This window comes from Ailuropoda melanoleuca, chromosome 2 (genome assembly GCF_002007445.2).
Source record: "Ailuropoda melanoleuca isolate Jingjing chromosome 2, ASM200744v2, whole genome shotgun sequence".
Lineage (NCBI taxonomy): Eukaryota > Metazoa > Chordata > Mammalia > Carnivora > Ursidae > Ailuropoda > Ailuropoda melanoleuca.
The window spans coordinates 15,111,604-15,181,364 of NC_048219.1; the positions used below are offsets into that span (position 1 = coordinate 15,111,604).

The 69,761-nt window shown below is 51.3% G+C and overlaps 3 protein-coding genes across 4 annotated transcripts in view; 1 reads left to right on the forward strand and 2 right to left on the reverse strand.

Annotated features, from left to right (window-relative positions):
- The window catches only part of DNALI1 (dynein axonemal light intermediate chain 1), a 6,635-nt gene extending 6,518 nt beyond the window's left edge, over positions 1-117 (forward strand). Inside the window, exon 6 of the mRNA XM_002923886.4 lies at positions 1-117. This exon is cut by the window's left edge and continues 213 nt beyond it. The gene's annotated coding sequence lies outside the window, so the exon portion shown is untranslated.
- Positions 118-1,729: 1,612 nt separating this feature from the next.
- On the reverse strand, positions 1,730-25,517 carry GNL2 (G protein nucleolar 2). Its single transcript, XM_011230620.3, has 16 exons — positions 25,317-25,517; positions 23,556-23,640; positions 22,490-22,584; positions 20,546-20,685; positions 17,777-17,961; positions 14,469-14,535; positions 13,443-13,601; positions 12,811-12,924; positions 9,279-9,407; positions 8,538-8,642; positions 7,605-7,763; positions 7,152-7,265; positions 3,833-4,284; positions 3,178-3,263; positions 2,575-2,660; positions 1,730-1,919 (listed from the first exon to the last, which is right to left on the reverse strand). Exons 1-16 carry the CDS (start codon positions 25,378-25,380, stop codon positions 1,767-1,769), a joined length of 2,193 nt encoding a protein of 730 aa, XP_011228922.1. The 5' UTR covers positions 25,381-25,517; the 3' UTR covers positions 1,730-1,766.
- A 13,924-nt stretch (positions 25,518-39,441) lies between these two features.
- RSPO1 (R-spondin 1) lies at positions 39,442-56,804 on the reverse strand. 2 transcript variants are annotated; one of them, XM_034649494.1, is made up of 6 exons: positions 56,676-56,804; positions 51,837-52,216; positions 43,224-43,415; positions 41,042-41,191; positions 40,588-40,776; positions 39,442-39,833 (listed from the first exon to the last, which is right to left on the reverse strand). In XM_034649494.1, exons 2-6 carry the CDS (start codon positions 51,928-51,930, stop codon positions 39,667-39,669), a joined length of 792 nt encoding a protein of 263 aa, XP_034505385.1. In that variant the 5' UTR covers positions 51,931-52,216; positions 56,676-56,804; the 3' UTR covers positions 39,442-39,666. The 2 variants fall into 2 exon arrangements, with proteins under 2 accessions (XP_034505385.1, XP_019660057.1); XM_019804498.2 differs by lacking the exon at positions 56,676-56,804 and adding an exon at positions 53,696-53,747.
- Positions 56,805-69,761: the final 12,957 nt, after the last annotated feature.

Below are 69,761 nucleotides of genomic sequence, written 5' to 3' on the forward strand. Positions count from 1 at the left end.
CCAGGCTCCTCGCTGGGCAGTGGAAGGTGCTGCAGCCCAGTGTCTGTATGTGACCAACCTTGGGATTGGCCAGCTCGGAAAGTAAGGCTTCCTGCCATATCCTAGCAGGTGAACAAACTGCCTTCCCGCCACTGCTCCATACTACGCATTACTTCTAGCCACATGAGCCACCTTCCTGTCCCACTTCTGGTCCATGACGTATGTTGTACCTGATCGTGGGCTGCTATGGCCTCAGTCTATCCCTTGAGGTCTCTCACCATCCCCCACCCCAGTGCGGTTCTAGGGACTCATGCTGGAGTTCTGCGTTTATACTAGGTCATTTTACCCCTGCCCACCAAGGCCACCACACCCCCTTCCCTAGTTTCAGACTGCCCAGGTGAAACAGCAATGGCGGAGTCAAAGCCACGGCTTCCGAGAAAGTAAATGTTTGCTGGGAAGGCACACACGTCACGAGGTCCACTAGGAGCTGCCTGCGCCTCAGGAGCCCTGATTTGGTTTGTTCATCTTATTCTGCAGAAAATCACACCCTGACCCTATGCCCCTCTAACTATGCTTAGTGAACAACTGGAGAGGTCCCCAAACCTCACACGCAGCTCTAACTATTAACGATCAGGCTACGGCCTGTAGACTGCATTTTACTACCCCTCCGGAGTTAAACTCAGTTCAGAGGCCCACGGCTGCTCCTGGTTTCGCAGACCCAGAAGAGTAAGTGAGCGACGCAGACCTCTCATTTAAGGCCGTCCAGGGTGGGCTAGCTCAGCAAGATGGGTGACTCACACCCGTCATTCAGATTGCACGAGGAACATACCTAGGAAGGCACGAACGTGTCTGCGTGGCCGGAGTGCCTCAAGCTGCTCGGTGTTCCCCCGAGGAGGTGCCAAGAAGGACCCTCCTTAGTGGGGCTCGTCCCTGTTAAGGCTCCAAGGCTCCCTGGGAGAAGGGCAGTCCAACAAGAAGAGCTGTATTCCGAGTCAAACATGCCCATGTCTCTCTCCTCTCAGATTGGAAGCCAGCTTTTACCCCCTGTCCAGGTGTCCTGAGGCATGCTAGGGCTCCACTAAAATCACCTGTCTGGGCTGCCATGTTCCTGGGAAAGAACTCTGTTCACTGAGATGTGCTGAGTNTAGGGCTCCACTAAAATCACCTGTCTGGGCTGCCATGTTCCTGGGAAAGAACTCTGTTCACTGAGATGTGCTAGTTCCGGGACTCCTTGGCAGTAAAGCACCCATGTCCTGACTGCGTCCATCTAACAGACTCACGGAGGGACAGCTGAAGTGGCATTTTCCCCTCATTTTAAAGCCTAGGCCATGTACACTACATCCTTGAGATCTTCTTTTCACGTTTCTANTAACAGACTCACGGAGGGACAGCTGAAGTGGCATTTTCCCCTCATTTTAAAGCCTAGGCCATGTACACTACATCCTTGAGATCTTTTCACGTTTCTGTTTCAAACTACTTGCCAGTATAAAAGAAATTCCACCCTTTCCATTCTGTAGACCTCATCTCTGTCAGAGATCTGCATGCCATGGTTACCCTCTGGAGGAACTAAGGGCTCCTTTATGTGTCCGAAGTGCCACCGGACCCCAGTCCCTCCCTAAAGCCTTGGGGGTGTAGGGACTTCATTTTCACCGGCACCAGTGAAGGGTTTCAGCTGTCAAACCTCAGAACAAATGCATCATGGCCTCAGAAATGCCAACTGGGCATGAAGAAAAGGAACACAGTTTCTAACTGCATATTTTTGTATAATTTAATAAACTTTTAAAACGTTACTGCTTATGTTTGAACTTTTTGTGTTTGTGTTTCTGTCCGTCTGAGTCATTAGTCTTCTTTCTGTTCCTGTTCCTATTTTTCACGTTGTGTGTTTCATAGTAGCGTACACCAACTTTCCTGGGCTGCTGCTGCCGTGCGGCTCGCCTCCGCTGTAAACAACGACAAAAAAGAACAAAAACAAAAGACCAAAAACCCAATCACAGAGAAGTCACAGAATAGGCCTCCATTTCTCTGTGCTCCCTTCCTGTGCTGCTCCCCCAAGTACTAGAAGCAGCACTAGTAACAAGAAAGGGCCCCCCTCACGACCCAAGTGTGGCCGTCCACGGTAACTTACGACGGCGCCACGCCCTAGACTGTCGTTTGGTCCAGCTGTCCTCCATGCTGGAATCTTTTCTACCATACTCCTGACACGTGGTCCTCTGTCTAAGGGTGAACACTTCCAGTAACAAGCTCTTCCCTTCCCAGGCGGGCCCACCCCAGCTCTGATGAGCCCAGTTACAAAGCTGAGGGCAGGGATCCATCTGCCTACACAGCTCTGCTCACCACGGAAAACTAGCAGGCCACAGAAAACCAGCGGACCCTTCTAGAGGGTAGTCCACATGTTTGAGGACAGCGAGGGAGAACTCAAGGACCTTCATCCACTGGGCCAACTCTTGACCCTATTGAACTGATCTCAACTAGGTCACCTAGGACTGGAGCTCTGAGAATTCAACTCCAGACCATCAGTTCTGGAAAGAGTGTCTCCTAGGAAATGAATTTCTCCCCTCTACGTCCTGGGTGATGTTTAAGACCAAAACCACGTACTTCCTTAGATGTAAGCATCCTGCGAGTTTTGTTTGAATGGTCCTCTTCCCTCTGTGCCTTCCTCTTCTTTCCCTTTTTGGTAGGTGCTGGAAACACAACACACGAACACACAGAAAAGAGACGGGAATTTTCTCTCCAAAACCTGTCTGTGAATGCTAAGGTGGGAATGAGCTTGATGTGTTAGAGGAAGAAGGCCAGTGTGCATGGAGTGTGGCGGGCACAGTGCAGAGGAAAGCAGGATGAGGCCAGGAGGGCACCAAGCCAGAGGGCCCACGGAAACACACTTTTCACATAGTAGTTGCAAGTCCAGTGGAGTAAAGAACAGATACCTGACCGGACGTCCCGCCTCCCACAAAAAAATCTGGCTGACCCACCCCTATATTTCTAAAGTTACTAACATACTCTTTTTACAGGAAGCTTCCTGAGTTAATCCCAAGAAATGTGCAGAATGAAAAGCTATACGACAAAAAGTATACGGAACGGGGTCATCTGCCAGCAATGAGAAGCACCTGTGCGGACGACAGCACAACCTCCAAGTGTAGAAAGTTACGTCTCCCGCAGTTCTGAAGACGCACACGGCGGCTGAGCGGTTTGACTATTTACCTTTGCCTGTGTCTTCTACAACTTCTTCCGCAGCTGCTTGTTCTTCAGATTTTGCAAAAACCTTTTCACTCAGTCCCTTGGATATTCTGCAACAGAAAAGCCCAGTAACAAGGCTGCCCATCACTCCCCTCAGCTGCCCAAATCCCGTGCCAGCCCGGGGGGCAGGGACCGCACTGCGGACTGCAGAACGCCACCCCCTTCACGCGGCTGCCTCCCCAGCCCGCTGGCAGGTGGCGACGCCCCACAGTTCCGGCAGCTCCCTGGGCCTTTGTCAGAGGCGGACCTAAGCTGCTCTTACTTCAGGGAGCTGCAGCTCAGAGACTGTATACAGATCACTTTTTTAAAAAGTGGCAATAACTCCCTTCCACCTCCCACAAAAATACTGCTCCAGGGGTGCCTGGGTGGCTCAGTTGTTAAGCATCTGCCTTCGGCTCAGGTCATGATCCTGGGGTCCTGGGATCGAGTCCCGCATCGGGCTCCCTGCTCAGAGGGAAGCCTGCTTTTCCCTCTCCCACTCCCCCTGCTTGTGTTCCCTCTCTCGCTGTGTTTCTGCCAAATGAATAAAATCTTTAAAAAAATACAGCTCCAGTCCTCTTGGCAAGTGTCTCAGAAAGGAACGCACAAACCACAATTTGAGGGAAGATGAGGATACTACCTGACTGCTGAAAACTTCTTGGCTTTGGCTTTGTTTAAAAACTTCTGATATTTAGCAATCTTTTCATCCAGCGCTTTAATAACCGCCTTGGTGTCATTTCCTGCGTGCGCTTCCGGGGGCTCCAGGCAAGACTCCTCGTCCTCGTCTCCCGGTTGCTCCTGTCCCTCCTCCTCCTGCTCGTCGGAAAAGCTCTCAAGCTCGTCGTCGATATCGGACATCTCCAGAGGGACCAGGTCATCCCCGGAAAACTGAGGCATGACGTTGATTTTGCCGAAGTTTTGCCGAACCCGTGCCAGGATCTGCTGCATTTCTGAGTCAGTGTCACAGCGACTGTTCTCTTTTTCCTTCTCAGTGACAGACTCCGAGGCTTCAGCTACAGTATCTGCGACTTCCTCTTCTGCACTCCTCTGGCTTGTTTCTGCGGCAACGTCCGAAGACGAGGAGGATGGGAGCTATTCAGGCCAAAGAGGGGGGCAGGTGGTGGAGAGAAACGGGATCAGAAAATAAAAACCATTTCTGAACTGACAGCCTGCTCTTAGAGGAGGCAGTCCTCTTCTCGGGACCGAGGGAGAGAGCGCAACGCCCCCACCCTGGAGTCCCGTCCCCTGTAGGCCGAGGCGCATCACACCCGGAAGCCGCTACTCAGGCATCAGAGGCATTCAGCTGCGGGTCCGAAGGACGAGCCCACGCTGAGGGGCCGCCGTGGCCCACAGAGCTGCCAACTCCCCCCACCCTCCCCGTGGAGGGGAAGGCATGGAAGATAGGGACACCCGCGAGCAGCGCACACAACTGCCCCAGAGGGAAAACAGAGCACTAAGCGGGGGGCGCAGGGGAGGGCCCTGGAGGGAAGGTGTGACCAAGAGGAGGGAAGCTGGCGAGGAGAGGCCAGAAGGAGCCACGTGAATTGGGGGCCACGGAAACGACCCGCCTCTGTGAGGTCACAGTGAAGGAGAAGTGTGTGCCAGGCTTTCTCCCGGCACTTCGCATGTGTAGTATTTTATCCTTGCAACTGAGATTCACGGAACTTGGGTGAGTTTCTGAAGGCAAGAGTGGCTACACAAAGTGTTCATTAAATCAGGAATCCAGAAAATTCAGGGAATTGTATACAAAATTTGTAGGTACATTTTTATACCTTTTTCTGAAGCTAAGTTTTTAGCTTTTGGATTGTGGAAGAGTTTCAGCCACTACCAAAAAGAATAAAATCACAGCCTGGGGAAACTAATGATCTCAAACACAACGACCACACGTGGAGGAAGAGATCAAGATAACCCCACCTGTGCACACAAGGTCACAACAGACCCTGCCACACCTCCTCCTTCCTCACACCCACGGGCTTCCCACCACGCCTCCCCCCACTCGTGCCTTGGTCCAGCCCCATGACGTCCTCGCAGCTCTCAGATCACAGCAGGCAGGCTCCCGCCCCGGGTGCTCTGGGCAAGCCGCAGCCTTTGCCCGTCCCACACTCCCCTCAAGACAGCCACTCGGCTTCTGCCTCATACCTTTAAGGTCTCTGCCAAAATGTCAGTTCCTCTGAGGCCACTCCCACCCACCCCACGTACGAGAGCACTCCTCTCCATCTCCCAAGCCCCTTACCCTGGTTTTGTCTTCCTCACAGTAAGCAGTGCTTCCTGACATTCTCTATTGATCTGTTTACTGTCCGTCTCCCTGTAGTGTCAGAATGTATGTTTGGTCTTGGCACAAGAGCTCTAAACCCCTTGGTATCTCCTAAGTAAAAAAGGGGCACCTGTCGTTTTTCATAACAAGCCCCTTTCCACCACCCCGGAGCTTATGCTGGTGAGATACTCATGGTAGAGCCTCACTTCAGAACAGGGGCTGGACCAGAAGGCCCCAGCATTGATGAGAGGGCTAGCGATGGAGTTCGATAACCGATAGCCAATACTTTCATCAATCAGGCCAAAATAACGGAACCTCCGTGAGAAGCCCTGAAGGATAGGGTCTGGGGAGCTTCTGGGTTGAAATAACCGATGTGCCACCCACAATCCCACACCTGGCCCCACGCATCTCTTCCATTCGGCTGTTCCTGAACTGCAACCTCTAAAATAAAGTGGCCATCATAAACCACTTTTCTGAGTTCTAGTAGTCGTTTTAGCAAATTGTCAAACCTGAGAACCTCTGAATTTGTAGCTGGCTAGGCAGAGGTGTGGGGACTTGGGAACTCCATTTGCAGCTGGCCTCTGAAGTGGGGGCCATCTTGTGGGACTGAACCCTTAACCCGGGGGTCTGCTAACTCTTGGAGGTAGGGTCAGAATTGAACAGAATTACTGGACACCCAACTGGTGTCAGAGCATTGCAGGACTGGTATGGAGAGGCGAAATGCATTTGGTATCAGAGCACCCGCAGATACAGAAGTGCAAGAGGCAGGGACTCCCGGCTTCCCCTGTAGTACCGCCAGTGCCCAGCAGAGCGCCCGGCACACGGGATCCTCTGCACACCGGCGCTGAAGGGATGAATCAATGAAGGAATGACTTAACACACAAAGAAGATGGGAAACGATAGGGTTTAGTTTTTTTTGGCTGCTTGAGGGGTTTTGGGGGGGGGAGTTAACATCCGTTTCAGGTACACGGACTCTGAATTGCTGGAGAAAATATGCAACTGGAAGTTTCTAACTGATAACTGAAACTCTGGGAACAGAGTTCAGCTAAGAGGGAACCAGAACGATGCAAACCCAAAGCATTAGCATGGAAGCGAAACTTAAAGCCACCTCTTCCAAAGGCTTGGCAGAGCTCTGAAAAAGAGCCTAGAAATAGAAAAGCAAAGGGCCACAGCTGGAGCCTTGTGGCAGTCCACTGCCAGGGGTAGGGAAACACAACAGAAGGGAAGCGTCTCAATCCAGCCCACAGGCCCCAAATCTAAGGCTTCTTTCCCTGGCTTTAAACTGTACCACTCTCCTTTCCCACCTGATTACGAGCTTCTTGAGGGCAAGGGCTGTGTTATTTATTCCTACATCCCCTGTGCCTGCCACTTGGTTGGGCCTAACAAGTGAATGTTAAGTCAATCCCGGAAATGCCTCTGGTCCTCGTGCATAAGGAACAGGATCAGAAGAGCACTTACAGTTAGAGCCCTCTTTGTTCAAGGCCCTAAAGACTGGTGTTTAGACTTGGTCTTCTATCAAAGACCCACCTTCCGGTCTCCAAATGCCACCCCTGACAAGGTCATAGCAACGGCTCTAGGGGATGGGAGACAGTGGAGGGAAACACCCCAAAGAAAACAGGTGCTCCATAAAGGAAGACAATCAAAGGCACCATGCCTAGGTCAGTAACCACACTTTCCAGAAGATGGGCCCATCCTGTTCTCTTACCTGGGAGGCTGCAGGGGGCTCCGCATTGGGTGGCTTGACAAAGAAAGGAATCCGGCCCCTCTGCCAGTCATTGAGAACCATCTTACCCACAGTCTGCAAGTCGGGCTCTCCACCCTGAAATATCACAGAAAGACTCCCCGTTACATTCAAAGAACAAAACCACCTCCCAGCATGGAGGCATTTCAGCCGCCCTAGTTGTTCATCACCGCCTGCTTGCCAAGTTTCGTACCGCTCACACAACACATACAAAAGAAGGTCCAGGGCGCCTGGCCGGCTCAGTCGGTGGAGCATGAGACTCTTGGTCTCAGGGTTGTGAGTTCAAGCCCCACGCTGGGTGTACTTAAAAATAAAACCTTTAAAATGAACAAACAACCCCTCTCCCAAAAAAAACACAAAAGAAGCCCACACACACGTCTGCCATCCTGGTCTACCTTCTCACAAACCCTCGCTCACCTTCAGTAACTTCCCAGTCTGGAACGCCAGCTTCTCAAGAAAGTCCTCAGCATTCTCCCAAGAATCAATCTTGTATGTCTTGCTGATATATTCCGGCTTTGCTCGTTCAAGCACAGCACCAATGTGGTCTTCAGGAGTCTTTATTTTTTCAACTTGAACCTAGACATTAACAGGAAATTTCTGCCTTATAGATTTTATATGGAAGCAGATTTGTAACACTATCTGAAAATAGATATCAACACCGCAGAAGGGGAGGCCGGCAGGGCGGGTCTCCGAGGCGGCCAGCCGCGGTCGGCTGAAAGGCCCCTGCACGCCAGCCACCGCCACGGAGCCCAGGACTCGGCACCGATCCCCGCTCGCCACAAACGAACTATGTGGCTCCGCAAGCAATCTCAAGTTGGACCGTCTCGTGCTACTCACTTGTAGAAACGGGGAAAGCCTGCCAATCCCAGGACACGAAGAGAATCTGACAGTTTAAGGAAAGCGGGGAGGAATGTGCACAGGATGTATGGCCAGCAGCCCTGGCTAAGGTTAAGTGGAGCCATTTAAAGGTTCTGGACATATTCAGAAACAAGTGAGGAAACGCCTGAGTTCCAAAATGACTCAGCCCATAAAACCCTCGAAGATGAATGATCGCTAAACATAAACAGGCCCTGCTTCCCTCTGGGTCCCGTGTGTAAACTACAAACTCGGCTGTGTGATGACACTGAGCAGATCTGCCCGCGGCTGCACAGCCTCCCCAAGCAGCCTTTGGTGGAATGGAGAGGCCGCCCTGCAGAGCGTCGTGTTCCTAAAGTCTGTCCAGACGGGCTGACCCCAAACTGCCTTCCCAGTGAGTGAAACGCAAAGGTATCCGAAATCCCCCCACAGAATGCCCCCCACAGAATGCCCCCCACAGAAGGCAAAGAGCCCGTCAGGACCAAAAATACTCACCACTCCTTTCAGCACAATGTCTGTCTCCGAGTCTTCCGAAGGGTAAACAACGCCTGGACAGTCGATAAGGAATATCCGACGCATCAAGGTGATGTACTGCCACACCTGCGGTCAGAGGCCAGAGACGACCCCCGAACCGGGTCAAACACTCAGGCTCACCTCACAAGGCTACAAAGTCTCCCCTCTACTCGCGCCACGCACGAGGGGCTTCCACGAAGTATAAACTACCGTTTCCACCAGCACAGAGTGTACGGTAAGGCACGTAATACCAAGTCAGCCTCTGCCTGATTTTTCAAAGTACTCTCCGCATCTTAGTCCTGGGTGACTCCTCCTCTTTCAGCACAACCGCGCCGCTCCCCAGACACTGCGCTTCAGGGCCTGTCCCCACGGCCAGAATCTACCACAACACTGAGTTTCCTTTCATAATCCGGGGACCAAACAGTCTCGGGTTCGTTTTGCTTGTCAAAGAAAAAGGCTGGAGTGACAACTTAAAACGGACTTAACGTGAACGGCACCTCCCAGATCGTGCCAAAGGCGCACAGTGACATACAAAGTACTCTCAGTCTGACCCAAGTGGGCAGAGACAACTCTGGTACATTCCAAACTATCCTATGGAGACCAAACTCTCAATGGTGGCCTTCATTCAAGACGAGTAGACAGAAATCTCTGTGGCCTCAACAACCACCCTCCATGGAAGTAAAATATGGAGACGTAAATAAGACCCCCTGGAGCCGGACGTACCTTTGTTTCACCTGCGATGGGGGCCACACTGCAGACCTTCTTGGACCGCAATGTGTTTATCACAGAGCTCTTGCCGACATTTGGATAGCCAATGAAGCCGACGCTGATCTGCTTCTTGTCCGTGTGCAACTGTTCAAAAAACGAATACACACCACATACACATAGTCATGAACATCCCCTGGGAAAAAAAGGTTGTGTTACTTTGCTAATGAAACAAAGAATACAGAGCAAAAGTGTCACCACAACTTATCTAAAGCCTAGACATACACCACGTACATCGTCTGAGTGGGCTGCACACACACACACATTAATAAATCAGAGATGACTCATTTCCTTGGATGTCCATGTGCCATTGTTCTTGAATGTTTTAAGGTTAAAAGTATGTAGGTCGAGAAGCAAAGGAAGAAAGAACTTGTTAGTCATCAGTTTAGAACACCATCCACAGATACAACAACCGGCAATCCCAAGACCCAACCCTCCTTTTATCTGCACAATACATTTTGCGTTTTCATTACCAAAAACAAACGACAGAAGGAAAAAAGGAAACCTCGTAAGTCAGACAACTGGGTGAGAGTCTCAAGGAGACAGAGCTCAACAACAGTCTACAACTGGTTGAGGACTTCTGATTAAAGATGGCGGACCGAACATCCACACTGGCCTCTCTCCAGCCACAAACTCCACTACGATGGCAGCAGTGGGAGTGAACACATAGGAACCCCCAGGACCAGGCATATAAAACCAAAGAATGCGCTGGAAATGAGACAATAAAAACAAACATATGATGTTAGCAAAATACTACCAGCTAAATAGCAGTACCTAACTTGGCCCCACTACAAAGAAGAAAGCTAAAGTAGAAAAATTAAAAATCCAGCAAAAATATTGCCGAAGAATCACAAAAGCCCTTTGGGAACCGGCAGGACAGCTACTGCTAAGGGGGTCTGAAATCAAGACGAGCGAGAAGTCTGCAGAGCAGTGACGCCGCTCTACCCCTCCTTCCCCCAGCACGGGCACCTGGTTTCTCTGCCCCAGTGCCTTAACAGATACTGAGTTTTTTGGGAAACCCTGCGTCTCACAAATATCTTTCATTTTCAGACCTAAACGGGAACTAGCTTTAAGGATAACAGCAGCTGAAGGCAAGCATTCCCAGTGTGATTAACTGAAAGTCTAAACTTCCGCTGAGCTCCCAGGACCCCAGCAGTCAAGCTTATACATCCCTGAGCTGGAGGCTGGAAAACTCCTTTACAGAGAAACTCACAGATCCAAGAGTAAGACCTATAGACACTGATAACAAGGGTGCCCGCCAACAAAATATTGGGTTTCTACCTAGTTACCCTACAGTGAAGTCTATCATTCAATAGCCCCCCCCCCCACATAAAACTTCCATTGGCTTTTTAGTGGCTCACCCTTAAATACAAACAAAAAGCCAAAAATAACCAGAAATTTAAACTGTGACTCTAGTACAAAAGACAGAAAAACACAAAAAAACTGGCGGGTAATAGAGTCAATGTAGGGAGAAAGGAAAACTTCAAAATACAGTCTCATTATCCTTCTCAGAAACAGATGATGGTTCATACGTGAAATGAGAACAGGAGCAGGGCAATTCTTAAAAGTGAGAGAGAAAATAAATGTCGCTAAAGAACAGCTAGACGATCAAGTCAGAGGAACTTCCCATAATATAGAGCAGAACATCACAAAGGCACCGAAATAAAGCAAAGAAAATTTTAAAACTTAAACCAGGAGATAAAACCAATTTCCTGAATGAGAACAGATGATGGGGTGGGGGGCGGGGGGGATCTCCAAGAAATAACAGAGGACACCATCAGACAAAGTCCGATCTAGTGCCTAACTCACTGAACGGCGACTCCCCTTAAGCCACATCACTGTGAAACCTTAAAATGGGAATTTTTTTAAGAGATCCCAGCCACAACGGACTAGGAGTCAGAATGGCCTCAATTTCTCAATGGCACACCGGAAGCCACCAGAAGACAACGCAGTGGTGCCCTCAGCATTCTGGGGAGAAACAGCGTGAGGACAGAATAAAGGTATTTCTAGAACGCAAGGTCTCAAAAAAGGTACCTTCTAAGTACTGCTTCTCAGGAAGCTTCCAGAAAATATGTTCCATTAAAAGGAAGGAGTAAAGCAAAAAAGAAGAAAAACCAAGAAAGAAGATCCCGTGTTGGTACCCTTGATCCCAAGGAACAAGGGTTCCAATCCAGTAGAGAGCCACGGGAATGCCCAGGGAGACGGTGAAGTCGGGATCCCAGGAAGACGACTCTGCAGCCGGCCTGGGAGCAGCCAGTCCCGACTGGAAGGGAGATGCCCCAACACTCTCAGAGATCCCACTCTGCCAGAGGATTTGGTGACACGTTAGTGACAGATGACAAGGAGCTAATTAACACCAGAGAAGACAGAGGGTTCTACTAGAAAGGAATTATAATCGGCACTGTATGGATCAGCTGTGACTGATACTCTACGGTCATAATAACGTAAACGCTGAAGGAAATAATCATCTAGCCAGATGATGTATAACAACACAGGGAGCACAGAGTGAGGGGAGTATGTGTGAGGAGAGGACAGCTGTAAGAAACTTAGTCCTCATTTTCCATAGCAGAGACTTAGCAAGTGTCTAAAACGGCAGGTGGCGGGGCGTGGGGGGGTTGAGGTGGAGATCAAAAATAGAATCATAAGCAGGTATTAAAAATATGGAAGAAAGGGGCGCCTGGGTGGCACAGCGGTTAAGCATCTGCCTTCGGCTCAGGGCGTGATCCCGGCGTTATGGGATCGAGCCCCACATCAGGCTCCTCTGCTGTGAGCCTGCTTCTTCCTCTCCCACTCCCCCTGCTTGTGTTCCCTCTCTCGCTGGCTGTCTCTATCTCTGTCAAATAAATAAATAAAATCTTTAAAAAAAAAATATGGAAGAAAATAATGGAAGTAACTAACAGCCACGAGTTGGCAGTGTCTCCTTCCACGAAGTGGGGAAGGGCAGGACAGAGGACATGCGTCCTTTTTTTGAAGCCAGGTAGAATGAATGAGACACAGCAACACCAAGCTGCAGGTACACAACGTGGAGCTCTGAGAACATCTGCGAGCACGCCCTGATCACAGGGCTTCCCAGAGAATGTGACATGGGACCAGGGATCAGCCCGGGGCCTCCCGGGGCCCGGGGGGGAGAAACTGCACAGGCCTGAGGCAGAGGAGGCACGGCAGGTCTCGCAAAGCCAGGACGGGGAACACAGGGAGTGTGGGGAGGAGCCCATCCTTAAGCAGAGGACGGACCATCAGGTACCAGGGATCCGGCAGAAAGGGAGGCAATGTTCGTCAAAGGTAGGGGCGATGGCTGAGCTGGAAAATACTTTCCGAAATTCCCTATTACCCCAAGGCTCTGGCAGTTTTTACGTCTCTCAACCACACACTTCTCGTTACCAAGATGGGGGAAGTGAGGTGTGTAACCTTCTGACACACACTGGCAAGAGAGATCCTTCCAGGCACCCAGAGCTACACACTCGAGGAGAGGAAGGTCGGGTCCCAGTACCTTTCCAAACTGCCGGAGAAGCTGAATAAACGCTCCTTTGCCAAAGGGGTTGGTGAGACTTGCGTGGAAGGCAAGGGTCGGGTAATCCTGGGAGAGGACAGCCACCCAACGTTTCTAGAGCGGGAAGAGAACATACTGGTTTACTCCAACCCAGGAAGACTCAGGGCTTGAGTTACACACTGTATTTCACATACACAGCTGTCTGAGGAAAATGTTAGCTGTAATTCTTTACAATACTTTTTTCAAAAAATGACAGTTAACGCTTTGTCTTCTGTCTGACAAACAAGGAACAATTACAAAAACGCCTTCGTTGCGACTGAACGCAGCTAACCTAACAGAATGCAGAACAGGCCGGCATTCTTCTTGCGAAGGGGCCGCACCGCTCGCCCCGTGGGCACTGCAGCCGTCCCTCCGCCAACCATCGCGGGGTAAGATGTGACTCCGCCCGCGGTCGGTGAAGCATATTTTAGTTTTGTTTCCAGTGTGAACGCCTCCACAACTAGGAGGTCAGGAAATTCAGCACTTTAATGTCCCCAATCCCCAAATCCAAGAACAGCCTTATTGACAGAGCGCTTGGCCTCCGAGGAGCCGAGCGGCCTGGCAGAACGTTCTGGGTCAGCAGCGGTACTTACTGTCGCCCAGGTTGGCACAAGGTCACATTTGTTAAGAACAAAGATCAGGTGCTTCCAGGGTTTTTCCTTCTTCAAGTAAGTCTCGATGTGAGGGGAACGGGTGCCCATCGGATCTCTAGCATCAAGAACTTGAACTACGACATCCGAGGAATCTATCACCTGCGATTCAAAGGGGCGGAAATGATTTGCTTTAGTACAGATGAGAAGTGGGAGACGGAGGACATTTAGAGGAACCCGGGGAAAACACAACAGTGAGAACTTCAGAACACGGGTAGGCTGTGGTCAATCTCAGCGCCCAGTGATCAGAATTCTAAACTTTTCCCATCCTGTGAGTAGAAGAAACGTCGAATTTCAAACAGGAAAACTAACTTGGATGTAACCCATCTTGCTTCGCAACTACTGTTCATTATTGAACGAAGTCATTTACTTCTTAGACTTCTCAAGTTTCTACCGTCACAGGTTTTATATTTTACAAAAAACTAAAACATTTAGTTTGCCTTCAGGGTACTACTTTCCTGTTAGGTTACCGTTGGATTATGGGACTGTGCCTGAAAGCCTCTGTCACCAAGAATTATCTCTAGTACGTGGACATAAAACTCAGCCAGTTGAAAAATGCTGGACCAGGACTCAGGACGCGTGAAGGCTCCTCCACGAACCGGCTGGGTGAGCTGGGTTAGGTATTCAACCTTTCTAGACATGTATTCTCATCTACAAATGACAGGACTAGGCTCAATAACTTAAAACCCCATGCAGCTCTAACCATGTAGGATAAATCTGAAGTCCATGTAATGTAGCTTTAACTATTATTTAAAAAAAACGGGGGGGGGGCAGTATCCAGAACAATGGTAGTATGTGCCTAGCCATATCTGTCCTGGTTTGGCGGAGTGGGGGTGGGGGATGAGGATGGAAAGGGCAGTGGAGTTTGTAATTTATTTGAGAGAGCTTCCATATAACAAGATCAGTTTTCTCATATAAGGTCATGAAAGCCAAAGGAAGCACTCAACAAGAAGGAGCTGAAAGTCTTACCTTGTACAGCTCACCCCATATTCTTTTGGACTGTCCCTTTTTATAGATCTCTTCTTGGGCTTCATTTCTAAATAGAAAAACACGCAAAATGAGCAAGTGAACCCTATGAAGAGGATGTTTAGGGAGAAGTCGACCACGTGCCACCAGAAAAGGGCATCACAACTACTTGGGAGATGGGGCAAAAGCAAAGTTCATTGAAGAAGTGGCTATATCCAAATGTCCATCAATGGATGGATGGATTAAAAATGCATTGTATACATAATGGAGTATTATTTGGCAACGAAAAAGAATGAAGTAACTGACACAGGCTACAACATGGGATGACCCCAGCAACATTCTGGTCATGAAATAAGCCACACACAAAAGGACAAAGACTGTAGGACTGTACGTAACATCAGGTACCTCTCATCACAGTAGTCAAACTGCTAAGAGACAGAACAGAGAATGGTGGCTGCCAAGCACGGGCAAGTTATTGTCTACTGGGCAAAGACTTTCCAGAACATGAGAGAGTTCTGGAAGCAGACACGGAGCCACGACGGCTGTGTTAACCACGTTCATGTGCTTAATGCCACCGAGTTGCAGGCTTCAAAATGACTGAAATGATACATTTTACGTACAGTTTACCATAGTAAAAAATGTAACATAAAAAAAAAGTGACTCAAGAAACAATAGGTGTTGGCGAGGGTGTGGAGAAAGGAGACCCTCGTGCACTGCTGGTGGGAATGGAAACTGGTGCAGGCACCCTGCAAAACAAAATGGAGGGTCCTCAAAAAGTAAAAAACAGAAATACCATGTGATCCAGTAATTGCGCTCCTGGGTATCACCCAAAGAATACAAAATCACGAATTTTAAAAAGATATATGCGACCCTATGTTTATAGCAGCATTATTCACAATAGCCAAATTATGAAGGCCGCCCAAGTGTCCTTCAACTGATGAATGGATAAAGAAGTTGTGGTGTATACACACACTGGAATATGACTCAGCCTCCAAAAAGAGCGAAATCTTGCCATTTGCAACAACATGGATGGAGCTAGAGAGTATAATGCTATGTGAAACAAGTCAGTCAGAGAAAGACAAATACCACAGGACTTCACTCATATGTGGAATTTAAGAGACAAAATAAACAAGCAAAGGAAAAAAAAGAGAGAGAAATAAACCAAGAAACAGACTCTTAACTCCAGAGAGCAAACTGATGGTTACCAGAGGGGAGGTAGGTGAGGGGATGGGTGAAAGAGGTGATGGGGGTTGAAGAGTGCAAGATAAATAAATGATAAAAAATTTTTAGAAGTTTTAAACCATAGGTCATACATAAAAAATACAAAAACATTTAGAAATTTTAAAAATAAAAATGCATCTGACTCTTGGTTTTGGCTCAGGTCATGATCTGAGGGTGGTGAGATCAAGTCCCCACGTCCAGGATGGGAGTCTGCTTGAGTTCCTCTCTCTGTCCCTCTGCCCCCCCAACCACACTCTCGCTCTCTCTCAAATAAATAAATCAATTCTAAAAAAAAAAAAAAGTGACTGTAGCTATGTGACACGTCACAGAAGATTATGAAAGGAATCGGCAGGACTTGAGTCATAATCTATACTTCCACAGGAAGTGAAATTTTTCTGATAAGGCTGAGAATCTGGTTATCTGCTAGCCTCACAGACACTTACCCAGTGTCTCAGAAACAAAAATAGTTTTCTTCTCCCCCATTATCTACAGAACCTTTTGGAGGAGGAAATTCACATTAGCAGAAGCACACAAAGTCTGAATACTTCTAAGAAATGAACTACCTCTCTTGCTTGGCCTCAAAAGGCCTGACATCATCTCCAAGAGGTGCACAGCTAGACACAGGCCGTTGACAGCACTGGGGCGGCCCTGCTGCAGGCGAGCGATAGCACCGTGGGGCTGAGGCACCTGGAGCACTCACCAGGGGAAATGGGGAACACTGGTCAACCCTTTCAGAGGGTGCCGGGTAGCTGCCTGCCAAAAACACGCATGTTCTCAGACAGTCATTTCCCCCATAAGAATGTGTCTTTGGGGATAATTAAGAAGATTCTGTCACACTGATATTTTACCCTTGCCTTATTTATCACAGGGGAAAACTATAAACAGCATAAATGTTCCACAGCAGGACTGTTGATTAAGCACTGACATGGAAATCTATTGTTAATAATCTAGGAAAATATTTTTTCTAAATATTTACCTAAAATAAAAGGCAAGTTAGGGCGCCTGGGTGGCTCAGTTGGTTAAGCATCTGCCTTCGGCTCAGGTCATGATCCCGGGGTCCTAGGATCGAGTCCTGCATTGGGCTCCCTACTCAATAGGGAGTCTGCTTCTCCCTCTACCCATCCCCCCTGCTCATGATCTCTCTCTCACACCCTCGCTTTCTCTCTCCCAAATAAATAAAATCTTAAAAAATAAAATAAAATCTTTAAAAAAAGAAATAAAGGGCAAGTTAAAATACAGTCTTAAAGTGTTATATTTATAAATGAACATGGAGTGTAAAAAAGATCTAGAATAACATATGCAACAGCGACTGATTCTTAACCTTCTTTTGGGTATGAACCCCTATGAGAATACGACAAAGCTACCAATCCTTCTCCACCCCCTCCCCAAAACAAATTTAAGACCAACAAAACATTGCCACCTTTATGCATATACGTCTTTTCCATGTGATCTTCAGAGGGCCACAGGAAACTCAAAGGCCATCCATGAATCCCCAGTGGTCCAGAGTCTCTGTTTAAGGAAGCCCTGACATTCACGATTTTAACAATTTAATAACATGGTCGGTGACATGACGAGTTCTTAGTTTCTTTGTGTTAACTCTTTTAATTTAACTATATATTCTAAATTGTCTATCCTAGACCTTACTGCTATTATAACAAAGAAAAAAAGAAGTTATTTATTTTTGTTTTGGGAGTGAAAAAAGAGAGACCTAGAGAAAACAAACCACCTCAAATTATTTTCAGTCTGGACCCAGCTTCACAAATTTTTCTAGTCAAAGGGAAGAAGAGTACACTCCACCCAGGAGTTAAAGCACTGGGGCACCTGGGTGGCTCAGTCAAGTGTCTATCTTTGGCTCAGGTCATGATCCCAGGGTCCTGGGATCAAGCCCTGTGTCAGGCTCCCTGCTCAGTTGGGGGTCCTGCTTCCCCTTCTCCCCGTTTGCATGCTCTCTCTCTGTCAAATAAATAAAATCTTTAAAAAAAAAAAAAAAAGGAGTTAAAGCACTGAGCTTCATGTAGGTAAAATAAAGGTAAAGACGATGTTTTGTTGCAGAAGAGCAAATGAAAGCGGTATGAACCTTCAAACTGTACCTGACACCAGTGTCTTCAGTGACCAGGTCACGATCCTTGCCCTGGTCGTAGCTCTCAGTGGACATTTCTGCGTTTTCTAGAAGAGACTGCATATCACTAGCAAATAAGTTTGGTCGCTTCCTCTGTGACTTCGGGCCGAATGTAGTTTCAAAGCTTTCAGTATCAAGAATGTGCACCTTTGAGTTCTAAAGAGAAACGAGAATTATGCATAAAGCTAAGGCAGGCACTGAGCAAAAGCAAAAGTTAAAAACCGACCCGGGAAAGGTTTTCTTCTTTTATTTTTCCAAAGCTCAACCCGTACCAAAAACGACCACATGGATGCAGTCTGGTTTCAAATCAGCCTAAAATCGCAAAAGCACTTGCTCCCCAATTCTGAAGTTCCGTAAGCCTCCTTGGAGAAGCACAAAGTCATACAAATAGTCAAAGCAAGTATGAAGAGTTGTGTAAGACTTGCCAAAAACTCTGCTTTATTTCATTTATCATAAACTTCAGTCAAATGTAATTAAGGCTCCCACGATGAACGTGACCTTATCTTTTCAGACTTTTTTTTTCTTGAACTTTCAGACAAGCACGTAAAATTTGCCAAACTCACAGATTTTGTCAAGGACAATCATGCTCACATTTGTGTGTTTTTTTAAAACCAACTGTAAATGCCAACTTTTTCTTGGAAGTTAACTTCTTTCACGGCTAAAAGGAATTGCTTGTTTTGTAAGATGCATTTTCGTTTCAGATAACATTTTCCCTAATTTAGGTAACGTTTTTATTAAATGCACATGGAAAGTCTTCAGATGAAAAACATCTAGCAAAAGTCCAAAATAATCGTTCAGATGTGATAAAAGGAACCTGATACTAACTAGAACTTGCTGTGCTTGTGAAGGAGTTACGGGCATAGGAATTTCTGAAGCAGGATAAAAGTCAAAGTCTGAGTTCGCATCTATCACGTAACAGAATGTTAACAGCCGGCGGAGAATAACCCTCAAAAAGAAGGGAAAAAAATGTGCCCTCTGCCCCTCAGTACGAAGCTCCTGTCAGCACCAGCTACTAAATGCGGATGATGGAGCCACTCCTGTGGCTTCTGACCTTGACTCCCCCCTCCAATTCCCACAGCTCCTGAAGCTGTGGTCACCTTTTCAGATTCTCTAACCCATTGCTTAGTTCAGTTTATCCCGCTACCCTCCCACAAGGGAATATCCCCAAACAGAAGGGTTGGGTTTTACGTGGGAACTGGGTACTAATGTCACTGGGAAAACTGGGATCAAAGTTATCCTTGGAAATCTCATCAATGACCTAGAAAGCACAGCACACGAGGATGTGTGCACGGAAAGCTGTACGGGAGCAAGTACCATGCAGTTACAGGTAGGAGGCAATAAAGGACAGAAATCAAATCAGTTACAGTGTGTTTGCTGTATCGCTACAGAACTGCAATCGTTATAACATGCATAGAGATGAAAGTTACAGCAAATCTGATTGACTCCACTGTGCAGCCATCTCCGAATTAAGTTTTATAACCTGTAGGAGATACTGCACTAAAATCAACAGGGAAGGTTTTTCAAGGCCAAAGCACAAAACTCCTCCCTTACTCGGAGTACCTTCTGCATCAAAATCCCAGCTCACTGGGCAGCTGTGGACCCTTCGGCCTACGGACAAGCGACTGAAGCCTGAATTTTAGAAGCACTGAACAACTGGAATGGGCAACAAAGCAATAAATCCATAATAAAAACCCCTCTGTTCTTCTCATAAACAGGATTCAATAGTTTGTTAAGAGATGGCTTTAGGGAGAACAGACAAAAGAGAACAAGGGAAATGAGCAACTTGTCTGTGGTTCATGAATTACACTCATGTGTTTCCCTGAAAGAAAACAGTCATTCCACTAATAGGCGCCATTCTTCTAGTCCGTCATAAAACAAAGCATAATTGACAAAACCTGAGGCAATAACCAGGCCTCGGTTTTTATTTTGTTCTGCGAGTAAACAATTTTCTTTGAACTGTTTAATCCATGTATGCATGTCAATGTTTCCTTCCCCTCCTTACGTTGGAACCAAGGCTTATGTACTGGCTACATTTCTGGGAATTATTATTCAATGCAAGTAAAAACGTGCAAACATTAGGCCATTTCTTTGGTTCTGTGTAAACTCATTCCACTTCAAGCCGGATTCCGTCCTTACCGTTCTTCAACTCCAGCAATTAAGAACCCATCTGACCAGCACCCTTTCCTTTGCTGGAAAGAATTCCAAGGGTCTCACAGAAGCCGAAAGCACACAGCACCTAAGACCTCCCTCCTACCAACCCAATCCCGACTCTACATTTCCCTAAAGTTTGATGGAGTTACCACTTAAACTAGGGTGCCTAACAAAAAAGCGTACAACTGGTATTAGTAATAGCCACGATCTATTTAGCTATTAGGCGGTGTGCTCACTAGATGACAAATGCTTCATCTGCATCTGATCACCCAACGAGGTAGGTTTTCTTGACTTTACAGCCAGAGAAGTGAAAGCTCATGGAGAAACCTAACTATGGCTCTAGGTCGGGAGGGGAGCAAAGACTAAGTCAGGCCTGACTCCCAAGCCTGTGCTCCGATCCACTAGGTAAAGCACCTTCCTGACACGATGCAGTTCATACTAAGGTAAGACCCTAACAAAGGGGAAAGCTCATCAGCACTGCCCTAAAGCCACTCTTCTCTACGGAAAAACGAAAGACAAAAATGGTAGAGAGGGATCGGCATAAATTGTGCCTAAGAAATTCCATTGCCAGGGATATCCTCCAACTTACATGAGGCTGGATCCGATCATGGAGAAGAGACATGGGTAACTTGCTTTGCTTCATGACAACTTTGTATGGATCCTTCATAACTGTGCCCATTTCCTCTTGAAATTTTTGTAATGATGACTGTTTAATCACACGTGTGTTTCCTGTTTTACAGAAGAATGTTGCCATTTAATAAAGAACTCAGTTTTGCTCCTGCGTCCTTCTTCCCAAAGACACAAGGAAAAGCAAGACTTTGAATTACGCTGGCTTTACCCAAACACCTCATATATCCATCCCATGTATCCATTTTCAAACTTAAAAGGGGGGGGAAGAGACAAAAACAAAAAAACTGCCTCTCCTGCACTCATACACTACGAACTAATCCACCAACCCAGACACACAAAGGGTTTCAAGAGTTTTCCAAGCCCAATTTCCTGACTGGATGAAACTGAAAAACCAACATCACTGAATGGAACTGAGATTTGACAAATGTCCGACACTTCCTGCTACATCTGGCAAAGAAATTTGGAGCCAATCAGAGCTGATCTCTCAGTATACACAGAGAATGCTGAAGCACAGAACCCGGGTCACAGTTGCTGCTTTTTACGGTTATGAGGGCTTGAAAGGACTATTAAATTAGCCAAAAAATCCACACAAGGGAACCAAATAAAGCTACAGAACACTACCTGCAGAACACCTTGTAAGTGAGGGGGCCTGAAACAAATATTCAACGAAACAGCACGCTGGCACACAAACGCAGGACCCAAGATGGCGGAGGCTACGATGCTGGTGCCGACGACACCGGGCCCACCGCCCGCTGCACACGGCTCTAAGCACCGCACACGTGTTCGCCCATGTAATCCCCACAGCAGTCCTACGAGATACTGTTTTTCATCTTCCTTTTAGAGACAGGAAATCAATGAACAGAGAGACGTGGTAACTTGCCACGGTCACAGAAATAGCAGAATGAGAATTCACGCCCAGGTGGTCTGGACCAGGAGAGAGCCACCAGGTTACACACCTCTCTAAAAAGTTTTCTTTGACACTTCCCCGAGTTCCAGCTTCCTAGAGGGTGATATGCCGTCAAAAGATTTAAGACACACTGAAAGGCAGCTGCCATCTGCCACCAAGCACAGAGGTCAAGCACCAAGCAAACAATGGGGTCTGAGCATCTGACTGGCCCACGCACCTAGCAGGGACTAAGGGAAAACCCAGACAGAAATGAAGGTGGAGTTTCCAAGAAAGCAGCCCCGGTCCCATTCTATTCATTCCTGGGAAAGACCAACAAGAGATCCTTCCACTGTCACTCAGTGCAAATCCCCATCAAGAAACGTTTCAAGGGAACGGCCAGCGAACGCACTTACACTTCAGGGTAAAGGTACTAATGTATCTGGAAGGTCCCTTTCTTTTTTTTTTTTTTTTTTAAAGATTTTATTTATTTATTAACAGAGAGAGAGACAGCCAGCGAGAGAGGGAACACAGGCAGGGGAACGGGAGAGGAAGAAGCAGGCTCCCAGTGCAGGAGCCCGATGTGGGGCTCGATCCCAAAGCCCTGGGACCACGCCCTGAGCCGAAGGCAGACGCCTAATGGCTGAGCCACTCATGCGCCCCTGCAAGGCCCCTTTCAAACAGCCATCTCTCCAGGCCGCCAGAAAGGAAGAGATAAGAGTTCTCAGGTCTGAGAAGGCTGCTCACTAAGGCGGAAAGGATGGCTTTATCTGTTTAAGAGGATTCACTCACAATTAACGACGATGAGCTCTTTACAAAAAGAACTTATTTATGGAATCCACCACCACTACTACTTTTCTCAGCACTTTTCCCACTACAGGCACTTCTCAGCCCTTTCTCATATAATGCTTCAGAGTTCGACTCACCCCAAAACGTCTGCCTTTTAGGCACCTTTTAAGCCTACCCTTTTCCATATAGCAGACGTCCAGTAGAGCAAAAGTGACAGAGGCCGATACTCACCAAACCACTTAATATTGGGCTCCACTCTCGCCACTGTGCCAGAAGCCACCGTGGACTGATACTGCAGAGGCTTAATCACTTTACCACGACTGTTCCTAAATTGAAGAAGTAACAGATTCCGGTTGATGACAGAAGAAAGGCAAGAGCAAAGCTTGGTTTCCAGAGCACCCTTTCCATCAAAAGGAAGTTTTTTTCTTTTTTTGGTTTTAAATGATCATGAAATACAGATTTCAGTAAACAAAAAGAACTTCTACATTTGAAACAGATTGTCCAAAAGTCATTTAACCTCTTGCAACAGAGCACGTAATGATTCCTGCTGGATGAATAACAAATAATGCTGACGTCTAAAAATCTGTTTACTGTTTGTTTGCTTTTTTTAAAAAAAGAAAACCACATACTTGAGTTTTCTGGATAATTATTTGAAGACTGGTTTAAACGAATTTTAAGTAGAGAGTGATTTATGCTGGAACTCAAAATTCTAAAACAAACAGCAGAGTAGGTGACTAAGGCTTAAGTTCATTGATTAAGTTCATTGCCGTTTGTGTTTTAGACACATCTTTCAGAACGGATGAAGAATCTAACTACCAAACAAATTAAGACCAGCTAGCAAAATGCCACGCTCAGCAAGTCCCCATGGTAGAGGCTGTCTCAGCAGAACTCACAGTTGTGATGAGTTTCCAAGTGCCACAATGTTGTGATCTAAAGTTTCGCATCTGGCTGCTTTCATCACTACAGTCCTATATGCTTTGTTAAAGAAAACCAGATTTCTACTTGAGGGATATTTAACTTGAGATTTAATGTGCCATCTGTGGAGGCCGAGGCTGTGGGGAATAAAACCTCCATTTGTCGTACAGTATTGTGACACAATCACTATTTCACCACCCTCTACCCACGTCTTGAACCGAAAATTCGCCATTTATCTTAACAGCACCCATGGAAGATGATATGTGAACATATACTACTCCTATTTGGGGAAAGTGGGGGTGGGAATGTCAAAGGTGATTAGGTCTCAGCGAGGAGTCCAGGGCATGAAGGAAAGGAGAGGATGACAGCGTGTAATGCTCACCTGCGCTCCTTTTGCCGGTACATATTCAGGCGGCGGATTGTGGCCCGGTCCCTCATGTTTTGGCCTCCTGCTCCCTGCACTCGATCTAGGAGAGACAGAAGGAGACCGCAAACTATTTGAAAACCAAGTTTAATTATGGTCATTGCCTCAAATACACCAACTAGTTCACTCAAAGTAGGCGAGCTGTTGCCTCGCTGCAAAATATCTACTCTCTCCTGTATCATTCCCACAAAATTATTATTACTGGACACTACCTGGTATGACAAACCTGACCTAATCTTTGATCCTCAGTATGATTGTGTTTGATAAGAGTTAATGATTTCGAGCATTAATTGTGATGCTGCGCGACCCACATTACAGGCATCACCTCATGTAATCCACAGGATAGACGTATAGAGAGATACGTGATCCTCATTCTGCAGGCTAAGAAACTGAGGCACAGGTGGCCAGACACCTTGCCCAAGATCACACAGCTACTAAATGGCAGAGCCAGAATTTGAACAAAAGCGTTAGATCGCCATCTGTGCTCTCACCTGTGGGTCTCGGCTGAACAAATGCTGAGTGCCTGCTATATTCAAGGCACCACGGAGACTACAATTTTGATACTTAAGTGTTCCTTCTGTACCAGTTTCTTAACCTCCTCATGTTTTAGTTTAATCAACAGCAAAGTAAGTAGCGATTCTTGCCTTACGTCTCGGAGAGAAAGAGAAGGACAAATAAGCATGCTAATACAGCCTAGCTTCTCCTTTTGGGGCTATCTTCAAGTCACCCGTCTACTCCTGAAGTGATGCAGTAGAAAACAGGCTGAAATCCCAGCACTGGCGGCTCTACTGCTCACCAACTGTGCCAACCGTGATGAACCACGTCCCCAATACTGGCTCCACCTCTTCACCTATAACGTCATAACCTCCAAGGGCCTTTTTGGGTCTACCAGTCTAAGATTCCAGTCTACACAAACTGAATAATTTATTAGCAATCCAGGGAAAACATTCGATGTGATTAGTTCAGGTCCTCAAAAACTTTAAACCGTATTTAAAAACAAAGTTTTATGAACTAAACCCAATAGAAGGGACTCCCCCAAAGACTATCTTGTTCATCCTGCAGGTGGAAACTCAGCCAAACTCATAAACATCTCTAAAAACAGCTTTACTGAAATGATCATTAGTTATCTATCTGTAGGGTTTTCTGTGCCCTTTACCAGGTGGGAGGACTCCAAGAGCCAAGTGTACAATCCCTTTCTCATTTAAATGGTCAAAGTAAGAGGGGCAGGCAAGTGCAGTCAAGCGTGAAACGCCAGCTGGGTCGGCCTACACCACTGGTAATCTGACCTTATCTAAATTATTTCTAACAATTCCCTGAGCTGGAAAGCTGGAATCATACAAGACTGAAACATTGGGGGGGGGGCTGACATACACAGGAACGCGAGAGGAGGTCAAGATCACTGCCCTTTCCAACGCAGAGCTTCAGCCTCCGCATCTGACAACTGGAGATGACCCAAGGCTGCCAGACCTGAGTGTTCACTTTCCCCGACGTTAGACCGGGTGCCTGGCACCTGGCCCTGAGAGGCGTGCAAGATGTCAGCCCTCCTCAGTGTCTCCGAATGAGAAAACCACCTTCTCCCTTCTCGTCCCCAGTAGCCTTTTGCTCGAAGCCACTCCAAGCAACGCCGCCTGGGTGTCCCTCCTCCCCCTCGACCTCCTCGGAGCCCTCCCCACCAAGCTTCCTCCAAGCTCCACCCTCCGCGAGTCCCGCCGCCTGTACCAGGGTTTGTGCTGGCCTTGGAGGGGTTAATGGTGCTCCGTCCTTTGTACTTGGGCTTCACCATCTTGCCGACGGGACGGGAACCGGAGCGCTAGGTCCGGCCTTGGACGGGTACACGAGCTTGTAACTTCCCAGGCCCTGCCGAAGCGACCCTCGGGAACCACGCTTGACCACGTGGGTGCCGGTGACGTCACTTCCGCTCGCGCCCCTTGCTTCCCCTGCGCGACTTCCTGCGAACGCGCGGCGCGCGCCGTCGCACTCCTGACTCCGCCCCCGTCCCGGCAGCTTATTCGTCGCGGTGCGTGGAGCCACCGCCCCTTTCGCTGCCTAGCAACCGCCAAGCTGCCCCTCCCCAGCGGCCGCCTAGGTACCCGGCACGCGCGGCTCCGAGCTCTTAGTGGGCTCACCCCACTTCCCTGGTCAATGGCACAAGCTTAAGTTCAGTTATCTCCTGAGGTTGTCCTCTAACCCTTCCAAAAGTGGCTGACCATACAGCAGCCAAATACCAGTCAGACCTTCTCACCCTTCTAAAAACTCCAGTCGCGCATCATCACACTTAAAGAGACAGAAAGAAACTATGTCATAGCCATCCCTACAGAATTCTGCATGACCTGGCCCCTGCCGATTTATCTGACCTCATTTGTACCTCCCTCCCTCTGATTGTCCCGACATTTACACTGGATCCGTCCGCCGGCGTCGCTCTTCCTTGAACCTTTGCATAGCTAGTTCCTTCTGGTCATTCTGTTCTGTCACCTACTGGTGGGGTTGCGAGATTCCGCAAATAAAAATACAGGATAACCAGTTAAATTTGAATTTCAGATAAACAATAATTTTTAGTGTAAGTATGTCCTATGCAATATTTGGGACATAATTTTGCTTAAAAAAAGTAATAGTTTATCTGAAATTCAAATTTAACTGGGCATCCAGGATTTTACCTGGCAATCCCTTCTACTGAGAGGAGATTTTCCGGTCTGATCTGCCCAAATCAGCCATCTCCTGCCCTTCTGCATTTATTGTTTTATTTAATGGCATTTATCACCAGCTAAAATTACATTATTTACAGGTTGATCTGAGCTTCCCCAAAACTAGAATATAAGTTTCCTAAGAGCAGGGACCTTGTAAGTTTGTTCACTGTAACTCCAAGACTTAGAGGAGCACTTGACACACAGTAAGGACTCAATAAATATTCACTGAACGAAGGAATGAATAGATGGTGATTTTAGCTCAGCCTGTTGTAACAAAATACCACGGACTGAGGGCCTTAAGCAACAAATACTTTCTTGTCACAGTTCTGGAAGCTAAGAAGTCCAAAGTCAGAGTGCCCTCCTAGTTGCATTCCTAGAACTCTCTCCGCTAGCTTGCAGATAGCTGTCTTCTCACTGTGTCCTCACAGCGTGGAGTGAGAAAGAGGACTCTAGTCTCTTCCTCTTCTTACAAGGGCACTAATCCCATCTCAGGGGCTCCACCCCTACAACCTCATCTAAACCTGATTACCTCCCACAGGCCAAACACCATCGCCTTGGGAATTAGAGCTTCAGTGGATGAATTTTAGGGGAACACAAACATTTAGTCAATAGCAGATGGGAATGCTTCATGCCCTGAGGGTGAATAAGGTAAAACACAGCCGTTGCTATTTCTACAGCCAAACTACGGGAAGTCTCTAGATGCCTGTTTTTCACACTTCAAGTTGTCAGGAAGTGCCCATCACCGGGCCTTGAGGCTAGGTGAGAGAAGAGGTGATTAGGCAGGAAGAAGGTGGATTCCCACCTCCAGTGTAGTTCAGTCCCTAAAAACAAATAACTTGGTATAAAGTGAATATTCTGGCAGGGGTGGGGGGGTGGGTGACGGGATGATTGCATCTTTATTTTCTGAGTCTGAAACAAACAAACCAAAAAATTCCAAAAGCAAAAGCAGGTCACGTCCTGGACAACTGCGGGAAGGACCTTCTCTTCCTTGATGTTCCCTTTTGTTGCCCCAAGGACAAGTATCATGAGATTAAACACAACTTTGCTACAAAGGCCTTGACCCGGACGTGGTGTCCCAAGGGAGTCTCTGAGAGCCAGTCAGAAACAACTTCATGCCCAGTGAGGATCCAGAGATGTCCCCTTCTTCCTCACACTGTCCCTTTGGCCCCCCAAAAGCAGGTGTAATAGCCCACTCCAGGAGAAAAGACTAGGATAATGTGTTTCTGATGCCTCAGTTTGGTTCGAACCAGAGTAAACACGAATGGCAAAAATCAGCCCATGAGCTCATTCAGGCTTTGATCAGAGACATAATTTCATTATGAAATTTTGAATCAGGCTGTTGTGAAGTCTTGCCAAGGAGTTTCATTTTCCCAGATGATATGGTGGGTTGTTTCTCTCCTGTTCTCATACTCAGCTGCATTCATCGTACGAACTTTCCATCTATTTTTATAATCTGATCCATCAATCCTTTTACAAGTATTTGCTGATCCCAACAGCCAACCTGAGTTCCACCAGCCAATAATACGTCTGATCTACGAAGGTCAGGCCAAAGTTGTTGCATTGGTTTGCCTGCCCTGCTCACCGCAATTGTAATACATTGACGATCTTTCACCCTCCTTCCTCGTGTCATGGTGACCAGAGGAGGCAAAGACGCACCTCCAGGCCTATGACTCCTCAGCTTTTAAACAGATGTATTTATTTAACTACCCCGAAAGGTTACAGTATGGTCATGTGAATTACGGTCTATGAAAACATTGCAGACATGCTACACACCACGCAGATGGGCTCTTTGCTCTTTTCCTCCAGACCTATGGTTAGATCCTCCTTCCCGGGAATCTTGCTCCCAGTAACCACAGGTTGGTCTGAAGGAGAAGATCGCAACAGGAACTGGCTGGAGATGTCACCTTTCTGAAACAGCCTCATGCCAAGTTCTGATAGGAAAGATGGGGCTGTCATTTTCACAGGAAGCGGGGAATCTTGCTTGACCTCACGTTCTAAAGACTTCATGCTGTAAAAACGTTTTCTTTAGGATCTAACGGGCAAGTAACGGCAGCTTCCTCCGTAGCATTTTTCAAAGTGTAGTCTGAAGACCACCAGCATCAGAACCACAGGGGGGAACTGATTACACATGCACACTCCTGGACTTTGCCCCAGAGCTCCTGAAATCAAACCCTCTGGACTGGGAAGGGGAGGGGAGGGGGGGTGAGTATGCACTGTAATGCACTCCTCGGGTAATTCTGGTGCACACAAAAGTTATGGATCTGAAAAGCAGTTCCTTTCCCCAAAGTCACCCTGAGGCTTTCTGACCAGCTGACCAGAAGGCAGCCCTAGCACAATCCGCTCCTTCCCCACTACCTTAAATCCTCCTTTTTCTTGCAGAGCCGGGGTGAGGAAGGCTGCAGCAGTGTCTAATGTACTCTGAAAATATATGTCTTGGCTCTGCCCCAAATGCCTTGATATTTATGCCGTAGCCTGAGGGTCGTTATCCTTTGGCAAAGCTCCATTGTAAGGCCATTAGCTCTTAATTAGTGCCAGCTTGTTGGTTTATCCTTCCCAGTTGAACTGAGAGAGGAGGCTTCTCTATTCAGTCTCCTGTGTGTCTCCTCTCTGGCAAGTGCGTGATGAATTGACCCCCGCCGGCTGGGGCCAAGAGTTGGGCCCCTGGCTGGCTGCCGCTCAATGGGAGACAGTGACTGGCCCCCAAGCAGAGGGGCTGGGACCCTGGAAGAACAGAGAAGCCCTCGGAAGAGATTTTTCAGGGTTTTGTTCTTTTGTGTCATTTGTACAAAACAAAAAAGACAGAGTCCTCGGTCGGATGACCTCAACAGTTCATAAGGGAATAGAAGAACAATAAGGTGTGCTCACTTGGACTTTTATGGGCTAGATTGCCCACCGTTTTCAGTCTAGGATGCCTGGGAAGATAGGGGACAAGGGTGTAGCAAGCTGGTGGGCCGAGTGGCTATGAAAAGTGGCCGAGAGGCTCAACTCTGGGAAGCTCAGGAAACCTCTCCATGTGAGCGATGTATCTGGTCACCACTTCTAAGTGGGGAAAACATGGTCTGTATTGGTCTTGGCATTCATCGTCTTGCTGGGCAAGGAGCTCTTCAAAAAAATCTCTAGATGAAGCTTCAGAAAAATAACTAGCAGCATTTTGCTCCTTCCTATCAGTGAATCCCTGTGGCCCTCAGCGGGTTTCGCTTATGAAAATCTGAGAAGCAATTTTATGAGAGGCTATTAATGGCTTCTAATTTTCAGCCTCGTTTAGATAGCTCGAGATTGCTGGCTGCATCCCGAAAAACGGATCCAGAACACACACCAATGTGGGAATTTAAAGTATAATTCCAAGTCGTACGTAATTGTTTAAGCTCCAGAGAGACCGAAGGGCCCATATTAAGTCATCTCCCCAGGATCAGTGTGTTTCCTATTACACTTGATATCTATCTGTCCAATGATCCTTTTGATTTTTAAGCCGTTAGACTAAATCTGTGTGTAATTCTTTACCCCCCTCTTCTCCTGCCTACCTCCCCCCTTTTCCTTAGGAAAACACTTTTAAAAATGTTAACCAGGTCCCTTGGATTGTTTCCAGAAGAAAAATGTCACGTCAAAGAATCTGAAAAGTCAACTCCTGAAACCCGTGTGTCAGAGGGCCTCTGTCTGTCAGAAGGTCATTCTTGCCCTAGAGGCGGCTTCTGCCCAGCAAGACACTCAGGTTTTCCTTGGCCTCCTGCAACCCTCTTGCCCCCGTTTCTGGTCCAGTCTAGACTGGAAACAAAATCTGCCTCCCAAAGTAGAGACGAAGGCTGAGGTGTGGAAGAAAGTTAGGATGAATACCTTTTCAAGCAGCGGAGGAAGAACAGATCAAAATCTTGATTTATGTAACTTTCTAGAGGCTTCATTAGAAAATGTCAAGTCTGCCACTCCCTCGTGNCGGGGGGGGGGGGGGGGGGGGGGGGGGAAGCAATCCTTCTGACTCAGCGTGCAACCAGGTTGGAGGAATCTTCTAAATGCCTTAAGGGTCCCTTTGAGAGACTTCAGAGTGGATCGTTTTGCTTCCATCCAGAGTGGGGCAAATCCCCAGGAAGCCTGGACGTGGTGCCCAGGACCTGGGGACTCAGGTTTCTGCTGTGTACCCTCCATCCCTTCCCACCTCACTGGTGCACCAGGCATAAACCGAGCATCTCATCTCCAAGGGCAGGAGTAGGCAACTACAGCCTGCCTCCCAAATCCTCCCAGCTGCCTGTTTTTCTGTGGCCCACCAGCTAGGAAGGATCTTTACATTTTTAAATGGTTGAAAGAATCAAAGTAAGAATATTGTTTTGTTGGGGCAATGGGGTGGCTCTGTCCGTTAAGCATCTGCCCCTTGATATCAGCTCAGGTCTCCATTTCAGGGTCATGAGTTCAAGCCCCATGTTGGACTCCATGCTGGGTGTGGAGCCTACTTAAAAAAAATAATAATGTTTTGTGATACTTGAAGATGACATGAAATGCAAGTTTCAGTGTTCATAAAATGTCATCGGAACACAGCCCCACCATTTGTTTATATGTAATTTACACCTGCTTTTTTTTTAAAGATTTTATTTATTTATTTGACACAGAGACAGCCAGTGACAGAGACAGCCAGTGAGAGAGAGACAAGCAGGGGGAGTGGGAGAGGAAGAAGCAGGCTCCTAGTAGAGGAGCCCGATGTGGGGATGCGTCCCAGAACGCCGGGATCACGCCCTGAGCTGAAGGCAGACGCTTAACGACTAAGCCACCCAGGCGCCCCTACACCTGCTTTTTTGCACTGCAATGACAGAGATGAGTAGCTCTGTGGCTCTTTACAGAAAAAGCTTTCCCCGCACCCTGTGCTAGGGCTCTGCTGTATGTTCTGCGCATTGAGCCGGCATGTACCTGACTCTAGCGGGCTGTCAGTTGCCACTGTCCTCTGACAGTGAACCCTGTCTGTCCCAACACAGAGGTACATTTAGGGTTTTTTTCTGCCTGGGAGATTCAAGCGACACTGGCATCCACGGTGGTGGCCGTGCGGCGCTAAGACTGTCTCGAGCAGCTTCACGAGCAATGGACACTGGTGAGGGGCTGGAGGGGAGACGCAGGGCCTGGCAGGATGGCCGTGAGGACCCTCGGGCATTATTGGTGAGCTCATGTGATCCATCTCCTGGATCCCATTCCTTTTCCCAATAAACAAGCGAGATGTGAACAGGCTGGGCATCACGGCCCCAAGGTGAGGAAAAGCACATGTGAAAGTGTGAGTTTTCACACAGCTGGGCGGTGTGAAGCCAAACTTCCTGAGTTCCAGTCCTGGCTCCACCATTCGTGAGCTGTGTGCCCTTGGTCACATGCCTTCACCAATTCGTGTCTCGGTGTCCTCATCGGCAAAATGGGCATGATCACAGAGTTCCCCTGGCGCGGCCGGGTTGAGGATTAGGTGAAGTGGTGCAAGTACAAGGCTGAGAGTGTCAGGGCGTATACTTTGGCCATGGCTCTTACCAGTATGCTTCCAGCAGCGCCCGCACCTCGGTGGGACGTGGGCAACAGCAGGGAATGCAACAATGAATCCCACAGTCCCTGCTCTCAGGAGGTGGCGTATGGCTGGGGACATAGACATAGGCATGACAAAGGTGTGCAGACACAGAAATAGAGAGAGGGGAGTAGACAGCAGTACAGGGAGCTTCTTCACGTGGTTATTCGGTCTGGGTGTGAGTTATAAGTAGAAAAGCCACAGACAAGAGCACGGGGGAAGCACATTTTAGGGCCAGGGAAGAGTGCAGGCAAAGTCACTGAACTCTGAAAGTTCATTTGTACAGCACCACTGAGTCGTTCGGAGTAGATGAGTAGACAGAGGTGGGAGTGGCTGGAAAGGACTGGAAGGCTGGGTTGTCCCCACTGGTGGCAGCCAAATGACAAAAAGATCCAGGTCAGATTGCCTTTGGTTCAGGGCCCTGATGAACGTTGATGCTGGCCTTACTTTTCCTCCCAGAAGGAAAAAAGAGTAGTCACGATCAATAATTATGCTCTCTGGGGATAATACGAGAACAAACCCTCTCAAGGGGGACCTTTCCATTCATTCACTTTTTTTCATTCATTCAACAAACATCTAGGCTGTCATCCCAACGGTCAAATGCAATGGGTCAAAAATGCAGGGGAAGTAGGGACTGGGCGAGCCTACTGGGAAGGAGGCTGGGAAGGACCTGTGTCTGCGCATCAAACGAAAAGGTGGGAAGGGCCCAAAAAAGCTCTTACGGGAGTGGAAATGCCCACTAGGCCAACATGGAGAGCCATCAGTAGGACCAGAAGGACAAGAAGGTTGCTTGCGCTTTTTTTCTTTTGTTTTGTTTTTGTTTTTTTCAAGATGGAACTAGGAGAAGGGCAAGCCACGAGAATGTGATGAGAATGTGCTTGTGAGAAATCGAGATGCAATGTCTACGGAGATTTTGTTGGTTTGGTGGCAGGGAAAGAATTATAAATATGCGTGGTAGGCAAATACCTCGTACAATAAAGTACCTTGTGAGAGCAAGTGAGAGGGCAGGAGAGAAATCAAACACAGTCTACCCGCCACGGTCCTGCCCCTGGGGAAAAACCAAGTATAGATTTGAGGCGGTTGTTGCCAGGCTCCCAGCCCTGGGGATGGATCCGAGGAGATCTGAAGGGGGTGGGTTCTCTGTGTCTCAGGGGGCACAAGTAGCCACTGGGCCGTCATCAGGCTTTTGTGTCCAAAGCAAGGAGACACTAATCCCCACCTTCCACTGGGAGCCCAGCCCTTGAGGTGGCCCCGGCAGGCCATGACGTCACTCAGTGCCCAAAGGGAGGTGGCCCCTGCTTCAGGCCAGTCCCAGTCTTATGGCTCACTTTAGACTTCGCTCTGCCTCTGGCTCCCCAGTCCCACAGCGCCTTGGATCAAGTGAGACCAGAGCAGCCTGATGCCATTAAGGGTGTGGTTTCCTCATGCCCCTGGCGGTCAAGAGCACAGAAGGGAGCTGCTGGCTCAGCTCAGGAGCCATTATCCAAATGCAAAGCCCTCAGAGATAAATAAATGTAGTAACAGAGATGTTCAGATTAAAATGCCGGGTTCTGAGATCGTGAGCCGGCTCTTCACGTGGCCTTCACACCTAAGGTCCTCCTGCTTCCATGCTCCAACGTGAGGCGGTGGAGTTCAACGGCCCAAGTGTCCATCCTCATGTGCCCATGAGACAGGCCTGGGGCCAGCAGAGCCAGAGCTCACGGTTGAACTTGTCCCACCACCCGAGCCTGTCTCCATGACGGTGTTTTGCTCCAGCTCCCAGTCCTTGAGAGGACACTTCCCATGGTCCCTGGGATTGTGACATCCTTATTGTGACCACCTTTGCCAAGGGAGCTTTGCAGGGCTGGCCGGTGAAAGCACTTTTCTTTGTTCCTGGAGCTGCCAGCTTGTTTGACAGGCTTGGATCTGGTCTGGCTGTTCCAGCATCACTTAACCCCCTCCGCTGCCCCCAAATCCCCGCTCCCCCCTCCTCCTGTTCCCCTGCCCTGAAGGCTGCCGGCTTATTCCTTTTGGAGATGAACTCATTGTTGACTTTAACTCACTTCGATGTTTCCCAGGGAAGCATGCTGGCGGGAAGCCCACCCCAGCTCCTTGAAGAAGACAGCCGGGCTAGTGCCAAGACTGGGTGCCAGGGGCCTTGGAAGTGCCAAAATGCCTCCCATTTTATGGATAGGCCTGGCTCGACCTGAAGACATTCCAAGTATTTAATCAGCAGCCCATGGTACATATTGGGTTGCAGAGGGAGCCCTCAGAAGCCAGCCTTTTCAGCCAGAGGAAGGAGCTGGCCTTCTCCATGGGCCAGGCTGATGCTCAACAGAGGGTAAAAGTACATCCCAATCACAATAATCGATAATCAAAGGCTGGCAGCTGGTGTGGCCTGGCCCGAGGGGCCCCTGGGGGCTTGGCTCTGCCCTCTTTCCCACACCAGCCTGAGTCTAGCCAGGAATCCATCTCACCCACCTCCCTACACCAAGCTCCGGGAGAGCGAACAGGCGAGGGAGGAGCCATATTTCACATACTTTCTCTTTCAAAATGTAGCTCTGTTTCGCAATTTCCTACTTAAGTTCTGGAAGGCTCTAGAGTAGGACCCAAGCCACCTTCTCTAGCCACTGGCCCAGGTCTCTTGTCCTTCTCACCACCGCCCTGGCAGGCTGGAGGCACCAGAGAAAGGGGGTCCCACTTTTGTCGCTTTCCCACTATCTCCACCCATGGCTGCTCGTCCATGGTCTCTCTGATGTTGAAGGAGCCTCAGCCCAGCCTCCAGCCAAAACCTGTTTATTCTTCACCCCGCATCGGCTCTTTCCCTCGGGAGAGCCAGGAGAGACACCACACCAAAGCAGGTGCACCCAGCTCTGGTATGCTTGGCCTCAGCAACCCTGGGGGCATCTAATCTTTAGATCTCCTCTATTCCCCTAGAACAAGGCTTTTGTTCCCGCTCACTTTTACTAGCCAGACAGTACTCCAACCCCTTTGCAGGGAATCTCTTTAATCCTCCGAAATGGAACTTGTGCTCTCTGGTTGCTTTTCCCCTTCCTTACCACCTTCCCCGGGCTTTTCACCTGTTGTCCACTGAAGTCTGGGCTGGACCACAGCTGGAGGAGTCGGGGCACAAGGCCAGCATTTCAGCAACTGGCCCTGGGTTAAAGGCTTGAATCGGGGCCCAGGAAGCTGACCCTTTTCCTAAATTCTCTCTCAGTCCTCTAAACCAAAGCAAACCAAACCAAACAAACCAGAGAGGGGAAAATCCACTCAAAAAAAAATTCAGAAAATAACTCCATCACTCAAAATACTGAAGTGGAAAACAAATCCATTCTCTAGAGACTTGGTCTGAAACATGCCAGAGCTGGCACTGGATGAGGGAGCCAGAAGTGCCTTAGTCTGGGCAGATCTGCGACCCCGTCGAGGGAAAAGCTAACACTTCCCAAATGACAACGCGGGCACATAACAGCCACATACGAATCATGGGCTGTGTTTGCCTAAACCTGGGAGTAGGGTTAGGAATCTCGATGGACTCCCTCTCTCCAGCACCTGCTGAAACTCACCAGGTGGGCCTTCTGGTCAATCCTTACCGTGTGCTCCTTCTGGGGCTGTGTGCAGGTAACCGAACCCCATCGTGAAACCCACACCCCACCACCAGCTCAAAAAACATTCTAATGTCTTGAAGGGATAAGAGTGAGACAGACAGGGGTGAGACAGGTCCAGGTGGGCTAACTTTTCAAGGAGGGACTAGGGTTCCATCAGGAAGCACCCAGCTTATTGGTGTCAGGAGACTTCCCTCCCACCAGTAATTCTGGGGCGGGTAGCTCAGGACCCACGGAAGCCCACGTCATGTTCCCTTCCTTAATAGGGCTAGAACTTTGAGAGCAGCTTTAGGAAGCTCGAGGAGGTGACGCAGAGCAGCTGAATGCCTTAGAGTAGCACAAGGAGATGGAGGAGGATTCGGATCATGCCAAGCTCTAAGATTCTGAGTTTTGCTTTAATGTTGTCTCAGAGGAAAGCTTAAGGCAATGCTTCCCAAACGCTTTACATGCATGTGAATGACTTGGGGATCTAAAGCAGGTTTAGAGTGCTTAGGTCGTCGAGGGCAGTGAGATTTTGCACTTTTAGGCTCTGAGGTTGCTGATCCATGGGCCGTGCTTTTGAGAATCGAGGACCTCAGGGATCTGGGAGGTTAGGACACATCAGAGTCAGAGGCAGCCAAGACACGGAGGGGCTGAGGGTTGGTGCCCAGAAGAGAGGCAGAAGAGCAGAGAGGCTAGACTCAGAGGCTGAGGTGGGAAAAGAAAAAGATGCGGTGACAAAAAGAGGGACAGAGGAGGACAGAGTCAGAGAAACAGGGAGGCGGCAGAGGCAGAGACCAAACCCAGAGATGGAAGACAGATGAGCAGTGAGATGGCAAAGATAGCACCAGGGTCAGGGAGAGGAGGCCGTGGGCAGCCGGACCCCCAGGCTGCAGCTCAGGCTCCCAATCCTGGCCAGCGGTATGGGTGGGAAGAGCCCCCCAGAGCGTCAGGTGCACACACCTGAGATCCCCCACCTTCTAAACCTCCAGCCTTCCCTCACCTGCACCAGCCTCTCCTGGCTCCCGTCTAGCCATCCCTCCGCTGGGAGCCGTCCACTTCTGATTTCTCCTTTGTTCTCCTGTGGATTCAACCTCTTTCTCTAAACTGGACACTTCCCAGGGGGTTTTAAACTTTTGCAAGGCTTTCCCACCTTAAAATAAAAAAAAAAGATAAAGAAAGAAAGGAGAAAAAAAAGAAAAGAAAAGAAAGAAAAGAAAAGAAAAGAAAAAGAAAAGGACTCTCTCCACCCCATCTCTCTTTCCAGCTCCTGTTTGGCTTCTCCCCTTTATTCAGCTAAACTTCCTGAAGGAATTGCGTGTACTGATTTCTGCCCCCATGCCTGCTCCGAAAGGCACCTGCTGAAGTTACCATTGGCACATGTGTTTTAAGTCCGACGGTCAATTTCCAGTCCTCATTTACTTGGTCCCTGAGCACCTTGGGTCCTCATGATCTCTCTTCTGCTTGCAGATTCCCTCGTTCCCTCTCCTCTGCTCCTGCTCTGCCTTCTCTGACGGTTGATCCCCATTATCTGATCCTTGTACCTGGAGGGCCACACAGCTGAGTCCCCTGCCCTCTCTTCCCCCAGCTCTCTTTTTATGCAACTTCTTCCAAACCCTCAATTACCTTCTCTACACCAGTTCATGCTCCAGCTCCGACTTGCCCTGAGCACGCTAGACCACTTATGTCTACACACCATCTACTCGCCATGGTCACCAGGATGTTTCAAAGGCACCTCGCACTCAACATGATCAAAATCTTGTCCTCCCAAACTGGTCTTCCTGATCGGTCCCCCATCTCAGAACACTGCACCTTCACTCTGGGGGTGTTCAAGCCAGAAACAGGGACTTTGTCCTTGACACCTCTTCTCCCTGTCTTCCGTCTTCCACATCCAGTTTATCACCAAACTCTGCCAATTTTACTCTCCAAATGCCTTTGACTTTATCCACTTTTCTCCATTTCCACCCTAGTCCGTGTCTCCAACACGTCTTACGTGGATGACAGCAATAGCCCCCAATGCAGCTTGCGTCCAATCTGTCTTGTACACTACAGCCACCAGGATCTTTGCAAAATACAAATCTGGTCATCTTGGCCTGCTGCTTAAAACCCTTTAGCAGCTTCCTCTGGCTCTGAGAATAAAGACCCAAGTCCAGAAGACCTTTCTAGAATCATCTCACCTCACTTGCCCTCCAGGCCTTCCAGCTATATTGGCCTTCTTTCAGTTCCTTGAACACCATGCTCCATTCTGCCACAGGGCATTTGCATATGCAGTGCCGTCTATACAGAACTCTGCTGTCCAGCTCAGTAGCCACCAGCCATGAGTAGCTAGTGAGCACTTGAAACACGGCTGGTACAACTGAAGAACTGAATCGTGAATGTTACCTAATTTTAATTATTCAACTTAAAATTCAAAGCATAGTCCATTCAATCGTTGGAGAACTGTTAACTATTCCTGAAGCAGGAATTCAGTATGTGAGTCTACTTTTCAATTTTTATGAACTCCAAATATAAGTCAAGTATTTCTGGTGAAAATTTAGTGTCCAAACTAAGATATGCCGTGAAGTGTAAAAACACACAGAACGTTGAAGACTTAGTTTGAAAAAAAAAAAAAGAATGTGAAAGATGTTAATAATTTTTACATTGATTCCATGTTAAAAAGATAACATTTTAGCATATATTTGGTGTAATAAAAGCTATAATTAACTTTTAACTTCACCTGTTGCTTTTTACCCATTAAATGTGGCTACTAGAAAAATTTTAAATTACGTAAGGGGCTCATCTGGTATTCGTATCAGACAGCACTGGTCTAGAATGCCATTCCTTCTCGTCGTCTTTACTCCTACTCATCCTTCAGAGCTTGGCTCAAATACCACTCCTCTGAAAAGCCTCCCTGAGATAAAGTCTTATTTGTATTCACTTTCATTCACCTTCATAGCTCTGTGTATGTGCCAGCGGTTGCCTGGCCTTAATCCCATCCATTTGTAATTACACATTTTTTGGAATGATCCCTTGGTTCATGCCTGTCACCCCTACCAATTTCTAATTCCAAGAGAGCAAGGCCCATGCCTGGCTCCCCCTAGAAACCACTTAGTCCAGGGCCTGGCGCACATGTGGCTGCCAGTAGATACCTCAGAATGCCACAGGAGGTCATGCTGTCCGCTGTCCTGCCTTTGGCTCCGACGGTCCCCAACTGTCCCGGAGAGCCTGAGCACTCCCTCCCCCCAGGGTGCCCCTATGTGCTCTAGGACTCAGATTCGATGTTGCCTGGATGGGAAGTCTTCCTTTAGAGCGGATCGGAATCCCTCCTGCGGCAGGCGGCCAGGACCTTTGTTCCACCCGTAAAGGTAGTCAGAGCAGAGCTTCTTAAGCTTGGATGTGTGTGCCCATCCCCCGGGACCTTGTTAGAATGCAGACTCTGGTTCATCGGGTCTGGGATGGGACCTGAGTCTCTCCCTTCTAACAAGCTGCCCGGTGATAATGTGGATGCTTGTCCACAGACCACACTCTGAGCAGCAAGGCTGTAGTTAGAAGCTGGTTATCACATCCTCAGAGTATCCTCGAAGTTTTCTTCCTGCTCTGGACACTCTGTCCAGGAGGCCATGGGGGGGGGGGGAGTCTCTCGACATTCAGCCCCGTCCCGTCCTGCTCCCATATACCCCACCAATCGCTGTACCTTGTGAAGGAATGTGGTGCCTTTGGCTACTGTTGTCATTTGGTTTTGTTTTTAATTTGAAATAAACCTGTAAGCAGTTTTCAGAGTAGGGGCAGCCCTGATACGGATCATGGGTGTGTAACAATACTCTCCAATGATAAAGTCACACAGCTGGAAATGCTGAACAGTCCTCAAGCTTTGGTTCCTGTCTGCCACGCGGGGCCGATCCTATCAGCTCCTCCAGAAGGCTCCACTCTGTTTGGGCTTAGACGCTGGGAAATGTTCCCTCTGACATGTCCCTTGGGAGCATTGCAAACCGAGTCTGTGCCACTGGGCCCTCTGCTAGGCAAAGGTGACCCCTCCACCTCCCCACCGTGTTCATGCGGTGATGTCCGAGAGATAGAGGTTTCTTCCGGGAGCCTTGATCGTGTGTGTGTGTGTGTGTGTGTGTGTGTGTGTGTGTGTGTACGCACATGCGTGCACATGTTGTTGGTTGCATGTTTGGACACAGGCCCTTCGTGTGTGTGTCTGTGTGTCCATATATGTATGGAGAGTGTGTGCACGCTTTGCCCCCAGCGCTCCAGTTCGGTAAAGCTTTCATCACACAGAGCAGCGCTGGACTCTTCCCATGCGGGCCTGGAGGTGACGAATGTCCCTAGGTGGGCCCTGCAGATGTGACCGGCCCCACAGTCCCTTGGTGCTGCGGCTGCTGCTGGCCCTTGCGTCTCCGAGAGCCGGCGCCCGCCTCCTTGCTCTCCTTCCTGTCCGGGTTCCTGTTGGCGTTCTCCCGCCGGCCCTGGCCCCCTTTCCTCCTCTTCTGCCCTGCAAGCCCAACAGCAGGAAGAGTCAACAAAGAATGTCCTGCTGCCAGGGAGGAGGCCCTGGGCATGACCCAGGGCTCTAGGAGGGGAGTGGGGAGGAAGCTGGGTGGGGGGGGGGTTGGAGTCACTGCCTTTAGGCAGTCGGGGTCCCCCTCAAGGCCTCCTCAGACTAGCGGCCACTTCAGAGGACCCTGCAATCTGGGAACAGAGATGGGGTCCCAGGAGCCTTTCACCCTCCAACCCTCGTTGAACCAGAGACCCTCCTCTTCCTTGTGCCTTCCTCAGACCTTGGACACCAATGGGCCAAGATGTTTGGTGCAACTCTCAGGACAAGCAGGACAGCCCCCAGCTCCTCTGGCCCACTCCACTGCCTCTGGTAACTGCCACATCACTGCCAGCTACAGGCTGTGTGACCTTGGTCACATCCCTACACCTCTCTGGGTCTCAGCATCCCTTTCTGTAGACCCATCTGACCTCTGAGGATCCTTCCAATGCCAACATCTGCTGGTTCAGAGGAAATGGGGAAACTGGAGGACGCAGACACCGAAGCTTCCAGGTCCCACCACACAGAGTTCTGGGGACTGCTCTCTGCCAGCACCTGGCACTGGTTCCCCCAGCATGGCATCTTGAGTTGGGGGTTTCCATCTGGCCCTGGCCTGTGTCCCTTTCCGGGTGACAGGCAGGAGGCAGAAGTGGTCAGACTTCCATGGCTGTCCCTGACTCCCAGCCCCCAGGAGGGAGAGGCCACAGCTCACCCTCGGGACAGGGCGTCCTCCGCACTGTGCACCTGCGGGTCTCCTTGGTGTCGGAGCAGACAGCGTGGTCCCCACCAGGGGCATGGAGTACCCTCCGAGTCCGCTCCTCGGAGCCCCTCCGGAAGCCACAGAGCCTCTTCTTCTTGGAGCACGGCCCCCACAGGGACCACTCGCTCATTTCACATTGTGCTGGCAGGAAGGGAGGGAAGAGGGAGAGAAAGAAGGGGAGGAGGGGGTCACTCCTGGGTACTCCAGAATGCCCCAGGGGAGCCCCTCCCACCTGCTCTTTCTGCCTGAGCCTGAGGCTGGAAGCATGTTCGGTCCAGAGGGCAGAAAGGCCCTGGAACCCCAGGGCAGTGGGGGGTGGGGTGCGGGTGGGGAGGTAAGTAGGCTCTCCCTGCTCTTCCCCAGGGTCCCAGCCCTCTGGGCCCACCGGCCCTCCCTGCAAACTCACCAGGACTGCTGCACTCCATGGTGCCGTTGGCGGCCGCCGAGCCCTCGGGACAGGCCGGATAGCAGCGGCCCTTGTGCAGGTACAAGCTCTCCTTACACTTGGTGCAGAAGTTGTGGCTGAAGCAGGCCTCACAGTGCTCAATCTTGCACTCTGAGGAGAGGGCCAGATTGGGGGCCTCTGGCTCACCGCCTGGTCCCAATGCCCCCCAGCCTGAGGGCAGCCCCCCCCCCCCAGCTCAGGACCCTGGCCTGGAGCTGCCATGACTGCAGGAGAGTCCTGGGAGGGAGGGAAGGCGAGCACAGGGTGGGCAGAGGAGGCCAAAGTGGCCACCCTGCAGGATTGGCTGGGCCCGTCAGCTAACGCCACCCCAAACCCTATCCCAGGCCCTGGAACAACAGTGAGGCCTAAGAGAGCTGCGTTCCGAGGAGGAGGACGGGACCCTCCAGGATTCATGGGGTTGGGAGGGAAGGGTCCCAGCGTGTCATGGCACCCCAGAGTGCCACCTAATCAGAGTTGAACTGAGGGATACAATGGCCCCCAGTCAGGGCTGTGTGGCTTCCTCTCCCCATTGCTGGGGACCCGCAACACCCCAAACCCTGGTTCCCCTCCTGCCCTGAGAAAAGAATCTGCTTGGGCGGGGGGTGGGGAGAGGTCCCAGGGCAAATTCCTCTCTCTCCGCAAGGCCCAGTTCCAGGAACCACCTTGGTTGGACTCCTGGGTCCCTCCCTGATCCCCTCCTGCCAGCTCTCCCTCCTCTGGGGAAGTTGGGGGAGGGAGGGTCACAGGGCCCTGGCTGGAAGCAGGCAGAGTCTTTCACAACCTCTCCCTTCCCAGACTGTGGGCTGGGCTGACTTCCTCCCAGTGTCTGGCACCTGAAGCTTGGGCTGCCAGTTTCACAGGAGCTGACACAGCCAGGAACTCCTATCCCAAATGCCCTGAGGACCAAGAGGGCAGCCCTAGGGTCCCCCCTCCATCCTCAAAAGCTTCCCACCCCACCGCACCCCACCCCTCCTCTGTGCCTCTGCGGTTTCTTCGGTTTCTTCGTCTCCTCCCCTCCCTCCTCTCTTGCTCGGATCCCTGGGTCTGGTTGCAGATGACATACGGTAAGGACAGTGGAGCGCCGGGCACTAAAGGCTTTCCCTGTGCCTCTGGCGACAGGCCTAGGGGGTGAAAACTAGCAGTCTCATTTTACAGATGAGGTTTCAAGAGACTGCAACAGGGTCGAAGTTAGACAACGAATAAGAAGCAGAGTTGAGATTAGAACCCAAGGCCAATCTCGGGTCAGCCATTTCCCCTGCAGACCTCACTCTTATCAGCCCCCCAAAACGGCACCTGTCGTTTAGGTCCCTTCTCCTTCCAAAGGCTGTTGTGAGGCTCAACTGATATGTGATCTGGAAATGCATTCTAGTCTCCAAGGCACTGAGCAACCAGGAGGGGCACTGGCGTTATTCACGGGAGTGTGCTCCCTGCCTGTCCCCCAGCATGTCACAGTGAGCCTGAGCAGAGGTGGGACAGCACATGCTTTAGAGCACAGCGAACTGCAGCTGCTGTGGGAGGGCCAAGCCCAGCCAGCAAGGAGACCTAGGCACAGGGGCGCGGAGGTGGTGGTGGGGGGAGTGGACAGGCTGACAGGGGCTCAAATTTCCCTGCAGTCAGTGGAGCTGGGGTGGTTTTCAAGCAGAAGTGTGATGGGACAGGACACATGGCTCAGAAGCAACTTCCTGGCTGCAGTGCGGAGGGAGGGTTGAAAGGAACTGGGTGAGTGCTGGAGGACAGAAAAGCGGGCAACTGGGATCATGCAGGAGAGAGGAGCCAGGAGCCCGGGCGAGACTACAGCAGTGAGGATGGAAAGGAGAGGCAGCAGGCACGATCTGGTCATTAGATGGATGGGAGATGACAGGAATGACAGGCTGGCTCTCAGGTCCATGGCGTGAGTGGCCCAGGACACTGCGGGAATGCAGGCAGGTACAGCTTTGGAGGAAGGAGATACGGTTGCTATATGGACACAGGGGAGCTGGAAAGGTGGACGGACTCTCTGAGATATTGGGCTGGCAGCTGGGTACTTGAACCAGGAGCCTCCCCTCCACTCCTCCGCGTGCTCTCTGCTCCACCTGCCTGCCATCACAGTTCAAAGCAACCCCCCCCCGTGTCCAGAGCCTTCCCCAGCCCTCCCTGCACTCACTGATGCACTTGTTCATGTCGGGGTTGCGGGCATCGAAGTATCCAGGTGGGCAGGAAGGCAAGCAGATGCCCACCTGGCGAATGTCGTTCCTCTCCAGCAGAATGAACAGCTTGGGCGAGCACTTGAGGCAGCCGTTGACCTCGGAACAGAGCTCACAACCTTTGGCACAGGCCTGGCTCCCCTCAGCACTGACTGCAAGGGTGGAACAGGGGTAAGAAGGTGTAGGAGAGACCTCCATCTTTCCCAGGCTCCCACAAGGGTGGGAAGGGAGTAGACTGGAGTTTCTTCCTACACTACGAATGTGCTTTTCAAAAAGTACAGGCCAGGATGGCAGCTCCGTGCAAGGCTGCTTGACAAAGCTCCCAGCATCATCGCTCCAGGGAACTGGCACTGGTGCCCGAAGCAAGAGCCCCCCTCCAACCTAAATGTCTCCCCAGCTCCAGGCACAACACAGGCTCACTCTCCAGGCTTGCTTGGCCATTCCCCAAGGAGCTTCTGAAGCTGCACCCTTCCTGGAACCCCCCAATCCCTCCCCAGAGGAAGGAAAGCTCAGCCTCAGGTGTGGAAGGAGGGGATTTTTTATCCTTGAGAAAGTTTTAAGGTCAAGAAGGTCAATGGGTTAAACTATCTGAGAAACAGATCATCTGCTCAGAGACAGGAAAACAACTGGAAAAACTTAGGTCTAGAACAGTGGTCTCAACCAGAGATAATTTTGCTCCCCGGGGGATATCTGGCACCGTCTAGAGACATTTCTGATTGTCACACTGGGGAGGGGGGGTTGCTGCTAGCATCGAGGGGAGACAGGCCTGGGAGGCCGCTAACATCCTACAATGCATGGGGTATGGGAGGGCCCACAAGTTGTCTGTTTCAAAACGTCAGTGATGCTGAGGTTGGGAAACACTGGCCATCCAATGAGGCAGTGTGACTTCCAGCCCCCAGCACAGGGTCTCAAACCTTTGATGTCGCTTGTTTAACCAACACTCCCCACACCCTTCCCGGGTACCCTGTGCCATGTGAGCGCTGGGGACATGGAGGGAGGCTCTCCTGACCACTCCAAACTGATCTTGCAGGGGTGCAGAGAGACCTGCAAACAGGCAAATGCTGACAGCCGCAAGGCCTAGCGACAGTGAACCCAAAAAGAAGAGAGGGAAGGAGTCACAAAGGAAGTGCCCTTTGGGCCAACTTTTGAAGAATTCGTAGAGATTTGTCCATCAGGAAGTAGAGATGAGGGTCCTTCTAGGGACAGGCCCACAGAGGTAGAAAAGAAGCCAAAGGGAATTGCAGATGATTTAGGATGCCAGCGGGGTGGGAAGGGGAATGGTGAAAGGTGAGCATGCTAAGGGACTTGTACTTGATCCTGCCAGGCAGTGTTTCCCAAAGAGCATCCCTGGAACACGCTTTCCCCAGATGTTCATCAGAGGCTGTGGAGGGAAGGCCACAATGCCAGGGAAGACAGAACCACTGGGTCCGACAGGTCTAAACAGGATTATTTACCGCAGGGATTCTTCAAACTTTATTAAGCCCCTGGTGCACAGTGATTCCCTAAGAGGGGGACAGAGGAAGTTTTATTTCCTAAACACTTCGGCAAAAGAACACTTGTTTTGCAGAGTTTTTCTTGAGACCTCTCTCATAACTGACTAGGCAGTAGGAAGCTATCGGCAAGGTGCAGGACCCAGGCTGATTGACACGTTGGAAGGTTCCTTTGGCAGCCTGGGTGGAGACCAGGGGCTGAAGGACCATTTGGAAGGAAGCTGAACAGAGCATCCAGGTGAGAAAGATGAGAACGTCTTAAACAAGATTCTGCTCAGTTGGAGATGGACAGAAGAAGATTTGCGAGAATTTGGCAGAGGAGACCAACAGGAGGGAGGAGTCCGGGGTGAGTGCTAGGGTAGGTGGTGGAACAGTAGGGCAGGTCACTAAACGAGGTCCACCCCGCGGAAAGAGAAGCAAGTGCAGAAAGTAACACAAAGAGAGGTTAGAGCCACTTAGGAGCAAGCATGAAGAGAGGAGCTGGAGACGCAGGCTGGGGGCAGAGCGTGGGGGGCGGGGGAGATCAGAACAGATGGCAGGAGATCACGCAGCATAGTGGACCCTGAGCTCAGGCTTCTGAGTCGGCTGGACCTGGAGCCAAATCCCCAGCCTGTGCCCCAGGGCAAAGCACAGTGTCCTGTGTGCCTCCTCTCCCACCACTGGAAACGGACGTAAGGATGTCCACTCTGGAGGGCTGCTGGGAGGAGCACCTGTTGCAGGAGTGATCCCTGATCCCAGAACAGGAGAACGAGCAAGTTAAGAAGGTGAGGGGCGCCTGGGTGGCACAGCGGTTAAGCGCCTGCCTTCGGCTCAGGGCGTGATCCCGGCGTTGTGGGATCCAGCCCCACATCAGGCTCCGCCGCTGGGAGCCTGCTTCTTCCTCTCCCACTCCCCCTGCTTGTGTTCCCTCTCTCGCTGGCTGTCTCTATCTCTGTCGAATAAATACAATAAAATCTTTAAAATAAAAAAAAGAAGGTGAGCAGAAGGGGAAGGGGCAGGAACAAACACAGCCATATAACAACCACCATGACCATAGTAAGGGCCGCTAAGTCTAAACGTGGTGCGCTTACTCTGTTCTCAGGGCTCAGCACACATTCACTTCCGTGATCCTTACAAGCCACGAAGCAGGTGCAATTATTAGTTTGTAAGCCTCGTTTTTTACAGAGGAGAACATGGAGAAGTTCAATGACTTGAACGAGGCTTCGCAGCCAGCATGTGTCCCGGGCAGAAGGAACAAAGTTTAGGAAGGCCAGGGGCAGGACCACGTGAGGAGATGTGGAGACTGGAAGTACAGGTAGGTGGGTGACTTCTTAAATCTAGAATTGATTTGTATAGAGTTGATGTCAATACATTTAAAAATTAATATTGTTCTTGGTTTAGTTCTTCTAAGAGCAAAAATACTCAAATGCTGCGTTGGTGTTAGGAGGGAGCCCCAGGGTTTATTTTTCCACTTTGGGCCTTTATTTGGCCGTGTTACAAATTCAGAAGTTGCTGTAGATTTCAGGTACTGCTTCTACTTATAAGGTACTATATCCTCTATTAGTCAAGGTTTTTACTGAATCCATTGTTGAAATGAATGCTCCCTCCATTCTCGCCTCAATAACTGAACTGATCCCAGCATCCCATTTGCCAGCCATATAGCGATGCTCCCTGCTCATTTATTCCATCCTTGTCACTTCTGTTAAGGACAGATTTGCAAAAGGCCTTCTCAGAATCCTGCTGCCCTCCTCTCATTCAACCAACGACACATCTCTGTGTGCATTTCTCTTCGGATCTGTCAGTGACACAGGAGGAGAAAGCGTGGAACACTTGGGGTCTGAAATCAGCATGGTGGGAGTGTGGAGGGAGTGGTTAGATGTGAAGCTGGAAAGGGAGGTAGGCCCAGATGAGGAAGGGTCTTGAATCTGTGCAAAGGAGATTGGACATTGTCCTAAAGGCAGTGGAGAATTACTGGGGGCTTTAAAATCAGAGATATGGTCAGGATCACTCTGTGACATGGAGAATGGGTTGTAGGGACAGCAAGTCTGGAGGCAGGAAGATGCCTCAAGCTCGAAGAGACAGAGCTGAACTGAGAAGATGCAGAGGAGAGGACACAGGTGAGATACTCAGGTGGGAGAATCAACAAGACCAGGTGATGGGCTGGACATGGGGCTAAGGGGCTGGGGAAAGCGCAAGCAGAGGGTGACTCCAAGGTGTTGGGCTTGTGTGACAGGGTGGCCCTTGGCCCTTCACCGAGAGGGGACCACAGAAGGAGGAGCAGGTCTGGGTGGGGGAATGATGGGTAGTCAGATTTTAGAGGTGTTGAGGTTGTGGCTCCTGTGGGACATCCAGGGAAGGTGTGTATTTGGCAATTGAACCTGTGGGTCTGGAACTCAAGAAAAACATTTTGGCTGGAGACTGCAATGTGGAATCCTTAACATGAAAACAGTCATAAGTCATGGGGGTCCACAAGACAGTGGGTCGAGATGGTGAGCAAAGGAACTAGGAATTTGAGGGAAGTGCAGAAAAAAGAAAGGCCACTCAAAAGCACAGTAAATATGGAAGCCAAGAGCAGAGCGCACTGGTCAGGGCAGGGAGGTGTCGCTGTGCCAAACGCCACTGAGTTGTCAGGCAAGAAGGCAGCAATAGCGCCCCTGATGGGGGCAGAGGACAGTGATCGAGGAGTAGAGGAAGGAGAGCCATCTCATTCAAGAAATCAGCTGTGGAGCGGGGGAGAGAACACAGGGATCCATCCGTGGAAGCCGTGGTCATCAGTGGTTAAATCATGGGAGTGGGAGTCATCCTGAGGCAGAGGCTAAGCAGCGGGACAATACTCACTCAACAGGCCAGCTGAGGAGGAAGGGCTCAGAGAGAACTGAGAAGGAATCCTGGGGTGGGGGTGGGGCCACTGAGGGAGAGTGGGCACAGGAACCAAGTTCCAAAGGGGGAGATGTGCAGGGACAGCTGGGAGGAGACCATGGCCATGGACTTGCACAGGGAGGTGACCAACTGGCTGACCCCAAGAGGAGCAGTTCTGGTGGAATGGGGGATGGGAAGTGAGTGGAAGGGGTGAAGGTGGAAGTAAAGGGAGGCGAGGGCCAGAGAGCATCAGAGGACATAGGAACAGAGACGGCAGAGCAGCTGGGAGCAGGGGCTGTGATCACAAGACTCTGAGACCCCAAGGCTGGGTGAACTGATGGAGTGAAGACCCAAAGATACAGGAGAGTCTCAATGCAGAGCTCAGGTGGTAAGACTGGCCTTGGGGCTTGAGACAAGGACAAAGGGAATTGAGCTCCATGATGCTTGGGGGCTCAGGAAGGGGAAGGAAAACTTATCAAGAAGGAGAGGAGTTCAATGATGGACAGGGGTCAGTTCAATGAAGAAAGGGACGCTGGTCAAAAAGGATAGGAACCCAAGGGTGTTCTCAGCTTAGTGAGACAGATGCATGGGCAGTGGGGCGCTAGACAGCCACGGTGGGGGGGGGCCTCTGTGTGGGGGAAATGGGGTCCAAGGAAGATGGTGGGCATTAGGGGGTGCACAGTGATTCAAAGGGAAAAACTGAGGCTCGTTTATTCCATAGACATTTACTGCACACCTAACACGTGCCCCCGAGTGCTAGGAGCTGGGGACCTAGAGCTAGAGCTGAGGTATAAACAAAGGCCCACCTGGGGATGCGGCAAGCAGGGCTGGCTGGCACCGTGTAAGTGGATGAGTAATGGAAGGCACTCCCTTACCCAGCCGGCTGGGTGAAGAGGGTGTGGCACACAGAGGAACAGCCTGTGCAAAGGCTCTGTGGCACCGACCATCCTAGTACATTCAGAGAATGCAAAATAGGGCTTTAGTCTACTGGCAGGGAAGGGGACCTCGGAAGGGCATGGCCAGATTCATCACACGCAAGGTTCCCATGCCTGTGATGCAGGGAGGTGCACAGGGGAGGCAGCCTTGTAGGGCTGTAACCTCACTGTGGAGGCTGGGTGGGCTGGGGGAAGTGGAGGGCGCTCAGAGAGGGGATGGAGCCTGCTTCCCAACCTCTTCACAAAACCCCCTCACACAGCTCTGTGCCCAAACACGGGAAGTTCTCAGTGAAGCCCACTTCCCCAGCCCAGGAAGGCAAGGCTGTGCCCGGCCCTCCATTCCCTGGGGCTTCTTAGGCTCCCTCATCCATTCTATGATAAAACCTTGCAAATTGAGTTCCTAAAACCCAACACCTTTCCCTAAATTCCATCGATGGCTCCCTATCATCAGCAGGATTGAGACCCATCTGGTCTTATTAACTTCTCCACCTGGCCTAAAAAGCTTCCATGAGCTGATCCTACCCGCCTCATTGCGCAACACTACCCCTCAGCTATATAGAACTATTTTTGTTTGTCTAGATACATCACACTATTGCACACCTCTGTGCCTTCGCTCAAGTTGGCCCTTCTGCCTGGAACATTCTCTGCCACCTCCTGAGCCTGATGACCTCCTTCATGCCTCAGAACTAAAGTCACCTCCTCCAGAAAGTCTCCCCTGATCTCAGTTCCCCACCAAGTCTGGATGGGGCTGGATGGGGGAGTCAGGCTTCAGTGAAGGAATGAGGGCTTCATGGGGGCAGGCCTGAGTATGGGGCCCAGGAATCAGATAGGAGAGGGGCCTCAGTAAGGGGAAGGAGTACTCAATACAAGGAGTAGTGAGGAAAGGTGGGCACCCTGAGGAGCAGGAAATCCAGGCAGGAAAGCATTCAGGAGAGGGTGAGGGCCAGTGAGGAGACAAGAGGCTGTGAGTGAAGAGGGGGTTCGGGGAGGGGATGGGTCCTTAGTGAATGGGCGAGGAGGAAGTCACCCCGCCAGGGTTCCTAACTCGCAGCTAAAGAGCACTTTGCTCAGTGTCACCCGCTCCGTGCAGGGAGACCATCACCCAGGCCTGAGCTCAGCCATTTCTGGACTCAAAACTGGTGTGTGCCTCCCGATCAGAGCTCTATGGGGTGTCTTCTGCCAGCCCTACTGACACGCGGTTACAGCTGGCAGACAGAGTCGGTTAGAGTCCACAGACCTGAGGCTGTCCGCACAGCCAGCCTACCTCCACATGCTGGCTCCCCACGGCCCCCCGGGGCTGCAAGGTCGGCCACACACCGCATGGTGGTCCTCTTTCTTCCTCCCCCCCACTCCCCGGAAACCCTAGGGCCACATGGTCCACACATTGTTCATATAACAACGACATGCACCCCGACGTCCAGACGGAGCTTGGGATTTTATAAAGGGTTCCCAACAAACACACACACATAAATAAGATCTCCCATAGGCTTCACTCTCTCCTTCTGCAATTACCCTTGCAGCTTTATGGCTTCTAGTCAAAACTGTTGTCTAGCAACATTTACCCTCATCCCTCTCTGGGTCCTCACTGCACCCCGAGTCTCTCCCCACCCTCCCATGTCACCACCAAGGACATCTGTCACTCACGCCACTTGGTAGTAAAAACAGGGTTACAACTGCCGGGGCTGCGGCCAGGGGCTGCGTCCTAAGTGGACCCATCCATTTGCTGCCTTGGCCTGGCCGGTGCAGGGACCGGGTCTTTCTGACGCTCAGGCCGGTGCTTTGTTGTGCTGGTTGTTTTCAGTACAACAGACTTGAACCCAGGTCTTCCACCCTGGGCTTTGGGAGGGGCGGGGTGTGGCTCTGTCTGTGCGTGGAAGTGTGACCGCTAATGTGTGTCGCATGAGCATGAGTGGCCCCTCTCGTCCGCTCTCGCTCTCTCTCCCTCCTCTCGGAAACAGAGGAGACTGGTTATAAACCACAGAACCGCATCTGGCCCGTAGTGTCCAACATACTGGCCGCAGCAGAGGAGCCGGGAGGAAAATCAAGGCCCCGCTGCTGATTAAACCTAACCGGCTCTAATTGTTTGTTAAGCCAGGGATTTTCAGCTTCACCAATTCTCTGAGCTTCTCTCCCTGGGCTGGGTTCTGGCCTTGGCCGCGCAGGTGGAGACCAGACAAAATTCCGCTGTCTTTCGATCTTTCCTGGTGGGCCTATGTTTGAAGGCCTCAGAGTGAAGCAAGAGCTGGTTGTGCTTCGCTGGAGAGCCTCCCGCCTGTGGGTGTGACACCCCTTATGGGGGAGAGGGGCCTTGGGGTCTGTACCAGAGGCCTCCTCCTTCCTACTCCCTAGCCAGGTCCCAGGCAGGGGCCACTCCTATCACGTGCTGGACAGGTACGGATCGCCCATCTCCATCCCAGGAGCCAGGAGCCAGGCTGAGGCCCCAGGGCTCTCAGGGCTCCCTGGGATGGGATTCTGTGGGGACAGGTTAATCGTGAACTCCATCAAGCTCTGTTTTTAGGAAGACAGGGCTCACGGGAATTGAATTCCAGTATTGACCCATGTCCTTAGGCCTATCTGTACAAGAAGAGAATTTATTATTTTTTTTTTAGAACTGTGAGAACCCCTCCTTCCAGTGACATCTTACATGGAATGTTGCCATAAACAAGAAAGAGTGAGGGACTCTGGTTAGATGGGCGGTGGGGCCAGACTCGTTCCCACTGCCTCCCCTTCAGCCCCCAGTGCAGCTCCCTGAATCCCACTGTACAGAGTTAAAAACCATAGGAGTGGACAGTCTCCCAAGCCTCCCCACTCTGCTGTATCTGCCCCCGTGGTCTTGGCAGGGAAAGCTGTTGCCCAGGCTGAGCAGAGTTCCTGGCCCCAAGGGGTTGGGGGCCGCACTTCAGCCAAGACCCAAGGAAAAGAGCCGTGAACTCCTATCAGTGAGGTGGGGGACAAGCACCCTGGGGCTGGGGCCACAGCAGCAGGGGGACACATCTCCACGGATACCACACAAAGCTGGTGTTATATCAAAGGGCATAATCCGTGCACTGGATCCTCGCAAGAGGGGTTAATCTAGAAAGCAGATCCACCAAGGGGAAAACAGACAAAGCGGGTAATCTATAGAATGGGTAATCTCAACAAGTTAATCCACAAACAGGATAATTTACTGAGTAATCTACACAGCTGTGATAGACAAAGTAGAAGCCGCAATGGTCATCACAGAATGAAACCACCGATGGCCCTCCAGTCCCCAGGCGACCCCCTCCCGCTCCCGAGGCCAGCGGTGGTCCAGCCCCGCTCCATTACTCACTCCGCCTCTGCCTCTTCCCCTTGATCCCCCGGCTGCCGGCAGCGAGATGCATCCAGCTCAGAACCAGGGCCACCACACACAGCCCAAGCCGCATAGTCACTTGCCAGCTCCAGGCCCCTGGTAGGAGGGGTGGTCTCTGGAGGGGGGTGGACAGCGCAGGGCTCTTGCTAACGCCTGTGGGGCTGGGTCAGCAGCAGGAGGCCCAGGCCTGGGCCGTATCCCAAATCCACCATAATCTTAGTTGGGGACAGAGAGGGTGTGGAGCCCACTTCCTCATCAGCCCATTGGGAGGTCCAGAGAGCTTTCCCCAAAGGCACCTCGGGATGTGTCACATGGGACAACTCTTTGTCACTTCAGCAGGGACACCTCCAAAAACCAACCTGTTGGGGGAGGAGAAAGAAAGGTTAATTCTGGGGAACCATGGGGTCCCCCCGACTTATGCCTCCTACCCTCCCATGTGGTCTCTTACCCAGAAGACTGTGAGAACGCAGAATGGTTGAATATGACAAGTTACCCACCTGGCCCCCCTGTAGAAGAAATCTGCTCCTTTTCCCAGGAATTTTGCAGAATCCCCTAACCTGGGACTGGAGCCGGCTACCCAAGCAGCTGGAATAATGGTAGACACTCACATCCAATCTGTGGATGGCTGGGAACCAGCTGGCCCCACCCCTGCCCAATATTGGCCAGCCCTAACTGGAAGTGCTTCTTTAGATCTACCCTCCAGACCTCATGCTGCAGTACAGCCTGTGTCTTGAAGAGGAGCTCTCTCTGTCCTTCTGTGAGTGACCCCTCCAGCCCTCTCTTCCCAGTGCTGAGTCACCCCTGTGCCTTTCACCTATGGAGCTAGAGCAGTGGCCCCCCGACAAGCTGGCAGACTCTGCGTGGCCCTCTGGGCTTGGCGGGAGAAAAGGAAGTAAGGCTTCCCCCGGCCACAGAAACTCTGACACAGCAGGCCCTGCGGGCCTGGCCTTTGTGAGAGGATAAAAGAGGCAGCGGTGCCCGCCCTGGCCAGAGACACAGAGAATGGGGATAATCCCCCGGCCCAGCGAGAGCCAGGTCTCTGGACCCGCTGGCCGGGTGATGGGGGCAGGGGGAGCTGGTCCCTCCCCTGTGCTATGTGTCTGGAGCCCGACCTGGGAGTCTGGGCCAAACCCGGAGCTTCACCCTTGGGATCACACACTCCCGCACATTCTCCCAGCCGAGGCCTGCTCAAGAGCATTGCCCTGCATGCTTGCAGGCAGACCCACCCATGCTCGCCCGGGGACAGAAGGAGCCAGCCAGCCTTCAGGAAACTTCATAGATGCCAGGGAAGCATCGCCCTCTTACCCGCTAGTTACAAGCTACCTGCTAGTTACATGCCTCTGGACAAGTCACCCGGCCTCTCTGCATGTCAGTTTCTTCATCTATAAAATGGGGTTAAAGATGCCTGTTTCCCAGGCTTGCTCTGAGAGTTGGCTGAGTTTTGGCTTACTAAGGAGAAATCTGAAATGCTGGAGTGGCAGTGCCCCTCCCACCCTGTCCCAATCCCTTTCCCCTTGGCCTCTGGGGGAGGCCCCAGGGAGCCCACCTGCATGGGAGATAAATCATTATCCCCTGAGGGAGTTCAGCACTCCCCTCCTCGGCCTCTCCCACCAGCTTTGAAGGCCAGTCACACTCAAGTGGTTAAGCTGCCCCTGTGAGAAGTGTTTACACGAGGCTGACGGGTCCCACCTGGCTCTGCGGCTGGAGCGGAGCTGGGGCGGGGATGCCCCCAGCCACCCCCAAACGCCAGCCTCTGCGCGCCCCTCCAGTACTCCCTGCGCGTGAACTGCGGTTACCTTCCTTCCTCCTCCCCAGCCCCCACCACGCACTTCCCTCACCTGCAAACTGAGGTCTGTCCTCCAGCTGAGCTTATCAAACTGGGGTCTTTAGCCAGAGGCCGGCTGTAGGCTGTAGAGCGGGATGGCTAAGGGAGGAAGCAGACAGCTTGGCTTCCAGTGTTGGCAGTGCTACGTATTAGCGGTTACCTCAGGCTCGCTGCTTAGCTGGTCCGAGCCTCGGTTTCCTTACCTGCGACGGGGCGGGAGTGGGTTTCATAGTTTAAACGAGCTAATACATGCACCTGGCACATCATGAGGACTCACTAATGATTGCTGCATTCTGGAGCCAAGAGGACACAATTCTGTGTCTACATGCCAATGGTCATCTCAAAAGCAATACAGGGCTTGTGTTTTGTTTTGGTATCATCTGGATACGACCTTAATCCTGAGCACTGTGATGCGATTTCCATATTTGCATTTATCCCCAGTGTGGTCACTCACTATGGCAGGTTAACATTTAATGGAAGCATTTGTGAAACTGAGGTTGGAGGACTCCTGGCAGATACATTCCCAGGATGCCACCAGTCCTTGCGCTGGACAAACACTGGAAGAGAAGGCCACATCAGACAAACCTGGAGTTAAATCAGGTGTCTGTGAGAATTTGGGCTCACTGTGTGCTCAGTAGCAATGGGATCCCAGGGGCAGAAATGGTCTCCTTTGTCTGTCCTGTGCCTGCCCAGCTCGGTGCCTGGCACACCAGGCTGGGCGCTCCACAAATAGCTCCCTTCCTCGCCCTCCCTCTCCTTTGCCTCTATTCCCCTCAATCCTCCTACGTCTTCGCTTGCAGGCTTCCTCCTGCTATGCTCATCCAGGTCCTTGCCCGCGAGGATCTTCTGGCCCACTCCCCCATGAACCACTACTGAACCATGATCTCAGCTGGGAAATGGACAGGAGGATCCAGATCTGAATGTCACCAGAGCAACTGACCCTGGCCTCGCTCACCTAGCACTGGATGGGAAGAGAATCAAGCACTTTAAAAAGTATATGCCTATAGAATCAACCCTGAAAAGGAGCTAAGTCTTCATTATGCTGGAGTATAAGCAACAAACAGGAGGGCAGCTAGCTGGTTGTGGAGGGAGGTACACTGGAGGGCCGATGTCCCATCTAAAGGGAGCACGTGCTATTCCACTCCAGGGGATTGTCACTAGGCAGAAATAATGATTTAATATTGGCAGATCTTCTGATTTTTTTTAAAAAAGAGAAGTTGAAAATTCAGAATTTTATGTGAAATCCAACGTTAAAAGCTGGGCAGTTCTCAGATTAAGAATGCTGCAGTACCGACCCCCAGAAAATCACAGGTCCCTGCATCCATCACCCTCCAGCTGGCCCCCGCCCCCCCATCCCCACCCCGCACAAGCACGGTGGGCACACACACAGACTACCCTGGACAGGCAGAGCCAGCAAGGGGCACTGCTGGCAGTCATCAAGGTCTCAGGCATCTGCCAGGGTCAGGGTGGCGGGCTTGCATTCATGAGCTGCCTGCACCACATGCCATGTGTTAGGCCCTCATTTACTCAGCATAACTCTGGGAAGGAAGGAGAATTAGTCCCATTTTATTGGCACTGACAAACCTCGTCCAGAGACCAGCGAGTGGGGTTTGTTGCTTAGGACTGGATGTCTGCAGGGCGGGGCAGGGGACAGGGAGCTGACCACCGAGGTGGGAAAGGAACTGGCGGCAGAGGCAGAGCTGCGTCGGGAGACGAGGAGAGAGGCCGTGCACAGGCTAGGTGGTCTGGGGAGGGGAGGCCGCGGGCTGCGGAGGGGAACACAGCTGGGGGGGGGGCTGAGGGCGGGGACTCGGTGCCCCCACAAGGTTGCAGTAACTTTCACCTTCTTGCCTGTAACACTATCAGGATAAATGGGTACTCCGTCCGGGGCCGGATACAGACCCAAAAATGTAAACCATCCCGATAATTTCTCATTAACCCTCCCCGGGACCGGCTACGGGTGGGGAGTTGCGGCCGCCAAGCGGGCTGGCGGGCGGGGGCAGAAGTATTGCTGGGCGGGGGGCGGGACCAAGTACGTGCCTGCCCGACCTGTCGGGATTAGCTTGTCGGCCAGAGCCAAGCCAGGTGCTGGGGCCGCCCCCCACCCCTCCAACACCGAGGGCAGCCGGGAGAGGCTCCTTCACGTCCCTCCATCTCTAACCCCATGGGCGCAAATTCTTCTTCCCTCCCCACTATCCCGGGGAGGCCTAGCAGGTGCAGGGGGAGGGGAGGCGGATCTGAAGTCCCTCTCACTGTACCCCCCAAATCCAAGAGAATTCCCCAAAAGGCCAGTTTCACAAGAAAGCCCCTGCCCCAAGCACCGCACCCAGAATCCGTCGTTGGCCTCCTCTGAACCCCGGGTGAACCACAGCCCCCACCTCTCCCCAACCAAGCAGTACCATCCGTCCCTCAGCGCCCGACCCAAGGGCCAGTGACTCGCGCCACCTCGCAGCGCACTGGGGGCGGTCATGCTCGCAGCCTGCCACGTCGGACCCGGACCCAGGCTGCGGGACTGAGATGGGAGGAACCAGGAGCCATGGCACTCAGGGGAATCCGAGGCGATGGCATCAGGGATCGGGAGCTTCTGGACTGGGGAGGAGGGGTGAATAGGACTGATGGGCTTGGGGAATCCAGAACGCTCAGTTTCGATCAGTTTCATATTCAGAGTCAGATGAGATCAGATTCAGAGTGACCGATCACGGGGGGCTGCGGGGTTGAGGGGAACCCGAGGCAGCAACCGGGAGGGGGCTGCCCATTGGCTTGAAGGATGACGGGGGTGTAGGCGGCAAGGACTAGCAGGGGAGGCTCCAGGAGGTGCCCTCTCCCGCCCTCTGACCCGACGGTAACCAGAACTCCCCTTCCCCTCGCTGTCGCCCCCTCCCCCCGCCCCCGGCATTCAGCTCGGCCGAGCCCCGACGGGAGGGACCCGGCACCCCAGGTCCCAGGAAAGGGGGCGCTAGGGAGGAGGACGGAGCAGCTGAGGAGGGACTCACCTCCGCGCTGCCAGCCGCGGCGGGGGCAGGCCCGGGAGGGGCGAGGGCGCGGCCGGCTCACCCGCCTGCCGCAGGACTGTCCTGGGCGCTCGGCTCGCCCGCGCTCCGCCCGCGCGTTCCTAAATTGCTCAATCTGCGGGCGGCTCACGCCCTCCGGGGCCAGCGCCCCACCCGGCGCATCGGTCCTTTGGGGCGGCTCGGTCCGGCCCTCGCTCTCTGCAATGCCCCACTCCGGCGGTCCGCTCCCCGCTCTCCGCCCAGGGCTGGTGCTCTCCGTCGCGCCTCTGCTCTGCCCGAGTTCCCAGCCCGGAGAGGGGCCAGTCCTCCGCTCGCACGAGGGAGGGAATCCCCCCCCTTTGCAGTCCCACCCCCCGAGCCGGCCCCCCTTGCCGGGATCCGCAGCAAAAAACGGACTGGAGTGCCAGGCCCGGGAGTCCCTAGCCCCCTCCCGCAAGCCCTTGCCCACAGCTGGGGCGCTGCGCTTGGAGAGCGGGGAACGCAGCCGCACACGTCCTCTGGACCCCGGCGCAGACCCTCTGCCCCTGCCTCCTCCCCTCCCCACGCCCCTCACCCTGGGGATTCCACGCAGCCAGAGCACCCGCCGCAGCTCCAGACATCGTGGGGGTCAGAACAGGGTCTGAGAGCCTCGAGAAACCTCAGTTTCCCTATCAAGAATCCAGAAAGTGACAAGGAACGGGATCAACAGGGCCTGTGGTCCTGGCCACGCCCTCCTCCTCTCAGGGTCAAGTCTTTAAAGCACCTTCCCAGTTCAACGGAAACGTGAGGCTGTAAAAACCAGGAATCCAGGTGAGCTGCTGCAGAAGAGTGGGGGGAAAATGGAAATAAACCCTAGATTCAAATCCCTGCTCTATCACTTACCAGCTGTGCGGCCATACCTAAGTTACTTAACCTCTCTGAGCCTCACCTGTTTAGTGAAATGAAAGATCCAACAGCCTCCTAAATGGCAGAGGCTCTATGAATGCGTGTGGAAGGAGTCTTGAAGGGCTGCAGACACCTGCAGTGACCCAAATGACATTGAAGTCAAGCCTGAAGAAGGGAGGGAGACACTTCTTGGGGCAGCAAACAGCTGTTCTCTAGCTGCATTTCAGATTGGGTAAAGGGAAATGGGCTAAAACTGAAGTTAGCAGGAGTTAAGTTAGAGCAGAAAAGCTATACTGATGCGGGGGGGAGCGGATCGGGGTGGTGAGTAATCAAGACAGGCTGTGGAATCTCCTTAGGAGGGGAGGTGGGAGCCCTAACTCTTGAGACAAGGGTGCAGAGTGTTTTACAGTGACGGGGGAATAGATGGAATGACCCCGGTGTCCTGATGACCAGGGAACAGGGATGGTGGATGGCCAGAGCGTGTGGAGCAGTTGGGTCCCCAATGCGCAGTGTCTGGGTTCATTCAGCCACAGCATTGCCAAGTGTGCGGGAGGATAACAGCCACTTCCAAGTTGCCCCTGCCCCCACCCCCAACTCCCTCTCAAGCGACTCCCCTCTCCCCTCTGCCCTGAGATTTCCCTGTGTCTCACCGGCCCTTGGCTCTGCTCCCCGCCTAATCAAACAAGCCCCAAATGCCGAAAACTCAATGTTTATTTTATTTTATTTTTTTACACACTTGCATAACTCCCTGACAAGCCACGCCAGGCGTTGGGCTTTTTTGTTTGGTTTTATTTTGTTGCATTTAGGGAAAAAAGAGAGAGAGAGAGAGAAGAAATCATACAAACCACCCGGCCCTAGAAGATGTCTTAGGCCAGACTGTGGGCTCGGGTTTCCTGCCTGAGGAAAAGTCTGCGGGAGTTGGGGGGCCTCACTAGCAGGCTCAGGAATGAGTAAGGGAAGAAAGCCACCTGGGTCAGGGAAGATAATGAATTAGAACCATGTGACAATGATACAGGGCATTTCTTGTGCACCTACTACACGCCAAGCCTTGGGCTTAGCAAATATAATCTGTTGCCTAATTTCGCAACCACTTTACTTTCCTCCTTTTTTCCTTTTCTCTTTTTCTTATAAATGTAAATTCTGAGCTTCAGAAACATCAAGCAATTTGCTCAGAGACATATGACCTGTAAGTGAGCAGCCCGGTTCCCATTATGCTAAATGACTGGTAATTTCCCTGAGAGAGCCCTGTTGCCCTGAGTTTGCATATGTTGTTCATTCTGCCAAGAAATGCCTTTTTCTCTGACCCTTCTCTTATCATCCTTCAAAATGCCTACACGAAGTTTCACCCGGCCACCTTGCACTTCAGGCTCTGGACCTTGTGTGGACCTGTCCGTCACTCATCCCTGGCCTGTGATTATCTCTCCAACTGCACTGTGAGCCCCTTATGGGCAAAAACTGTGTCCAATTCATCCTTAGGATCCCAGCACCATGGACATGCCTAACTGCTGTTTGCTGACCTGCACCTCCAGATGGCTAGGATTGTATCTTTTGTAGATCCTGAATGCTTATTCAGATGACGTCTCAGGTCATTAACATTCCTCCCCCAAACCGAGATCACCATGCTCATTAGAAGACCAAAGGTCAGTGGATCCAGACCTGGGCAGGAGCTCCTGGAGATTAGCAGAATTCCTTATAGTTTATGTCATCCTTTACCAGGTGAGAACTCTTCTCCCACTTGGGTTGTCCCTCGACCAGTATACTTTCAGCTACGAGGAGTAGAAGACCGGCTCAAAATCTCTTAGACAGCAGGGTGATTTAGTGTCTCATGTATCCAGAAGGGCAGAGGTAGGAAAGACCCAGCAGCTCAGCAACCACATCAAGAATCCAATTTTTTCCTATATGCTTGTTCTACCCTCCTCAGCGCATCAGCTCCTGCCTCCCGATCACAAGATGGCTGCAGCCGCTCCAGGCTCCACAGCTTCACCGACTAAGTCCAGCAACAAGTCCAGCAGTCTCTTTTGAAAGAGTTCACTGCCATTTAAAAATGGTTAAAATGATAAATTCTGTGTTATGTATATTTATCACAATTTTTAAAAAAATTTTTGAAGTTAACTGCATCACGTGCCCACCAATGAACCCATTGCAGACAAGAAGTATGCTGCGGCTGGGATTAGCACACGCCAGTCCCGATTACGTGGGGAAGAGTGTTCGCTGATTAAAGCAGAACTCTGTTGCACTGAAGAAGGGAAAATGGGCTTTGGGGCAAGCAACCAACAGTGTTTGTGACCATCACTGTTACTCAAAAAAAAAAAAAAAAGCTGACCTTGTTGTCAATTTGTCAGAGTCCCCTGCACCCTTAGTCTCCTTGATCCTGTTACTCTCTGAGGTCTTGTTACTCTCTCTTTCATAAAGGCAATATAGGATAATGGCAGATTGCATGGGCGCTGGAATTAGCCCTGAGTTCGAAGCCCATTTCTACCACCAACCAGCTCAATGCCCTTGGGCAAGTCACTTTACCTCCCTGCGGCTGAGTTCCTTCGTCTGTAAAATGGGTACAGGAACGATATCTACACCAGCCTTCTTATGGGAGAACATACGGTGATGCATTCCAAGAGCTTAACACAATGCTGGGAATGATAGTAATAGTACTTAGTAATGATAGTACTTAGTACACGCTGGCTCTTATGATTAGCTATAAATTTGTCCTTTCCTTCATTAGATATGGACTGAGTGCGGTTGTATCTGAGGTACGGGGCTGGGAATGGAGAAATGAACGTCCCGCTGTCTGTCTCCTGAGGAGCTCCTGGTCTAGTGGGAGGGACAGGCGTCCGAGACGAGGAAGATGAGCTAGAGTGACAGCACAAAGGAAAGGGTGACCGTGACTCCTTGAGGGACTCGGAGAAGCTTCTCCAAGGAGGAGATGCTTGAAAGGCTTGTTGGCACTTTCTAGGCACGAGAGATGAAGAGGGCATCCCAGACCGAGGGGACGGCAAGCGCGAGGGCCCAGAGGCCTCATGTGTTAGGGGCCCTCAGAGACCAGAGTGGTTCTGCTCTGGGGAGATTTAGGAAGAGAGACGTGGGCGGGGGCAGGAGATGAGATCTTTCCAGAAGGGCCTTGTGTACCAGTCTGAAGAGCAGGGACTTTACCTTGAGGGCAGTGGGCGACCCCTAGAGTTTAGGAGGTGCCTGAGCGGCGGGTTTGGGCTGCCGGGCAGCTCGTTTGCAGGGGAGAGATGGGCCAGGGTCATTCCGAAGAACGCAGCTCAGCTTTTCCCCTTTCCCTCCTCGGCGTCCCCTTCAGAGGGCCGGCTGCATCCTCTGGGAGCCCGGTACACCGCAAACACACCTTCCCAGATTCTCCACCTCGTCGAAATCCCCGAACACACACCTGGGACTTGCAGCCCTCATCCTGCGGGGTCTGGGAAAACCACTCATTCTTCCCCACGAGGAGTGAGGGGACTGTGCCACCGCCTCCTTCCCCCCACACCCTCCCTTCGTGGCCCTCCCTCCACCATCCCCCAAATGCCCCCATCTTTCCTGCTCTTTACCTCCCTCTTCTCCTCACCTAAGGTCCCTGCCACAGAGCCTGGGCTCCCTGCTGTGCTCACACAGGACTCTGACAACAGTCTCCAGGTCATCTCCTCCATAGCAGCTCAAGCATCATCCCGGGGACCCCCTTGTTCCTGTCTGAGCCGCTCTCAGCACCGGAACCTCCGGGACAGTGCTGGTCTTATCCACTTCCCTTCAGCCTCCCACTCAGCCTCTCTCTCTCTCTCACTCTGTCTCTCTCTCTCTTTACCTCCAGCTGCTCCGTCACTGAGACCACAGACTCTAAGACCCCCAGACCCCCAAATCTCCACCATGACCTCTTTCTGCTCCAGACCTCTTGCTCCCTTCCACCTCATTCAGGTTCTTGACATTTTGACCACTCGGTCACGATTCACGATTTCGGTGCTGGCCTGGCCCCCGCATCTCGACGGCACGGCAAACCGTCTGCCTCCTCTGGCCAAGCTCCGCAGAAGCATCCCCCAGCTACCTGGGATGGTGTCACCGCCAATCCACAGCCAGGCTCCCCTGGGCCCTCTGCTGCCCGTGTTGACCCCTCAAGCCACCTGGGGCCCCACCCTGGTCAAAACAGCTGGGACAGCCAGGGCACTGCTTTCATTTCCTTCCCTAACACTGAACTCACGATCCCTACCCAGAACCTCCTTCTTCCCACATTGCCCCTTCTTGGTAAACAGCCGTGAACCTGATAAACAGGAAACTGGGCTTCATTCTCATTCTCACCCCTCTCCTCTCCCACACCCACTCCATCTTTGGCAAATCCTGTTGGGTCGACCAGTGGACCATCCCCAAACCCAGGGACGGCTCACCTCACTGCTGCTGCTTACCTGGCCGATGGGAAGCGTCCCTGACTGTCCCCTCTGCTTCCGCTCCCCCCCCAGCACAGACTTCACACAGTAGCCAGAGAAAAATCTTAAAAATTATAAGGCAGATCCCATCACTCACAGCCCTGCTTAAACCTTCCAGTGATTTTCCATTGTACTTGGAATCAAATCCAAACACCATCCCTTATAAGGCCACATCCCTCTGGCTTCATCTGTCTCCTCTCTCTTGGCTTCAGCCTCACTGGGCTTCTTTCAAGTCTTTGACCACTTCCTGGGCTCAGGGCCTTTGCACAGCTCTTCAGACGGGCAGCTTCAACATCCCTTTGTCGGAAGGGCCACCTGACCTCTCTGTCTTGGTAGCTCCCCCATCCTTCCCAACCACTGCCTCCTTCTCCTTTTCATTCTATGGGGTACATGTTTGGTAATCATTTCCCCATTTGCTCCCCTCCCAGCCTCGAGGTCCCTGTGCCTGTGTGTGAAAGATCCCTCCTCTCTCTCACGGCCCTCTCGCCCTGAAGGACCCATTGCTAAGTTCACCAACAAGCTCCGAAATGCCATATTCTGCCACTCCTTTGTCTTCCTCCCTCTCTATCTAGCTCTCTGCAACACTTGTTACCCCCTCCTTCTTAGAATGCTTCTCTCCACCATCCTGGTTCCAGTATCTTGTCCTTCTGCCCACCTCTCCTCCAGACCCTAACTGTAGGCAGGTGCAAGATTATTTCTGGCCCTCTACCCTTCCCTTCAACCATGTACTAATACAGATAAAAAGCACCATATCCAGTAGTAAGAGAAGTAAATGTGATGGTTAATTTTATGTCAACTTGGGTAGGCCATGGTACAAACATCATTCTAGATGTTTCTGTGAAGGTAGTTTTTAAATGAGACTAACATTTAAGTCAGTGGACTCTGAGTAAAGCCGATGACCCTCCAATGTGTGGGTGAGCCTCACCCAATCAGTTGAAGGCCTCCATAGAGCCAAGACTGACGTCCACTGAGCAAGAAGAATTCTGCCAGCCGATGTCCTTTGAACTCACACTGCAACACCAAGTCTTCCCCAGGTTTCCAGCCTGCCAGCCTACCCTGCAGATTTGGGACTTGCTAAGCCTCCCCAATCATGTGAGACAATTCCTTAAAATATGCGCACACACACACACACACACACACACACTTGGTTCTGTTTCTCTGGGATCTCTAATACACTAAGTGATAATTAAATGTTACCAAATCCCTCCCAAACTCTTTTCCTTAATGAGACCACTCTCACAGATCCAAGCCTGTTGGGCCTGAGAGTCCGGATGCCCAGGTCTTAGTCCCGGGTCTGCCACTGGCTGGGTGGATGACCTTATCCAAGTCCCAGTCCCGCTCAGATCAATAAACAGTGACGCCAGCTACCCAGCTGCTCAGGGTAACACCTAAGAGATTGGATTGGCATCTCCTTTACTCCCCACGTCTGATCCACCAGCACGCTCTTTCCCTTCCATCTCCAGAGGGTCTCCTACGCACGCATTAGGCTCTGTCCGCTCTGCCAGCACCCCACTCCAGGCGCCGCCATCACCTGCCTGCTGGTGCTGTCCCCCACCTTCCCTCCTACCCCACAACCCACAGCAGCCAGAGCGATTTTTGAAATCACTCTGATTTTTAAAAGACATAAATCCTATCACAGCACTTGTATTAGTGTCCTATGGCTGCTGTAAAAATTACCACCAACTTGGTGGGTTCAAACACACAAACGCATCACCTTACAGTTCTAGAGGTCGGAAGTCTGAGATGGGTTACTGGGGCTGCGTGCCTTTTCCACCTTCTAGAGGCCACCCACGTGCGGGGCTCACGGCCCCTCCTTGCATCACTTTGACCTTCGCTCCTGTCATCACCTCTCCTCTGACGCCGATCCCCCCACCTCCCATTTATAAGGCCCCTTGTGATTATACGGGCCCACCTGGGTGACCCAGGATAAGTCCCCATCTCAAGATCCTTAACATCACAGGTTTTGGGGATTCAGATACAGACATCTTTGGGGGGTTCTAACATAGCTCTTAAATCCTCCCCATGGGCCCCCCACTGCACTTAGAATTAGAGGCAAACATCCCCCCCACTTCAAAAACTCCCAGGGCCTGCCCCTGCTCACCTAGTCTGCCGTGGCAGCCACGTCCCTGTCCCCTGTGTGCACCAAACATGCTTTCCCTTCTTCCTTCAATGTCCTTCTGCTCCTTCTGGTCATTCAGGCCTCTGCTCAGATGTCACCTCCTCAGAGAAGCTTTCTCTAGTCCCAAGGAGCACTCCCGGGCCATTGTGAATTATCTTCTTCTTTGCCCTTACTCTCTGCCTGATGTTCTCCTGTAGATTGTTTATTTGTTGGTTGTCATCTCCCCCATTAGAAAACAGACATCTTCAAAGCTAGGATCCTGTGACACCAGTGTCACCCACCCTTCAACTCAACTAGTATTCACTGAATGCATCAATGAGCCTTGGTCTCCTCATTTTTCCAATAATTATACTTCTGTCTCATCAGCTTCTTTTTTCTTTAAGATTGTATTTATTAATTAATTTATTTTTTTGAGAAAGAGAGAGGGGGCAAGGGGAGAGGGAGAGAAAGAATCCTCAGGCAGGCTCGCTGCCAAGCGCAGAGCCTGACACGGGGCTCGATCCCACGACCCTGAGATCACGACCTGAGCTGAAACCAAGAGTTGGGCACTTAACAGACTGAGCCACCCAGGCGCCCCATTGTTAAGCTTCTTTCGAGGAATAAACGAGGTAACGCTAGCTACCGCCTTTTGTTGTCAATAATGAGTCAAGCCCTGCACTAGGAACTTTACACTTAACATAGAATGTTCCTGTCTTAGTTCAAGGTCATCGGTGGCAAGCCAGCTCAAAGGAGAGGAGGTTTATTGGAAACCTGCAACCCACGATCTACAAGCATCCAAGGAGAGGAAACAAAAACAGGAGAGATGGGCTGCTTCCTGGGGAACAGGGAGGTGACGGTCATCATTCCCCATCCCTCCCTCTATGAGGCCACTCAGTCCTTCATCACCAATCTGTCCGGGCAAGGGTGCCTTCTCTCTGAAGACCAGCTTCCTCCACTTCCACGTGGCCACTCACGGCCCAACACAGCCTCGACTCTTTGCTACCTTACAGCGTAGCTGCCCAGGACATACTTCTGTCTCCCAGGGTCCCCAACCCTTCCAGAAAGAGAGCATCCAGTTGCCCTGAAGAGAGTCCATTATCAACCGCTTATGCCATCACCTGTAGGCAAGACAATGAGGTCATGAGACACATGTGGCTGCCTGGCCACGTGTCTTCAGGAGGGATTGCGGACGGGAACAGTTCCGAAGAAAGGAAAGCCATGACCAGGCAGGCACCCCCAAAACACATCTGCCATGACGCGGAGCACTCGTCGCACTCTGACACGTAGCGCGTCCTCATCAAACACTCTTCCCTTCCCACCTGCCTTCCATTATACAGGCCCATAGCGCTCTGGCTTCCTGATACACCTGCCTCCAGCCTCGTTCTCTTATCTTCACACCGTGAAGTCAATACTTCAAGCTGCCTGCCATGTCTTTAAATTCAGCTTAGAAAAAGCCAGATTCCTCTTCCCCCCAAATCTGGCTCATGTGCCCAGTTCTCCTGTCTCTGACCCAGCCTAACTCCGAACCCTGCCTCTGCCTTCACGCATCTCAGGGCCTCGGAAGGAGTGCCTGCCTTCCCGCCCCCACCCCCAGGCACGTCGCTGTCTTCTCCCGACCCCTGGTCTTCATCCCCTGAGGGCGAGGGTCCACGCTCGCCCACGGCAGGGCAGGGCACAGTGGCAAAGCCCCTGTGGGCCAGACAAACCTGGGCTCACATGCCAGCTCTGCTCGCTCATTTCGTCTCTTGAACTTGACAAGTTCAGCTTCCTCTGCGTAAAATGATAACAAGTAGAGTTCCCGCCTTCTAGGGCCTGAGGTTTCCTGACAGGTCTGCGGCACTCACCACGATAGCTTTTTTTTTTTTTAAAGATTTTATTTATTTATTTGACAGAGATAGAGACAGCCAGCAGAGAGGGAACACAAGCAGAGGGAGTGGGAGAGGAAGAAGCAGGCTCATAGCGGAGGAGCCTGATGTGGGGCTCGATCCCATAACGCCGGGATTACGCCCTGAGCCGAAGGCAGACGCTTAACCGCTGTGCCACCCAAGCGCCCNCTTCCTCTGCGTAAAATGATAACAAGTAGAGTTCCCGCCTTCTAGGGCCTGAGGTTTCCTGACAGGTCTGCGGCACTCACCACGATAGCTTTTTGACTCCCTGCCTGAGGAGGCCCTTCCGGCAATACAGGAACCACTCGTTATAATGTATAACATTAATTATCCTTAACTAGCTCCCAGTTATAAGAGCAATGACGATTATTTAGAAAACATATAGGAGGATTAGAAGGGCCCTTAATCCCCCCTCAACGGTAGAATTCGTTCTTTCCAGGTTTGCTGTTTTGCAACAATTACGTCACTCATCGCGTACGGTTTGTATCAAGGGTCATTTTGCAAGTATTGGGTGAGGCCATTAAAGGTCCTTTGAAATCATTTTGAACAGTTTCTGTAGGCAAAGCGGTGAATGTGACAACACATATTTTCCCCCTTCCGTTGTTGGGCACTTGGGTGGGTTTTGCCCCCACGACAAATAAGACACAACGCACAGCATCACACCTGGGCTCTGCCCCCGGAGGCCTGGTGTTTACACCTGCGGCTGCCTTAGTGCGCACGACAATGCTGGGAGCGGGTATTATTATCCTCATCATACAGGACAAGGAAACAGGGCTTGCCCACTCAGGCAGCCCCCCCTGGGGTGCCCCAACCACGAATGACTTGCTCTGGGTCTGGACCTACACCTGTGTGAATGGCCAGCCATCTCCACCCCATCAGTTAAGGCCATAGACACTTCTTCCTGCATTGCTGGTGTGAACGCTTCAAGGATTCTCTATGCGTATCACCAACATGCTTTCCAGCCCCAGACGCCGCGTGGCACGTGGTAGATGCCTGTGAAATACGGCACAGACAATGAAAAAGGTGACAGCATTTGTCTTTGTTATCGTATCGCCGACACCGGCTAGTCTCTCTCAAGAAAAAAATTGCTAATTTGACAGAGAGAAATGTTCTCGTTGCTTTAACTTGCATTTCTTTGATGACTGATATGGTGGAATATATTTTACAAATGTCTCTAGTTTCTCTCCTGCGAATTCTGTATTATATCATTTGCCCATTAATCTGCTGGGGTCTTTGTGGGGGGTTTTTCCCCCTTAAGGTGTGTAAGATTGTTGTATGGCAGGAATATGAAGTATCTGCTTATTGTACTCATTGCAACTATCCCCCTCCGCCTCCTGATGGCCCTTCACCCCAGATCACGTTACTTTGTCCCACAGGCTCCTGAGTGGGCACCCATTTGCTTGGGTAGACCAGGAGTCTCAAAAAGCAGGCGGCAACAGCACCTCCAACTTCTCTTGTGTCTCTTAGATCCTTGTCAGGAGGCTGAACACAAAGCAGGTCTCTAATCAATCATGCTTCGGGGTCACGTGACGTGTCGTGAGCTTTGTGGACACTCTCGCTTATTTTGATCCAAGGCTCCCCTCCAGGGAAGGGATTACCATTTCCATTTTGCTGATGAGGCACAGAGAGGCTAAGGGACCTGCCCCTGAGCTGTACCGATTGTAAGCGGCGGGCGAGCCTGGATCTGAATTCAAGCTGTGTGGCCCTATGTCCAGGCTTCCTCCGGCACACCGAGATGCGGGGCAGAACCCAAGTCAGCAACTTCAACCTCGGGCAGCTGGTCTAGGCCCCAAACTGCTTTTTCTTGCAGGCCAGACTCACAGCTTCAGCTGAGTTCTTGTTTTGCCGGGTATCCATGACTCCGTGTGTGCGTGTGTGTGCGTGTGTGTGTGTGTGTGTGTGTGTGTGTGTGTTGCATGGGAGGAGGGGAGGGAATGAAATAAGGAAGAGAATGGGGCTGAGAGTGGATTGTGGAAGGCCTTGAATGCCAAACCAAAGAGTCAGACTGTATTCTACAGAGTAAAGGACACTCCGATTCCCCACCCACATCTATGCGCCTCCCAGAAAACAAGGGCCAGCCCTGCCCTGACTGCAGGGCCCACGGTCAGTCGGGAAGCCCGAGACCTTGGCCGTGGGAAGTGGCAGAGCTGGGAGAACCTCAGGAATGCCTAACCGTCAGCGCTCCTTCACCTCGCAGAGGAGGGAAGCAGGCCCAGCGAGGGGAGGTGACTTGCCCAAGGTCACACTACAGTTTAGAGGCTGGAGGCCAGGTGTCCTCACTCCCAGCTGAAGCTCCCCTCTCCTAATCACCCAGCATCTCCAAGCAACACCAGGGTGTCTATAAGGAGACAGGGCAGAAGCTCTCATTCACTCTCTCACTCATTTTATTTACTCGACTCATATGTATGAAGCAATTTACTATCTACCAACTTCTAAACTGAAACCAGACAAAATTAGACAACAATGGCAAACAAAACAGACTTTGTCCCTGCCCTTGAGGGCAGCCCAGAGGAGGAGAGGGACAAGGAACGTAGCAATGACGATTCAGGGGAATGGTGCTCCCCTTGGGATGAATTGGAGGTAGTGGCACCCCTGGGCAAGGTGGACAAGCCCCAAAGGGTCCTAAAGAAAGTGACTCTCAGCCAGGCCGAGAGAGCACAAGCTGGTCAGGCCAAGAGTGGGAGGGAAAGGTCTATATCGAGGGCAGGAGCTCGGGGGCAGTCCTGGAGGCTGAAGGTGAGTTATCACCAGAGACCCAGAGGAAGCAGAAGGCGCTGTGAAGGGGGAGCACCGAGGGCTGACGCTGCATACACAGGCTGGGGGGGGCGGCCTGAGTCTGAGTCCACGTGCCGGCCCCTCCCCCTGCCAGCCTGCCCCAGACAGGAGTCACCCAGAGCAGGCCACACAGCTTGTCAGGGTCAGGCACTGGGGACCCCGGACTCTGGAGGGAGGGGATGATGGACGGCGCCTCGCCAACCTGCAGAGCAAACCCTCCAGTGTGGTTCAGGGCCTGGGTGAGCTCAGGTGTGGGGACAACGGGTATTGGGGGAGGGACGGGGTGGCCAGGGCAGGTGCAGGAGTCAGGCAGGAGCCCCTTGGAGGAGAAGGAATCTGTCTGCTGTAATGCATATGTCTGTGGATGAGCAAGCTCGTCTGTGTGTGTGTGTGTGTGTGTGTGTGTGTGTGACATGAATCCGCGTCTGTGGGGATGCCCGTGTCAGTGTGTGTCCACGCTTGTGTGTTTGGCTGTGTGGGAATCAATGGTTACGGCACGTGCTTGCACCAGCCTGTGTGTTTGTGGGACTGTGTGTATGTGAGCGTGCACGGGCTCGCACTGAGCTCTAGATCCGACGTGTCGCTCTTCTTCTGGTAGCAGGGAGAAGGGTTAGGATTTGCTCTCCCGGCCCCGGCATTACTCTCCAGCCCTGGCGCCCACCGCAGCTGCCCGCTCTGTGAAGCACTCCTGCCCTGTGGCACCAGGCCAAAGGCTGACTTCTTCCAGCTCCTTCTCGCAGCCTTCCTCCCCCCACCCACTGGGCTTCGTCTGCCCTGAGGCTGAAGCGACTCGGGCTTACACACCTACACACACATACCCAACACACACATGCACGCCGAGTATGAGTGCAAATATGCACACACACTCACATCGTCTAGACGCTGGTCAAAGAGAAAGAATGAACCTGGCAGGTCAGTGTGCCGCAAAGAGGCCTGGGTGCCCTGGCCTGCGTCCTGCACCCAATGTCCCACATCCAGTCCGTATTCAGTGGGTGTCCAGGTCAACTAGAGCTGGGGTTGGTAAAGGCCCAGG

What these genes read in the sequence shown, in the direction of transcription:
- GNL2 (XM_011230620.3), bottom strand. Translation starts at nt 25,380, where the DNA reads ATGGTGAAGCCCAAGTACAAAGGACGGAGCACCATTAACCCCTCCAAG. An exon ending in TACCGGCAAAAGGAGCGCAG is followed by an intron (nt 22,585 to 23,555) that starts GTGAGCATTACA and finishes TCTTCAATTTAG; the next exon opens with GAACAGTCGTGGTAAAGTGA. An exon ending in ACTGAAGACACTGGTGTCAG is followed by an intron (nt 14,536 to 17,776) that starts GTACAGTTTGAA and finishes TTTTCTATTTAG; the next exon opens with AAATGAAGCCCAAGAAGAGA.
- RSPO1 (XM_034649494.1), bottom strand. Translation starts at nt 51,930, where the DNA reads ATGCGGCTTGGGCTGTGTGTGGTGGCCCTGGTTCTGAGCTGGATGCAT. An exon ending in CGACATGAACAAGTGCATCA is followed by an intron (nt 41,192 to 43,223) that starts GTGAGTGCAGGG and finishes CCCTCTCCTCAG; the next exon opens with AGTGCAAGATTGAGCACTGT. An exon ending in GAGGACGCCCTGTCCCGAGG is followed by an intron (nt 39,834 to 40,587) that starts GTGAGCTGTGGC and finishes TTGGGCTTGCAG; the next exon opens with GGCAGAAGAGGAGGAAAGGG.